Source organism: Zea mays, chromosome 3 (genome assembly GCF_902167145.1).
Source record: "Zea mays cultivar B73 chromosome 3, Zm-B73-REFERENCE-NAM-5.0, whole genome shotgun sequence".
Lineage (NCBI taxonomy): Eukaryota > Viridiplantae > Streptophyta > Magnoliopsida > Poales > Poaceae > Zea > Zea mays.
The window spans coordinates 235,590,056-235,660,467 of record NC_050098.1 but is presented as its reverse complement, the minus strand read 5'-3'; the positions used below and the strand labels follow the sequence as shown (position 1 = coordinate 235,660,467).

Below are 70,412 nucleotides of genomic sequence, written 5' to 3'. Positions count from 1 at the left end.
GTCACCGCCGCTGTAGCTTTCCACGGACAAAACGCCGTAGGAACGTCCGGTGACGGCGAGGTCCGACGCCGTCTTGTACATCTGCGGCGGGAGCGCCGGCAGCCTGGCGTCCGCCGACTGCAGGACGTGCATGGCCTGCGCGATGGACGGCCGCTCGCTCTGCTCAGGGTGGGCGCACCAGAGCCCGACGACGAGTGCCCTCTCGATGCACTCGTCGTCGTCGCCGCCGCCCCTCAGCTGCTCGTCCGCCGCGTCGAGGACCGCGTTCCGTCCGTACAGGCCCCACACCCACTTGAGCAGAACGAAGGGCGGCTCGCCGGGCAGCAGGACCACCGGGGACCGGCCGGAGACGACCTCGAGGAGGACGATGCCGAAGCTGTACACGTCGGCGTGGGTGCTCGGGTGGCGCGTGTTGACGAACTCCGGGTCGATGTACCCCGCGGTGCCGAGCACGGCCTTGGTGGTGTGCCAGCGCCCGCCGTGGTCTCCGAGCCGGGCCAGGCCGAAGTCGCCGAGCTTGGCGCCCAGCGAGTCGTCCAGCATGATGTTGCTGGGCTTGATGTCGCCGTGCACCACGCGCTGCTCCCACTCCTGGTGGAGGTACCGCAGCGCCGACCCCAGGCCGAGGATGATCTGGTGCCTGTCCGGCCACGCCAAGAAGCGCTCGCTGCCGTGGAGATGCCTGTCGAGGCTGCCCTGGGCCACCAGCTCGTAGACGAGCAGGAGGCCGTGCCGGCTGTCGCACCAGCCCAGGAGCTGCACGAGGTTGCGATGCTTGAGCCGGCTGATGATCCTCACCTCCGCCTCGAACTCCTTCCTGCCCTGCGCCGACGACTCCGACGACAACACCTTGATCGCCACGGGCCGCTCTTCGCCGGCGACGGTGAGTTTGCCCCTGTAGACGCTCCCGAAGCCACCGCGACCGAGCTTGCCGTCCTCGGCGAAGTTGTCGGTGGCGGCGGCCAGGTCGCGGTACGCGTACCGCCGGGGGCCGGTGGCAGCCACTCCTCTCTCGAGCTCCGCCCTGCTGCCGTTGTCCTGTTCTTGGTAATCGTTGTCGTCGTCGCTGCTACCGTTTGGCGGTCTTCTTCTTCTTCTTCCCCTGAGTTTTCGCCTTGCCAGCACGCCTGCCGCACACGCCAGGAGAGATAGCAGAGGCACAAGCACGGCGATTATCAGGCCCGTGGTCCCGACTGATCTCTTCTTCTTGGGAGGCTGGTTGTTGTCTGGTGTCGCATGCGGCGGCGGTGCCGGTGCCGGTGCCGGTGGTTCCGGCAGAGTGGACGTGAATGACCATGACAGCACCTGGTGCTGCTCGCCGCCATTTCCAGTCGCCGCGGAGAAGCCGACGGCTACACGCTCCGGTAGGTAGCCCTTGAGATCGACAGTTGCGTTGACGTAGTAGGACGTGTCGTTGACGGTGAGCTCCAAGGCGAGCAACCTGGTGACGTTCTCGTACCTTACGGTGGCCGCCATCAGGTAACCGGACGTGAGGTTCTTGGTCGGCGAGGTGGTGTCCGTGGACGCCGTGGAGTTGAGGGAGTCGACGTCGATGCCCACGTGGTTGCTGCTGATGTCGTCGTTCGTCGGGTTCTGGAAGGTGTCGAACTCGACGGCGACGACGGTGCCGTTTCCGGTGCCGTTGGTGTGGGTCGGGACGAGGCCGAGCATGCCGCCGCCGCTCTGGACGGGGATATCTGACCCGTAGTGGCCGAGGAAGAACGCCATCCCGTCGCCGGGGTACGGGCTCCACGAGTCCGGCCTGATCCGGAAGGTGAAGGTGGTGGTGAAGCTGGCCGTCTCGCCGGTGGCGCCATCCCACAGCGGCACCGGCTGCGCGTACGTCGCCCGGCCGATGCTGTTGGTGCTGCTTTGGTCATGCTGGTTTCGCGTCAGCTCGAGCGTTTCTGGAGTGGGGTACGCGTCGCCGTTGAAGTTTATCTTCTGGGAGGAGAGGTCTGGGCTCTGGGGTTTGGAGAAGCTGAGGTCGAAGGACAGCGAGTGAGCCCGAGGGACATGGATGAACAGCATGCAGATGTAGAGACGGTAGAGGCTGCACAAGACGCTGAGGCCGGAGGGACGGCAGGCCGCCATTATTGTTGCTAGCTAGCTGGAGTAGTTAGCAGCATTTGGTTTGTGGCCTTGAGTGTTGGGAGGATGAAGAAGGGCGACATGTAAAAATAATCTTTGGAGTAGAACCCGTGTGTGGTGACGGTGTGACCGTGTCCGTGACGATCACGACTGATGGAGGCAGCGTGGACCTGGTTGTCGAGCAAGTCGTCGTCCCGTTCCCGGTCAACAAAAAGGACAAGGCTCCACTCCAATTCTTGGATGACAATGATTGTGTTGGGTGGAAGCTAACGATAAGGAACAACGGGCTCTCTATCTCTCTGAACGGTGATGGTCCTTCAGATCTCACTCAACATGGGCTAAATCAACATTGATCATTGACCGGTCAATATAGACTGTTGACCAGAGGTCTTACATGACTGTAGATGGCCATATGGCACTAACACGGTGGGCCGGTCCGGGCACGGCACTAAAAAGCACGTCCCAGACACGACACAACCCGTTCCATATAGTGCCAGTGTCGGGCCCGGCCCGTACATAGTGTCGTGCTGGGCCACCAACTCGGCCCGTAGTGTCAGCCCACGCCCGACACGGTTAAATGGGCTGGCACGGCTATGGCACGGCCCAGCACAGCGTGCGTGGCCCAGCCCAGCCATCCGTCTGCGGCTGCGCGTGTAAACCGAGCGGCTGCGCTTGCGTCAAACTCAAACCCTAAGTCACTCACTCGCTCTCAGGCTCTCTGCTCTCAGCTGCGGGCGATTGGGCGGCAAACTCTCCTCTCCCTCGTTCCCTCCGCCTCCGCTCAGCGCTCCGGTCTGCGGTCTCCCTCTCCGCCTCTCCGGTCTCCGGCTCTCCGCCTCCGCTCGGATCGATCGTCGCTCGTCGGAGATCCTCTCCCCTGCTCCATCCTCAAGCACCGCAACAGATCTGCGCATTTGTGAACCGGGTAACTCAGATCCATAACCCTAGCTCCGTTCTCCCTCATATGTCTCCTCTCTTCTGTCTTCTTCTCCCCCTCCGGTGTCATATACACCAACTGGGTCCGGCATATTAGGGTTGCCTGCGGAGATCCTGGTGCTCCTAACTTATCTGGTAAGAAGAGAAGTATGGATCTGTTAGATTGAACAGGGTTGTCCCTCCTAACTTGTCTGGTAAGAAACGGTCTGCTTGGGATGAAATTTATGATGATGCTGATGATGTGGGTAATTCTGTTGGTATGCATTCTTTTGCTTCTACTCTAAACATTGCTAGAGATACCTCTGCAACTGCTCTGCTGCTGCAAACTCTTCAGCTTCTAATGCTTCTGAACTCATTTCTTACTTAGATTGTGACACCGTCAACCAGTTAACTGATGATTTCAACATCTTGCACCGGTGGCATCAGCACAAACTCACTTATCCAGTACTGTCAATTATGACTAAAGATATTTTAATTGTTCCCGTGTCTACCATCTCTTCAGAATCCACTTTTAGTTTAACTGGCAGGATCATCGATGAACGGAGGAGGAGGTTGAAGTCTGATGTGGTTGAGATGTTGACATGCATTAAAGATTGGGAGGATGTCGAAGCAAGGATGCAACACATGGTGGATGACAAAGAGCTTGAAGAAACATTTGAAAATCTTTATCTTGATTAGTCCCTTTGTGACCATTTGTGTAATGGGACTGTAATATTATGCACCTGGACTTTGTTGTAAGGACAATGAACTTTTTAATGAGCTGGGCTGTACTCTTTTTTCTTGTCTAGGGTTTCTCACAAGGGTGAGTTTTACCTAGACAGGTTTTTAACGAGGCAGCCATTGCACTACAGATAATAAAATTGTTTTCATAAACATAGCAGTTTGAAGTTTTATGTTGTTTGATGCTAGAAAGTCATAATAAAACCATCTTATATCTGTTTGATTGCTAAAGACTGTATTTTATACATAGTGCCCGTGCTGGCACTAGCACTGACGTGTCGCCGTGCCTGGTGGCACGGCACGCCTGGTCACTGATAGTGTTGTGCCTGGGCCGATGTCCCAGCACGGTGGCACTAACAGGCACGGCACAGATCTTTTACCGTGCCTAGCCGTGCCGTGCCCTGTCGTGTCGTGCCTGGTCGTGCTAGTGTCAGTGTCGTGTCGTGCCGTGTGGCCCGGTTAGCCATCTATATATATGACATCCTCTCATCCACTATCCATCTGATTGGTTGACCGCATCGTTTTATTTTGGACCACCGCATACGTTGACTTTTTATCTGAGATTATATTTGGTTATCTACGTACGGAAGACGTGAGCTGCATGAGCGGATACAAGATAAGTAATTTTACTTATATCCATAGATACGCTAAAATCTTGCGTATCTGGCCGACCACCCTTCCGCGAGGCATCAATTAGCTTGTATAGATTTGATCTTGCCACATGCCCACATGTCATGCCGGAAAAATCGAGCCCCTATACAAAACTATTAAACAAAACTCTTTTCATTAATGCCTGAAAGGGAATTAGGCTTACACCTAGTCCCTAATTGATTTTGGTGGTTGAATTGCCCAACACAAATAATTGGACTAACTAGTTTGCCCAAGTGTATAGATTATACAGGTGTAAAAGGTTCACACTCAGCAAATAAAAAGATTAAGTTTTGGATTCAACAAAGGAGCAAAGAGGCATCCGAAGGCACCTCTGGTCTGGGGGCACCGGACTGTCCGGTGTACACCGGACAGTGTCCGGTGCACCACCGGACAGTGTCCGGTGCACCAGAGGACTCCAACTCCAACTCTTCAGCCTCGGGAAAATCCAGAGCCGGCGCGCTATAATTCACCGGACTGTCCGGTGTACACCGGACAGTGTCCGGTGCTCCAACGGGACGCGGCTCTGAACTCGCCAGCCTCGGGATTTTACGAAGGCCGCTCCGCTATAATTCACCGGACATGTCCGGTGTACACCGGACTGTCCGGTGCATCCTCGGAGCAACGGCTATTTCGGCGCCAACGGATACCTGCGGCGCAGTTAATGCGCGCTCTGCGCGCGCAGAAGTCAGGCGCGCCCATACTGGCGCACCGGACAATGAACAGGAGATGTCCGGTGTGCACCGGACACCCAGGCGGGCCCAGAAGTCAGAAGCTCCAACTGTCAGAATCCAACGACATTGATGACGTGGCGGGGGCACCGGACATGTCCGGTGTGCACCGGACATGTCCGGTGTGCACCGGACATGTCCGGTGTGCACCGGACATGTCCGGTGTGCACCGGACTGTCCGGTGCGCCATCGAACAGACAACCTCCACCAACGGTCAAGTTTGGTGGTTGGGGCTATAAATACCCCAACCACCCCACCATTCATTGCATCCAAGTTTTCCACTTCTCAACCACTTATAAGAGCTAGACATTCAATTCTAGACACACCAAAGAGATCAAATCCTCTCCAATTCCACACAAGGCTTTAGTGATTAGCGAGAGAGATTTGTCGTGTTCTTTTGAGCTCTTGCGCTTGGATTGCTTCTTTTCTTTCTCACTTGTTCTTGTGATCAAAACTCCATTGTAATCAAGGCAAGAGGCACCAATTGTGTGGTGGCCCTTGCGGGGAAGTTTTGTTCCCGGCTTTGATTTGAGAAGAGAAGCTCACTCGGTCCGAGGGACCGTTTGAGAGAGGGAAGGGTTGAAAGAGACCCGGCCTTTGTGGCCTCCTCAACGGGGAGTAGGTTTGCGAGAACCGAACCTCGGTAAAACAAATACGCGTGTCACACTCTTCATTTGCTTGCGATTTGTTTTGCACCCTCTCTCGCGGACTCATTTATATTTCTAACGCTAACCCGGCTTGTAGTTGTGTTTATATTTGTAAATTTCAGTTTCGCCCTATTCACCCCCCTCTAGGCAACTATCAATTGGTATCAGAGCCCGGTGCTTCATTAGAGCCTAACCGCTCGAAGTGATGTCGGGAGATCACGCCAAGAAGGAGATGGAGACCGGCGAAAAGCCCACTACAAGCCACGGGAGCACTTCATCGGAAGAGTCCCGCACCAAGAGGAGGGAGAAGAAAAAGAGCTCCTCCAACAAAGGGAAGGAGAAGAAATCTTCTTCTCACCACAAAGAGAAGAAGGAAAAATCTTCTTCCCACAAACCGCATCGGAGTGGGGACAAGCACAAGAGGATGAGGAAAGTGGTCTACTACGAGACCGACACTTCATCAACATCGACCTCCAGCTCCGATGCGCCCTCCGTAACTTCTAAACGCCAAGAGCGTAAGAAGTTTAGTAAGATCCCCTTACACTATCCTCGTACATCTAGACATACTCCATTACTTTCCGTTCCATTAGGCAAACCGCCAACCTTTGACGGTGAAGATTATGCTAGGTGGAGTGATTTAATGAAATTTCATCTAACCTCACTCCACAAAAGTATATGGAATGTTGTTGAGTTTGGAGCACAGGTACCATCCATAGGGGATAAGGATTATGATGAGGATGAAGTGGCCCAAATCGAGCACTTCAACTCTCAAGCGACAACAATACTCCTCGTCTCTCTAAGTAGAGAGGAGTATAACAAAGTGCAAGGGTTGAAGAGCGCCAAGGAGGTTTGGGATGTGCTCAAAACCGCGCACGAGGGAGATGAGCTCACAAAGATCACCAAGCGGGAAACGATCGAGGGGGAGCTCGGTCGGTTCCGGCTTCGCAAAGGGGAGGAGCCACAAAACATGTACAACCGGCTCAAGACCTTGGTGAACCAAGTGCGCAACCTCGGGAGCAAAAAATGGGATGACCACGAGGTGGTTAAGGTTATTCTAAGATCTCTTATTTTCCTTAACCCTACTCAAGTTCAATTAATCCGTGGCAACCCAAGGTATACATTAATGACCCCCGAGGAAGTAATCGGGAATTTTGTAAGTTTTGAGTGCATGATCGAAGGCTCGAGGAAGATCAACGAGCTTGATGATCCCTCCACATCCGAAGCTCAACCTGTCGCATTCAAGGCGATGGAGGAAAAGAAGGAGGAGTCTACACCAAGTCGACAACCGATCGACGCCTCCAAGCTCGACAATGAGGAAATGGCGCTCGTCATCAAGAGCTTCCGCCAAATCCTCAAACAACGGAAGGGGAAGGATTACAAATCCCGTTCCAAGAAGGTTTGTTATAAGTGTGGTAAGCCCGGTCACTTTATAGCTAAATGTCCATTATCAAGTGATAGTGACAGGGGCGACGACAAGAAGGGGAGAAGAAAGGAGAAGAAGAGGTACTACAAAAAGAAGGGCGGCGATGCCCATGTTTGTCGGGAGTGGGACTCCGACGAAAGTTCAAGCGACTCCTCCGACGACGAGGACGCCGCCAACATCGCCATCACCAAAGGACTCCTCTTCCCAAACGTCGGCCACAAGTGCCTCATGGCAAAGGACGACAAAAAGAAGGTTAAATCTAAATCCTCCACTAAATATGAATCCTCTAGTGATGATAATGCTAGTGATGAGGAAGATAATTTGCGTACTCTTTTTGCCAACCTCAACATGCAACAAAAAGAAAAACTTAATGAATTGATTAGTGTCATTCATGAAAAGGATGATCTCTTGGACACCCAAGAGGACTTCCTTATTAAAGAAAATAAGAAGCATGTTAAGGTCAAAAATGCTTACGCTCTAGAAGTAGAAAAATGTGAAAAACTTTCTAGTGAGCTAAGTTCTTGCCATGAAACTATTGACAACCTTAGGAATGAAAATGCAAACTTGTTAGCTAAGGTTGATTCTATTGCTTGTAATGTTTCAATTCCCAATCTTAGAAATGATAATGATGATTTACTTGCTAAGATTGAAGAATTAAACTTATCTCTTGCTAGCCTTAGAAATGAAAATAAAAAATTGCTTGCTAAGGCTAAAGATTTTGATATTTGCAATGCTGCTATTTCCGACCTTAGAAGTAAAAATGAAATATTGCATGCTAAGGTTGTAGAACTAAAATCTTGCAAACCCTCTACATCTACCGTTGAGCACACTTCTATTTGTACTAGATGTAGAGATGTTAACATTGATGCTATACATGATCACATGACTTTAATTAAACAACAAAATGATCATATAGCAAAATTAGATGCTAAAATTGTCGAGCATAACTTAGAAAATGAAAAATTTAAATTTGCTAGAAGTATGCTCTATAATGGGAGACGCCCTGACATCAAGGATGGCATTGGCTTCCAAAGGGGAGACAATGTCAAACTTAGTGCCCCTCCTAAAAGATTGTCAAATTTTGTAAAGGGCAAAGCTCCCATGCCTCAGGATAACGAGGGTTACATTTTGTACCCTGCCGGTTATCCCGAGAGCAAGATTAGGAGAATTCACTCTAGGAAGTCTCACTCTGGCCCAAATCATGCTTTTATGTATAAGGGTGAGACATCTAGCTCTAGGCAACCAACCCGTGCTAAGTTGCCTAAGAAGAAAACTCCTAGTGCATCAAATGAGCATGACATTTCATTTATGACTTTTGATACATCCTATGTTTTAACTAACAAATCCGGCAAAATAGTTGTCAAGTATGTTGGGGGCAAGCACAAGGGATCAAAGACTTGTGTTTGGGTACCCAAAGTTCTTGTTTCTAATGCCAAAGGACCCAAAACCGTTTGGGTACCTAAAGTCAAGAACTAAAATTGTTTTGTAGGTTTATGCATCCGGGGGCTCAAGTTGGATACTCGACAACGGGTGCACAAACCACATGACAGGGGAGAAAAAGATGTTCTCCTCATATGAGAAAAAACAAGATCCTCAAAGAGCAATCACATTCGGGGATGGAAATCAAGGTTTGGTCAAAGGATTGGGTAAAATTGCTATATCTCCTGATCATTCTATTTCCAATGTTTTTCTTGTTGATTCATTAGATTACAATTTGCTTTCTGTATCTCAATTATGCAAAATGGGCTACAACTGTCTTTTCACTGATGTAGGTGTCACTGTCTTTAGAAGAAGTGATGATTCAATAGCATTTAAGGGAGTGTTAGAGGGTCAGCTATACTTGGTAGATTTTGATAGAGCTGAACTCGACACATGCTTAATTGCTAAGACTAACATGGGTTGGCTCTGGCACCGCCGACTAGCCCATGTTGGGATGAAGAATCGTCACAAGCTTCTAAAGGGAGAACACATTTTAGGACTAACAAATGTTCATTTTGAGAAAGACAGGGTTTGTAGCGCATGCCAGGCAGGGAAGCAAGTTGGAGTCCATCATCCACACAAGAACATCATGACGACCGACAGGCCGCTTGAGCTACTCCACATGGATCTATTCGGCCCGATTGCTTACATAAGCATCGGCGGGAGTAAGTATTGTCTTGTAATAGTGAATGATTATTCTCGCTTCACTTGGGTATTCTTTTTGCAGGAAAAATCTCAAACCCAAGAAACCTTAAAGGGATTCTTGAGACGAGCTCAAAACGAGTTCGGCTTAAGGGTCAAGAAGATTAGAAGCGACAACGGGACGGAGTTCAAGAACTCTCAAATCGAAGGCTTCCTTGAGGAGGAGGGCATCAAGCATGAGTTCTCTTCTCCCTACACGCCACAACAAAATGGTGTAGTGGAGAGGAAGAATCGAACTCTATTGGACATGGCAAGGACCATGCTTGATGAGTACAAGACTTCGGATCGGTTTTGGGCCGAGGCGGTCAACACCGCTTGCTACGCCATCAACCGGTTATATCTTCACCGAATCCTCAAGAAGACATCATATGAGCTCCTAACCGGTAAAAAGCCCAACATTTCATATTTTAGAGTCTTTGGTAGCAAATGTTTTATTCTTGTTAAAAGAGGTAGAAAATCTAAATTTGCTCCTAAGACTGTAGAAGGCTTTTTACTAGGATATGATTCAAACACAAGGGCATATAGAGTCTTTAACAAGTCCACTGGACAAGTTGAAGTTTCTTGTGACGTTGTGTTTGATGAGACTAATGGCTCTCAAGTAGAGCAAGTTGATCTTGATGAGATAGGTATTGAAGAGGCTCCGTGCATCGCGCTAAGGAACATGTCCATTGGGGATGTGTGTCCTAAGGAATCCGAATAGCCTCCAAATGCACAAGATCAACCATCCTCCTCCATGCAAGCATCTCCACCAACCCAAAATGAGGATGAAGCTCAAGTTGATGAAGTAGAAGATCAAGCAAATGAGCCACCTCAAGATGATGGCAATGATCAAGGGGGAGACGCAAATGATCAAGATAAGGAGGATGAAGAACCAAGGCCGCCACACCCAAGAGTCCACCAAGCAATCCAACGAGATCACCCCGTCGACACCATCCTCGGCGACATTCATAAGGGGGTAACCACTAGATCTCGAGTTGCACATTTTTGTGAGCATTACTCTTTTGTTTCCTCTATTGAGCCACACAGGGTAGAGGAAGCACTCCAAGATTCGGATTGGGTGGTGGCGATGCAAGAGGAGCTCAACAACTTCACTAGGAATGAGGTATGACATTTAGTTCCACGTCCTAATCAAAATGTTGTAGGAACCAAATGGGTCTTCCGCAACAAGCAAGACGAGCATGGTGTGGTGACAAGGAACAAAGCTCGACTTGTGGCCAAAGGATACTCCCAAGTCGAAGGTTTGGATTTCGGAGAAACCTGCACCCGTAGCTAGGCTTGAGTCAATTCGCATATTATTGGCCTATGCTACTTACCATGGCTTTAAGCTCTATCAAATGGACATGAAAAGTGCCTTCCTCAATGGACCAATCAAGGAAGAAGTCTATGTTGAGCAACCTCCCGGCTTTGAAGACAGTGAGTACCCTAACCATGTCTATAAGCTCTCTAAAGCGCTTTATGGGCTCAAGCAAGCCCCAAGAGCATGGTATGAATGCCTTAGAGATTTCCTTATTGCTAATGGCTTCAAAGTCGGAAAAGCCGATCCTACACTCTTTACTAAAACTCTTGAAAACGACTTGTTTATATGCCAAATTTATGTTGATGATGTTATATTTGGGTCTACTAACGAGTCTACATGTGAAGAGTTTAGTAGGATTATGACACAGAAGTTCGAGATGTCTATGATGGGGGAGTTGAAGTATTTCTTAGGATTCCAAGTGAAGCAACTCCAAGAAGGCACCTTCATTAGCCAAACGAAGTACACTCAAGACATTCTAAACAAGTTTGGGATGAAGGATGCCAAACCCATCAAGACACCCATGGGAACCAATGGGCATCTCGACCTCGACACGGGAGGTAAGTCCGTGGATCAAAAGATATACCGGTCGATGATAGGTTCTTTACTCTATTTATGTGCATCTCGACCGGACATTATGCTTTCCGTATGCATGTGTGCAAGATTCCAAGCCGACCCTAAGGAAGCTCACCTTACGGCCGTAAAACGAATCTTGAGATATTTGGCTTATACTCCTAAGTTTGGGCTTTGGTATCCTAGGGGATCCACATTTGATTTAATTGGTTATTCAGATGCCGATTGGGCGGGGTGCAAAATCAATAGAAAGAGCACATCGGGGACTTGCCAGTTCTTGGGAAGATCCTTGGTGTCTTGGGCTTCAAAGAAGCAAAATTCGGTTGCTCTTTCCACCGCCGAAGCCGAGTACATTGCCGCAGGACATTGTTGCGCGCAATTGCTTTGGATGAGGCAAACCCTGCGGGATTACGGTTACAAATTGACCAAAGTCCTCTTGCTATGTGATAATGAGAGTGCAATCAAGATGGCGGATAATCCTGTCGAGCATAGCCGCACTAAACATATAGCCATTCGGTATCACTTTTTAAGGGATCACCAACAAAAGGGAGATATTGAGATTTCTTACATTAATACTAAAGATCAATTAGCCGATATCTTTACCAAGCCTCTTGATGAACAATCTTTTAACAAACTTAGGCATGAGCTCAATATTCTTGATTCTAGAAACTTCTTTTGTTAAAATTGCACACATAGCTCATTTATATACCCTTTTGATCATGTCTCTTTCATATGCTATGACTAATGTGTTTTTCAAGTCTATTTCAAAAACCAGGTCATAGGTGTATTGAAAGGGAATTGGAGTCTTCGGCAAAGACAAAGGCTTCCACTCCGTAACTCATCCTCCGCCGTCGCTCCGAGCCTCTCTCCATCTTTGGGGGAGAAAACAAAAGGACTTCATCTTTGGTATAATCTTAACTCATGTACTTATGACCAAAGGGGAAGAAAGCACTTCGAGGGCTCAAATGATTCCGTTTTTGGCGATTTATGCCAAAGGGGGAGAGAGTATGAGCCCAAAGCAAAAGGATCGCACCACCACCAATTTCAAAAACTTCGTGTTTCCAAGAGTATTCTCAATTGGTATCCTATTGTGTTCAAAAGGGGGAAAAGTAGTATTTCAAAAATGATATATCAAAACCCTCTTGAACACTAAGAGGAGAATCTCATTTAGGGGGAGTTTTGTTTAGTCAAAGGAAAAGCATTTGAAACAGGGGGAGAAAATTTCAAATCTTAAAAATGCTTCTCAAAATCTTATTCATTTGCCTTCGACTATTTGCAAAAGAACTTTGAAAAGGATTTACAAAAGAATTTGCAAAAACAAAACATGTGGTGCAAGCGTGGTCCAAAATGTTAAATAGAAACGATCCATGCATATCTTGTAAGTAGTTACATTGGCTCAATTCCAAGCAACCTTTGCACTTACATTATGCAAACTAGTTCAATTATGCACTTCTATATTTGCTTTGGTTTGTGTTGGCATCAATCACCAAAAAGGGGGAGATTGAAAGGGAATTAGGCTTACACCTAGTCCCTAATTGATTTTGGTGGTTGAATTGCCCAACACAAATAATTGGACTAACTAGTTTGCCCAAGTGTATAGATTATACATGTGTAAAAGGTTTACACTCAGCAAATAAAAAGATTAAGTTTTGGATTCAACAAAGGAGCAAAGAGGCATCCGAAGGCACCTCTGGTCTGGGGGCACCGGACTGTCCGGTGTACACCGGACAGTGTCCGGTGCACCAGAGGACTCCAACTCCAACTCTTCAGCCTCGGGAAAATCCAGAGCCGGCGCGCTATAATTCACCGGACTGTCTGGTGTACACCGGACAGTGTCCGGTGCTCCAACGGGACGCGGCTCTGAACTCGCCAGCCTCGGGATTTTACGAAGGCCGCTCCGCTATAATTCACCGGACATGTCCGGTGTACACCGGACTGTCCGGTGCATCCTCGGAGCAACGGCTATTTCGGCGCCGACGGCTACCTGCAGCGCATTTAATGCGCGCTCTGCGCGCGCAGAAGTCAGGCGCGCCCATACTGGCGCACCGGACAATGAACAGGAGATGTCCGGTGTGCACCGGACACCCAGGCGGGCCCAGAAGTCAGAAGCTCCAACGGTCAGAATCCAACGACATTGATGACGTGGCGGGGGCACCTGACATGTCCGGTGTGCATCGGACTGTCCGGTGCGCCATCGAACAGACAGCCTCCACCAACGGTCAAGTTTGGTGGTTGGGGCTATAAATACCCCAACCACCCCACCATTCATTGCATCCAAGTTTTCCACTTCTCAATCACTTACAAGAGCTAGGCATTCAATTCTAGACACACCAAAGAGATCAAATCCTCTCCAATTCCACACAAGGCTTTAGTGATTAGCGAGAGAGATTTGCCGTGTTCTTTTGAGCTCTTGCGCTTGGATTGCTTCTTTTCTTTCTCACTTGTTCTTGTGATCAAAACTCCATTGTAATCAAGGCAAGAGGCACCAATTGTGTGGTGGCCCTTGCGGGGAAGTTTTGTTCCCGGCTTTGATTTGAGAAGAGAAGCTCACTCGGTCCGAGGGACCGTTTGAGAGAGGGAAGGGTTGAAAGAGACCGGCCTTTGTGGCCTCCTTAACGGAGAGTAGGTTTGCGAGAACCGAACCTCGGTAAAACAAATACGCGTGTCACACTCTTCATTTGCTTGCGATTTGTTTTGCACCCTCTCTCGCAGACTCGTTTATATTTCTAACGCTAACCCGGCTTGTAGTTGTGTTTATATTTGTAAATTTTAGTTTCGCCCTATTCACCCCCCTCTAGGCGACTATCAATGCCCTTTTAATAGGGCTCTCACTTATCTGAATCGCTTGGAAAATAGAACAGTCAATTGCAGTGCTTTAATTAAGTGAATGATTACTATATAGTACTTGTGATTCTTTTATAATAAATCTATCCATAGTTCTCTTCTGGGATTAGGTTAAATCATCTATTCTTTATTTTTTTTCTTACGCTTTTCGTAACTAGATTCATATTTTTTAGATCGATTAGTTGAAGACATGACATCCATAGTTGAATCTTAAATCAGACGTCTAGTAAACTAATAAACATGCATAAACCAGATGAAAAGAATAATTAAACTATAATTATTATTAAAAGATACTCTAACATGGTAGAGGAACAATTTTTGGTAAATAACATACATGGAGAGCTCTTGTTGGTCGTCTTCGTCTGACGACAAGACCGAGGACGGAAGACAAGACAGTGAGGCTTACGTGGGCGTGTAGTTATGACCATGCGAAAATTGACCTGTTTCACCTCTAGGTGCTTACAAGGCTACATTCCTACATAACTTCATAGAAAACTAGTTAGGTGCCCGTGTGTTGCAACGGCACATAAATATTCAACAAAATGTGAGCGCACACCGATTACATAAAAAAGAACACATATATTATCAATGAAGTTTTCTTTAGAATCTAGTTAGTTGTCTGTGCGTTGCTACAGTTTACATATTGATGGTCTGATGGACCCATTCTAGTTGTTGACAAATGTTTACAATACTTGATCCTTGAATCCTACCATGTATTCAAAGTTCTACATGGCCCACTTAACAATTCTCTAGACCATATTGCACCCTGATTTAACCTTGTCGCACATTCTGTCACAGTAAGGTCTATCTAATTACGGATGCAATGCCAAATCAATATAGCTAAGAACCATTTTGTGGCTAAATGTTGCAAAACGCCCATAACAGTTTTATAAATTGGTTGTACCTTGCTTGCTGGATGAATCCGATGATACACTTTCTACAAGAAAAAGTTAATTGAGCACTTACAAACTCTATTAGCCCATGTAAGATGTTCAGCTAATGCTTGCCTATATAGCCTAGTAATATTTCTTGCATTTTCTTCAGAACTTTCTTTCTAGCGTCGTAATACTATTGTTAATTGACTTGAACTTCAGTGTTATGCCTTAGAAAGAAGGGCATGTGCTCCACGCGAGCACTGTTGATGATGAAGGTATGCACACCGATCAACAATCGAAAAGCAATCAACAAAGTCTATGATACACTTTTCCTAAAAATATTGTGGTTGTATACCTACTTCCATCACCAGCAGAATCTTGGTGGAATTTGCACAGACGGACAAAATGGCTGAAAATTCAGTAAATGACTCCCGAAACAGAATACGAACTTACCAAAGATCTATCGATCAAGACAATACACAAAAACAGACAACACCTCAAAAGGAAAATGAATTTTTGTAAAGTAGGGAAAAGCATTGGGCACATTCAAGTTAATATGCATCGGGAGGAGCTGTGAGTTCCTGCTTTAGATCCTATCTACACAGAACTAAGTTGGGTCAGATAGCTAGTTTCAGCAAAATCATGGAGGATCCAATGCCGTCTTCATTGTGAGTGCTACTTTTTTTATTTATTCACTATTTTTCTGCCCGCATTAGAATCATGCACACAAGCATAAGCCATTTAAGATTGAAGTAATTTGGCATCAAAATGCCATGCACACAAATGCATCAAAATGACATGCACACAACATGCAGAAGCTAAAGCATTTCCTCTTCAATGATAGCACACATAGGTAAAGTTTTGACATGTATTGGACACATAGCCCAACTAATGATCCTCCATATTGATCAGAACAAAGAAAGTGTAAGCGCCAGTTATAGATAATACATGATCATGACAGTGATAGCAAACATCATCGTTAGAACTTATAAGTGATGACTACCAACTGCCAATATGTGCCTTTTTTAATATTAAGCTCATATTATCAAGAACAACCAATGAGAAACTTTTGCTAAGAATAACCAAAAACACTGGTGAATAAGAACATGTTTGAATAGTAGGTCAATATGAACGTTTGAAGGCACATATAAAACCAAAGACTCATGTCGAGGGTCAAGGGCTCGTGTTGAAGGTTATCTCCACATTTGAAGGAAGTATGAAATAAAAAAGAAAAATAAACCAAAAAACAAAGCATAGAATATAAATTCGAGGAAAACTTGTGTACCGTGATTATTACACGTGGTAGGAGAAGAAGTTGTCGATGAGGCTACTCTCGCCACTAATTACCATGACCTTCGGAATCTCCTCGGGCCGGATCACGCTGTGGAAGGAACAAAAGCACGTAAGCAGCCATCAAGGCACTCTTTCTTAGCAGCTTCTCGCTCTTCTGCGCTGAATGCACCTTTATCACTCTCAATGACAGGAATGTATTTTTTCTTTGGTAGAATCACAAACTTCCTTGGGGTATACCGCAGAGGGATTGTCGTCTCATTGAAAGTCTCTCCCAGGCGTTCAACGGTGAAAATACGTAAGGCATCTCCCGCAACAGCAACTACACCTTCTGAACACTGATCAGAAGAAAATGATGATGCAGATTCGAGTGTATCACAGGACAGTGGTGTTAAGAGAAAATGGCCTTGATGTATGTAACCCAGCCAAGGACGGCTGGACAGGCAGAGCTTTGCTTGCCTGTGGCTAACTATACAAGGGAACAACTTTGGAGGTCTCAGACCAAGGAATCGAGAACGTGTGTCAGATAGCTGACCCGTAACCATGTCAACGTTGGTACGGAAAAGAACACCATTCTGCAAACCAGCATTGAGGAAAAGGTTGGCTGGATAATCCGCACCATCCTCACCACCAACTGATGCCTGGACCTCCAAGAATAGGAGTGACTCTGGTGCCGATGATACACTCTGGACGCTTAGAGGCTGCAGGCAATCATCAGGATCCAATGAGAGGATACCAATGGTGTTATCATAGGATCCTACGACAAGAAATCTGGACCTTTGCCTCCCCTCAGGGACCGGTGCAATGGCCAGGCACGCAACATCACCAGACATGTCCTGCTTCTCTACCTCCATGAGCTGACCAGTCATATCCATCTCAAAATAGATGAGCTCTCCACCACTAAGAGCAATTACCACCTGGAGACGGTTTGATCCAACCTTCGTAATAGTTTTCTTTCCAGGCGTCCTCCACTCATTGACACGGCCATCTTCCCTGATGTGCCTGATGCCATTTGGATGGACCTGCATTAGAGAGTCCTCACCAAGGAGCGTGACTGCAAGGGAGTGAGTCGTGTCCAGGAACTGGCTGTCGCTGACTTCTTCAATAGTCTCACCAATAGATAGCACAAGCGTGACATTAGTAAAGGACACTACAATGTAAGCATCAAACATGTCATTGATGTTCTTCTTGACAGTCCACACAGCAATAGGCTCAGCAGGCAGCATTGATCGGGCCATCTCACTGATGGCAAGGCCAGGCCTCAGGATGCGCAACGTGGAGCGTGGACCACGGCCACAGGCAGTGAACAACTGGGGTGTTTCCTCATCGAATAAATTCGCGACACGCATGTCCATGACTGGCATGAGGCTCTCAATCTCATCTATGCGCATGAGGTTCTTCAATGCCCTTGGCTGAAAGAAAACTGGCTGGAATCCCTCCTTTGTCTCCATCAGTGTTGCAGAAGATGACTCAACATCGGCATCTCTACCAATATCACGGAACTGGTAAAGTGCATGGTTGCCAAACTCATAAGTGCATGGTTCTCTAAAGTGCATCAACTGTATTCAAAATTAATCTATAGAGAACAAGACTTAAAAAGACAATTGTGAAACATGGTATCAATAATTCTAAAAAACACGAACTGTAATAAGGATAAAAATTTTACCTGGAGCAATATAACCATATGAGAGCAATTGCAGACATACACTGTGATGCGCCATAGTAATACATTCAGTCACCAGGTAGCTCCATTTTGCCAATTCCAGGTTTGGACAGAATGGCCTTGTGCACTGTACACAAAAACCGATGTACAACTCACATTCAAATAAATTTACAAAGATCCACTCTGACCTCCCTCGTATCTGAAAGATATTTTTCTTTACTCTAATTAAATCTGAGATAGATAGAAGGCAACAAGGGCACAACATTGGCCAACAAATTCACACATTATACATCATTAACTCCCTAAGGGATCTATTTAACCTATGGAACCATAATGATAGGTAAATATAGTGGGATTGGTGGAACCACTTTTCAGTTACATTGAAGAAGTATCTGAATAATTTTCAAAAGGGAATATCGTCACATTGCCAAGATTTGTGGGATATGATGAATACTCCGAACATATATACATAATTTTATACGGTCAGGACTTGTTATGTCAAGACTACAGAACAATGATAAGTATAACGCTTGGAATTTATAGAGATTCACATGAACCAAATTCAACTTGGAGTTGTTCAATTCAATACCATGTGCGTGTAGCAGCATGTGCTGCAAAGCGAGCGATTTTCGTTGCTTGCGAGTTGGACCGAACGACATGTTCGTGCAGGCTGAGTATCCTCTACGTCAGGCAGACCTTGCTAAACTCGTAACTCCTTTGATGAACACGAACTGTGGATCTCATCGTCTAGGGAGTCACATGTATGTTGTATGCATGCATTGACTCAAATGGCAGATTAATAGCAGTAGTAGTAATAATGATAATCCTTGCCCCGCGTGCGAGATTTTAGGGGGCCGGGGCATCGCTGCTGGACGAAAATGATCACATAACCAGCTTTTAAGAAATACTTGTATCACCAGAAATTAAAACAGGGCTGAGTTCTTCAGAGTACTTACCGTTCATCAAACTTGTGCGTGAGGATGTCCTTACTGTTCATCAAACTTCAAAGTACTTCAGATGCCGTCCTTGATCTTCCTGGTGAGCTGGATGACCTGCTTGTGTGTGAGGAGGCCCTTGCTGACAATGCCTCTTCCTGGTGAGCTGGATGACCTACTTGTGTGTGAGGAGGTCCTTGCTGTGGCACGATGCCACAGAGGTAGATGCGGTTCCGTCTCTGCATCAGCTCCGGGCTAATGGTGACGCTCTTCCGCCTAGTGACCCGATGTCGGCCGCTCATCCGCTGCTGTCGCGCCAGACCCTCAACTGCGTCACCACCACCATAGCCTTGCTAAGCCTCTCGTCCACCTTGTCTGCTGCCTCCACACCCAAAAAAAAACCGTTGGCAACAGATCCAAAGCAAATAAAACCTTAAACAAACATAAAAGGGAGAACAGAGAAAGACATAGGAAACCAAACCATGGATCAATCAAACGAGCAAGCAAACCGAAATAGCGTGGGGTCCTGCTTGACCGCGAACGAGACGTTCATCTGTGCGGTGCTCTCGACTTGCCACGTGATGTACCGCGGAGCACGAACGCAGCCGCCGCCGCGGCCACCAAAGAAGCGCAAGAGACCTGTGAGGATGATGCCCTGCGCAGGGTGGTAGCCCCGCGCCGGGTGGTAGATCGTGGCCTGCTCGGGTGGTAGCCCCGCGCCGGGCCCGTCCCCGACGGCCCGGAACCTCGCGTCGGCGCCATGACCGCCGAGGAGGTAGGGCGGTGGTCTCTTGGTGAAGCCTGGGGCGAGGCTCGGATGAGGTGGGAAAGAGACACTCCGCGGCGAGAGGAGGAGCGCGGCGGTGGCCATGTCATTGAAGAGCAGAGTGTGGGGAGTGGATCGCGTGGTTGCGCAGGTGGGCGCAGAGATTTCTAAAGGACGGCGCTGGGCTTCCATGGAGAGCAGAACGCGGGGACGACCTTCCATGGAGATTAGATCGGGCATGGGGGAGTCGATCGCGCGGTCGTGCGGGTGGCCACGGAGATTTCAGATGGCGGCCCCTTGCCACATGTGTACGGCGAGGCTGGCACGGAGGGATTGGGGACAGGGTGCGTGCACGGGGAAAGGGGTGGGAGGCAGGGCGCGGGGGCGAGAATGGAGGGGGCGCGGAGGCGAGAATGACGGCGCAAAGGATGTCGGGGAGGATGGGGGCGCGACCGCGCGAGCATCGCTGGCATCTCGGCGGAGATGACGGGAGCGGGGGCACGGTGGACGCCCTCCTTGGACCCTTATAGGGTAGTAGAGATGAATCCGATGATACACTTTCTACAAGAAAAAGTTAATTGAGCACTTACAAACTCTATTAGCCCATGTAAGATGTTCAGCTAATGCTTGCCTATATAGCCTAGTAATATTTCTTGCATTTTCTTCAGAACTTTCTTTCTAGCGTCGTAATACTATTGTTAATTGACTTGAACTTCAGTGTTATGCCTTAGAAAGAAGGGCATGTGCTCCACGCGAGCACTGTTGATGATGAAGGTATGCACACCGATCAACAATCGAAAAGCAATCAACAAAGTCTATGATACACTTTTCCTAAAAATATTGTGGTTGTATACCTACTTCCATCACCAGCAGAATCTTGGTGGAATTTGCACAGACGGACAAAATGGCTGAAAATTCAGTAAATGACTCCCGAAACAGAATACGAACTTACCAAAGATCTATCGATCAAGACAATACACAAAAACAGACAACACCTCAAAAGGAAAATGAATTTTTGTAAAGTAGGGAAAAGCATTGGGCACATTCAAGTTAATATGCATCGGGAGGAGCTGTGAGTTCCTGCTTTAGATCCTATCTACACAGAACTAAGTTGGGTCAGATAGCTAGTTTCAGCAAAATCATGGAGGATCCAATGCCGTCTTCATTGTGAGTGCTACTTTTTTTATTTATTCACTATTTTTCTGCCCGCATTAGAATCATGCACACAAGCATAAGCCATTTAAGATTGAAGTAATTTGGCATCAAAATGCCATGCACACAAATGCATCAAAATGACATGCACACAACATGCAGAAGCTAAAGCATTTCCTCTTCAATGATAGCACACATAGGTAAAGTTTTGACATGTATTGGACACATAGCCCAACTAATGATCCTCCATATTGATCAGAACAAAGAAAGTGTAAGCGCCAGTTATAGATAATACATGATCATGACAGTGATAGCAAACATCATCGTTAGAACTTATAAGTGATGACTACCAACTGCCAATATGTGCCTTTTTTAATATTAAGCTCATATTATCAAGAACAACCAATGAGAAACTTTTGCTAAGAATAACCAAAAACACTGGTGAATAAGAACATGTTTGAATAGTAGGTCAATATGAACGTTTGAAGGCACATATAAAACCAAAGACTCATGTCGAGGGTCAAGGGCTCGTGTTGAAGGTTATCTCCACATTTGAAGGAAGTATGAAATAAAAAAGAAAAATAAACCAAAAAACAAAGCATAGAATATAAATTCGAGGAAAACTTGTGTACCGTGATTATTACACGTGGTAGGAGAAGAAGTTGTCGATGAGGCTACTCTCGCCACTAATTACCATGACCTTCGGAATCTCCTCGGGCCGGATCACGCTGTGGAAGGAACAAAAGCACGTAAGCAGCCATCAAGGCACTCTTTCTTAGCAGCTTCTCGCTCTTCTGCGCTGAATGCACCTTTATCACTCTCAATGACAGGAATGTATTTTTTCTTTGGTAGAATCACAAACTTCCTTGGGGTATACCGCAGAGGGATTGTCGTCTCATTGAAAGTCTCTCCCAGGCGTTCAACGGTGAAAATACGTAAGGCATCTCCCGCAACAGCAACTACACCTTCTGAACACTGATCAGAAGAAAATGATGATGCAGATTCGAGTGTATCACAGGACAGTGGTGTCAAGAGAAAATGGCCTTGATGTATGTAACCCAGCCAAGGACGGCTGGACAGGCAGAGCTTTGCTTGCCTGTGGCTAACTATACAAGGGAACAACTTTGGAGGTCTCAGACCAAGGAATCGAGAACGTGTGTCAGATAGCTGACCCGTAACCATGTCAACGTTGGTACGGAAAAGAACACCATTCTGCAAACCAGCATTGAGGAAAAGGTTGGCTGGATAATCCGCACCATCCTCACCACCAACTGATGCCTGGACCTCCAAGAATAGGAGTGACTCTGGTGCCGATGATACACTCTGGACGCTTAGAGGCTGCAGGCAATCATCAGGATCCAATGAGAGGATACCAATGGTGTTATCATAGGATCCTACGACAAGAAATCTGGACCTTTGCCTCCCCTCAGGGACCGGTGCAATGGCCAGGCACGCAACATCACCAGACATGTCCTGCTTCTCTACCTCCATGAGCTGACCAGTCATATCCATCTCAAAATAGATGAGCTCTCCACCACTAAGAGCAATTACCACCTGGAGACGGTTTGATCCAACCTTCGTAATAGTTTTCTTTCCAGGCGTCCTCCACTCATTGACACGGCCATCTTCCCTGATGTGCCTGATGCCATTTGGATGGACCTGCATTAGAGAGTCCTCACCAAGGAGCGTGACTGCAAGGGAGTGAGTCGTGTCCAGGAACTGGCTGTCGCTGACTTCTTCAATAGTCTCACCAATAGATAGCACAAGCGTGACATTAGTAAAGGACACTACAATGTAAGCATCAAACATGTCATTGATGTTCTTCTTGACAGTCCACACAGCAATAGGCTCAGCAGGCAGCATTGATCGGGCCATCTCACTGATGGCAAGGCCAGGCCTCAGGATGCGCAACGTGGAGCGTGGACCACGGCCACAGGCAGTGAACAACTGGGGTGTTTCCTCATCGAATAAATTCGCGACACGCATGTCCATGACTGGCATGAGGCTCTCAATCTCATCTATGCGCATGAGGTTCTTCAATGCCCTTGGCTGAAAGAAAACTGGCTGGAATCCCTCCTTTGTCTCCATCAGTGTTGCAGAAGATGACTCAACATCGGCATCTCTACCAATATCACGGAACTGGTAAAGTGCATGGTTGCCAAACTCATAAGTGCATGGTTCTCTAAAGTGCATCAACTGTATTCAAAATTAATCTATAGAGAACAAGACTTAAAAAGACAATTGTGAAACATGGTATCAATAATTCTAAAAAACACGAACTGTAATAAGGATAAAAATTTTACCTGGAGCAATATAACCATATGAGAGCAATTGCAGACATACACTGTGATGCGCCATAGTAATACATTCAGTCACCAGGTAGCTCCATTTTGCCAATTCCAGGTTTGGACAGAATGGCCTTGTGCACTGTACACAAAAACCGATGTACAACTCACATTCAAATAAATTTACAAAGATCCACTCTGACCTCCCTCGTATCTGAAAGATATTTTTCTTTACTCTAATTAAATCTGAGATAGATAGAAGGCAACAAGGGCACAACATTGGCCAACAAATTCACACATTATACATCATTAACTCCCTAAGGGATCTATTTAACCTATGGAACCATAATGATAGGTAAATATAGTGGGATTGGTGGAACCACTTTTCAGTTACATTGAAGAAGTATCTGAATAATTTTCAAAAGGGAATATCGTCACATTGCCAAGATTTGTGGGATATGATGAATACTCCGAACATATATACATAATTTTATACGGTCAGGACTTGTTATGTCAAGACTACAGAACAATGATAAGTATAACGCTTGGAATTTATAGAGATTCACATGAACCAAATTCAACTTGGAGTTGTTCAATTCAATACCATGTGCGTGTAGCAGCATGTGCTGCAAAGCGAGCGATTTTCGTTGCTTGCGAGTTGGACCGAACGACATGTTCGTGCAGGCTGAGTATCCTCTACGTCAGGCAGACCTTGCTAAACTCGTAACTCCTTTGATGAACACGAACTGTGGATCTCATCGTCTAGGGAGTCACATGTATGTTGTATGCATGCATTGACTCAAATGGCAGATTAATAGCAGTAGTAGTAATAATGATAATCCTTGCCCCGCGTGCGAGATTTTAGGGGGCCGGGGCATCGCTGCTGGACGAAAATGATCACATAACCAGCTTTTAAGAAATACTTGTATCACCAGAAATTAAAACAGGGCTGAGTTCTTCAGAGTACTTACCGTTCATCAAACTTGTGCGTGAGGATGTCCTTACTGTTCATCAAACTTCAAAGTACTTCAGATGCCGTCCTTGATCTTCCTGGTGAGCTGGATGACCTGCTTGTGTGTGAGGAGGCCCTTGCTGACAATGCCTCTTCCTGGTGAGCTGGATGACCTACTTGTGTGTGAGGAGGTCCTTGCTGTGGCACGATGCCACAGAGGTAGATGCGGTTCCGTCTCTGCATCAGCTCCGGGCTAATGGTGACGCTCTTCCGCCTAGTGACCCGATGTCGGCCGCTCATCCGCTGCTGTCGCGCCAGACCCTCAACTGCGTCACCACCACCATAGCCTTGCTAAGCCTCTCGTCCACCTTGTCTGCTGCCTCCACACCCAAAAAAAAACCGTTGGCAACAGATCCAAAGCAAATAAAACCTTAAACAAACATAAAAGGGAGAACAGAGAAAGACATAGGAAACCAAACCATGGATCAATCAAACGAGCAAGCAAACCGAAATAGCGTGGGGTCCTGCTTGACCGCGAACGAGACGTTCATCTGTGCGGTGCTCTCGACTTGCCACGTGATGTACCGCGGAGCACGAACGCAGCCGCCGCCGCGGCCACCAAAGAAGCGCAAGAGACCTGTGAGGATGATGCCCTGCGCAGGGTGGTAGCCCCGCGCCGGGTGGTAGATCGTGGCCTGCTCGGGTGGTAGCCCCGCGCCGGGCCCGTCCCCGACGGCCCGGAACCTCGCGTCGGCGCCATGACCGCCGAGGAGGTAGGGCGGTGGTCTCTTGGTGAAGCCTGGGGCGAGGCTCGGATGAGGTGGGAAAGAGACACTCCGCGGCGAGAGGAGGAGCGCGGCGGTGGCCATGTCATTGAAGAGCAGAGTGTGGGGAGTGGATCGCGTGGTTGCGCAGGTGGGCGCAGAGATTTCTAAAGGACGGCGCTGGGCTTCCATGGAGAGCAGAACGCGGGGACGACCTTCCATGGAGATTAGATCGGGCATGGGGGAGTCGATCGCGCGGTCGTGCGGGTGGCCACGGAGATTTCAGATGGCGGCCCCTTGCCACATGTGTACGGCGAGGCTGGCACGGAGGGATTGGGGACAGGGTGCGTGCACGGGGAAAGGGGTGGGAGGCAGGGCGCGGGGGCGAGAATGGAGGGGGCGCGGAGGCGAGAATGACGGCGCAAAGGATGTCGGGGAGGATGGGGGCGCGACCGCGCGAGCATCGCTGGCATCTCGGCGGAGATGACGGGAGCGGGGGCACGGTGGACGCCCTCCTTGGACCCTTATAGGGTAGTAGAGATGAATCCGATGATACACTTTCTACAAGAAAAAGTTAATTGAGCACTTACAAACTCTATTAGCCCATGTAAGATGTTCAGCTAATGCTTGCCTATATAGCCTAGTAATATTTCTTGCATTTTCTTCAGAACTTTCTTTCTAGCGTCGTAATACTATTGTTAATTGACTTGAACTTCAGTGTTATGCCTTAGAAAGAAGGGCATGTGCTCCACGCGAGCACTGTTGATGATGAAGGTATGCACACCGATCAACAATCGAAAAGCAATCAACAAAGTCTATGATACACTTTTCCTAAAAATATTGTGGTTGTATACCTACTTCCATCACCAGCAGAATCTTGGTGGAATTTGCACAGACGGACAAAATGGCTGAAAATTCAGTAAATGACTCCCGAAACAGAATACGAACTTACCAAAGATCTATCGATCAAGACAATACACAAAAACAGACAACACCTCAAAAGGAAAATGAATTTTTGTAAAGTAGGGAAAAGCATTGGGCACATTCAAGTTAATATGCATCGGGAGGAGCTGTGAGTTCCTGCTTTAGATCCTATCTACACAGAACTAAGTTGGGTCAGATAGCTAGTTTCAGCAAAATCATGGAGGATCCAATGCCGTCTTCATTGTGAGTGCTACTTTTTTTATTTATTCACTATTTTTCTGCCCGCATTAGAATCATGCACACAAGCATAAGCCATTTAAGATTGAAGTAATTTGGCATCAAAATGCCATGCACACAAATGCATCAAAATGACATGCACACAACATGCAGAAGCTAAAGCATTTCCTCTTCAATGATAGCACACATAGGTAAAGTTTTGACATGTATTGGACACATAGCCCAACTAATGATCCTCCATATTGATCAGAACAAAGAAAGTGTAAGCGCCAGTTATAGATAATACATGATCATGACAGTGATAGCAAACATCATCGTTAGAACTTATAAGTGATGACTACCAACTGCCAATATGTGCCTTTTTTAATATTAAGCTCATATTATCAAGAACAACCAATGAGAAACTTTTGCTAAGAATAACCAAAAACACTGGTGAATAAGAACATGTTTGAATAGTAGGTCAATATGAACGTTTGAAGGCACATATAAAACCAAAGACTCATGTCGAGGGTCAAGGGCTCGTGTTGAAGGTTATCTCCACATTTGAAGGAAGTATGAAATAAAAAAGAAAAATAAACCAAAAAACAAAGCATAGAATATAAATTCGAGGAAAACTTGTGTACCGTGATTATTACACGTGGTAGGAGAAGAAGTTGTCGATGAGGCTACTCTCGCCACTAATTACCATGACCTTCGGAATCTCCTCGGGCCGGATCACGCTGTGGAAGGAACAAAAGCACGTAAGCAGCCATCAAGGCACTCTTTCTTAGCAGCTTCTCGCTCTTCTGCGCTGAATGCACCTTTATCACTCTCAATGACAGGAATGTATTTTTTCTTTGGTAGAATCACAAACTTCCTTGGGGTATACCGCAGAGGGATTGTCGTCTCATTGAAAGTCTCTCCCAGGCGTTCAACGGTGAAAATACGTAAGGCATCTCCCGCAACAGCAACTACACCTTCTGAACACTGATCAGAAGAAAATGATGATGCAGATTCGAGTGTATCACAGGACAGTGGTGTCAAGAGAAAATGGCCTTGATGTATGTAACCCAGCCAAGGACGGCTGGACAGGCAGAGCTTTGCTTGCCTGTGGCTAACTATACAAGGGAACAACTTTGGAGGTCTCAGACCAAGGAATCGAGAACGTGTGTCAGATAGCTGACCCGTAACCATGTCAACGTTGGTACGGAAAAGAACACCATTCTGCAAACCAGCATTGAGGAAAAGGTTGGCTGGATAATCCGCACCATCCTCACCACCAACTGATGCCTGGACCTCCAAGAATAGGAGTGACTCTGGTGCCGATGATACACTCTGGACGCTTAGAGGCTGCAGGCAATCATCAGGATCCAATGAGAGGATACCAATGGTGTTATCATAGGATCCTACGACAAGAAATCTGGACCTTTGCCTCCCCTCAGGGACCGGTGCAATGGCCAGGCACGCAACATCACCAGACATGTCCTGCTTCTCTACCTCCATGAGCTGACCAGTCATATCCATCTCAAAATAGATGAGCTCTCCACCACTAAGAGCAATTACCACCTGGAGACGGTTTGATCCAACCTTCGTAATAGTTTTCTTTCCAGGCGTCCTCCACTCATTGACACGGCCATCTTCCCTGATGTGCCTGATGCCATTTGGATGGACCTGCATTAGAGAGTCCTCACCAAGGAGCGTGACTGCAAGGGAGTGAGTCGTGTCCAGGAACTGGCTGTCGCTGACTTCTTCAATAGTCTCACCAATAGATAGCACAAGCGTGACATTAGTAAAGGACACTACAATGTAAGCATCAAACATGTCATTGATGTTCTTCTTGACAGTCCACACAGCAATAGGCTCAGCAGGCAGCATTGATCGGGCCATCTCACTGATGGCAAGGCCAGGCCTCAGGATGCGCAACGTGGAGCGTGGACCACGGCCACAGGCAGTGAACAACTGGGGTGTTTCCTCATCGAATAAATTCGCGACACGCATGTCCATGACTGGCATGAGGCTCTCAATCTCATCTATGCGCATGAGGTTCTTCAATGCCCTTGGCTGAAAGAAAACTGGCTGGAATCCCTCCTTTGTCTCCATCAGTGTTGCAGAAGATGACTCAACATCGGCATCTCTACCAATATCACGGAACTGGTAAAGTGCATGGTTGCCAAACTCATAAGTGCATGGTTCTCTAAAGTGCATCAACTGTATTCAAAATTAATCTATAGAGAACAAGACTTAAAAAGACAATTGTGAAACATGGTATCAATAATTCTAAAAAACACGAACTGTAATAAGGATAAAAATTTTACCTGGAGCAATATAACCATATGAGAGCAATTGCAGACATACACTGTGATGCGCCATAGTAATACATTCAGTCACCAGGTAGCTCCATTTTGCCAATTCCAGGTTTGGACAGAATGGCCTTGTGCACTGTACACAAAAACCGATGTACAACTCACATTCAAATAAATTTACAAAGATCCACTCTGACCTCCCTCGTATCTGAAAGATATTTTTCTTTACTCTAATTAAATCTGAGATAGATAGAAGGCAACAAGGGCACAACATTGGCCAACAAATTCACACATTATACATCATTAACTCCCTAAGGGATCTATTTAACCTATGGAACCATAATGATAGGTAAATATAGTGGGATTGGTGGAACCACTTTTCAGTTACATTGAAGAAGTATCTGAATAATTTTCAAAAGGGAATATCGTCACATTGCCAAGATTTGTGGGATATGATGAATACTCCGAACATATATACATAATTTTATACGGTCAGGACTTGTTATGTCAAGACTACAGAACAATGATAAGTATAACGCTTGGAATTTATAGAGATTCACATGAACCAAATTCAACTTGGAGTTGTTCAATTCAATACCATGTGCGTGTAGCAGCATGTGCTGCAAAGCGAGCGATTTTCGTTGCTTGCGAGTTGGACCGAACGACATGTTCGTGCAGGCTGAGTATCCTCTACGTCAGGCAGACCTTGCTAAACTCGTAACTCCTTTGATGAACACGAACTGTGGATCTCATCGTCTAGGGAGTCACATGTATGTTGTATGCATGCATTGACTCAAATGGCAGATTAATAGCAGTAGTAGTAATAATGATAATCCTTGCCCCGCGTGCGAGATTTTAGGGGGCCGGGGCATCGCTGCTGGACGAAAATGATCACATAACCAGCTTTTAAGAAATACTTGTATCACCAGAAATTAAAACAGGGCTGAGTTCTTCAGAGTACTTACCGTTCATCAAACTTGTGCGTGAGGATGTCCTTACTGTTCATCAAACTTCAAAGTACTTCAGATGCCGTCCTTGATCTTCCTGGTGAGCTGGATGACCTGCTTGTGTGTGAGGAGGCCCTTGCTGACAATGCCTCTTCCTGGTGAGCTGGATGACCTACTTGTGTGTGAGGAGGTCCTTGCTGTGGCACGATGCCACAGAGGTAGATGCGGTTCCGTCTCTGCATCAGCTCCGGGCTAATGGTGACGCTCTTCCGCCTAGTGACCCGATGTCGGCCGCTCATCCGCTGCTGTCGCGCCAGACCCTCAACTGCGTCACCACCACCATAGCCTTGCTAAGCCTCTCGTCCACCTTGTCTGCTGCCTCCACACCCAAAAAAAAACCGTTGGCAACAGATCCAAAGCAAATAAAACCTTAAACAAACATAAAAGGGAGAACAGAGAAAGACATAGGAAACCAAACCATGGATCAATCAAACGAGCAAGCAAACCGAAATAGCGTGGGGTCCTGCTTGACCGCGAACGAGACGTTCATCTGTGCGGTGCTCTCGACTTGCCACGTGATGTACCGCGGAGCACGAACGCAGCCGCCGCCGCGGCCACCAAAGAAGCGCAAGAGACCTGTGAGGATGATGCCCTGCGCAGGGTGGTAGCCCCGCGCCGGGTGGTAGATCGTGGCCTGCTCGGGTGGTAGCCCCGCGCCGGGCCCGTCCCCGACGGCCCGGAACCTCGCGTCGGCGCCATGACCGCCGAGGAGGTAGGGCGGTGGTCTCTTGGTGAAGCCTGGGGCGAGGCTCGGATGAGGTGGGAAAGAGACACTCCGCGGCGAGAGGAGGAGCGCGGCGGTGGCCATGTCATTGAAGAGCAGAGTGTGGGGAGTGGATCGCGTGGTTGCGCAGGTGGGCGCAGAGATTTCTAAAGGACGGCGCTGGGCTTCCATGGAGAGCAGAACGCGGGGACGACCTTCCATGGAGATTAGATCGGGCATGGGGGAGTCGATCGCGCGGTCGTGCGGGTGGCCACGGAGATTTCAGATGGCGGCCCCTTGCCACATGTGTACGGCGAGGCTGGCACGGAGGGATTGGGGACAGGGTGCGTGCACGGGGAAAGGGGTGGGAGGCAGGGCGCGGGGGCGAGAATGGAGGGGGCGCGGAGGCGAGAATGACGGCGCAAAGGATGTCGGGGAGGATGGGGGCGCGACCGCGCGAGCATCGCTGGCATCTCGGCGGAGATGACGGGAGCGGGGGCACGGTGGACGCCCTCCTTGGACCCTTATAGGGTAGTAGAGATATTTTAGAGACTATAAAAGTAGGGGCCCTATTTGGGGCCTTCTTCCTGCGAAGGTCCTCAAAACAATAAGCTAGTAGTTGTTTTCTGGCATATATGTGTTGATGTCTTTTTGGGGGCGCCAATCATTGTGTGAGAACCGGCGGCGGTGCTCGCTGCACAGGCGTGGACGGTCCGCGGCCAGGAGCCGGACGGTCCACGACATGGAGCGGGGCTTAGGGTTTCCTGCCTGACGGTCGGACGGTATGTGCCTATAGGCCGGACGGTCCGCGCGTGCGCAGGGGCGACGGAAGTCGCCGGCGGCACCTGGATCTTGCTCCCGGGAGGGACCCCGTCGGGAGGAGAGATCCTAGGTGTTGTCTAGGCTCGGCAGGCCGACCTAGACTCCTCTAATCGACATAGAGCCGAAGAGAAGCGGAGAATTTGGGGATTGGAAGGCTAAACTAGAACTAGACTAGAACTACTCCTAAATGTACAAGAAATAAATGCGAGATAAATTGATTATTGATTCGATTGATGATTACAAATCGGACGTATTTCTCTGTTTTTATAGAGGAGGGGGGATGGACCCATTACAAACAAACTCCCCGAGCTAATTCCGTGAATCTCATCAACAAACACAGCAAGAAACTCGAAACCCTAATCTGTTCTACGCGCGCGCGGACTGTCCGGCCCACACGCGCGGACCGTCAGGTAGCTCATTTTGGTGCTCAACAATATCTAAATATTACAAGTACCCTCGCACGAAGTACATTTGGAAGGAATAGTTAGAGATACAGGAGCATGCCTTGAAACATAACTGGTAAGAAGCGAATGGACAGGATACACAACACGTTAAAGTCGATGTTTGTAAAAGACGATGCCACCCTCATAGTGTTTGCAAACCATGTTTGTAAATCTCAAAGGGCATGTATGTAATTCCACGTGAAGTTGTATCCCTTGAAGTACATAAGGGGCCGTTTGGGACCGTTCCAGAGGGCTACGGCTCCTGGCCGACCGGTGGCCGACAAGCCACGTGCACAAGCAACAGATGATGCAGCGGCTCCAGCTTCGGTTGTCCCGTAAATTGCGCTCTCACAGCAACCGGCTCCCTTCCGAGAGCCACATGAAGGTCACTCCGCGACTATAATAGGAGTGCTTTGGAGCCCTCCCAAAGAGGTTTTAAGTACCATCCTCGTGCTACATCAAAGGTACATTTGTAATCATATTTCTTGTAAGAAAGGACGAAATTAAGAGTGTTAAGGCAATAAAGGAGAGTAACATGTTTTACTCTTTGATGTCTATTTTTTTTGGATCTGTTTACATACATCTACGTTTGGTACCTTCTTCCTATGATTACCTTCTCCATGGGGGAATGGAAGGGAGGAGTCCACGCTCTAACTTGTGTTGCCTTACTTTCGTCTCATCAAATGAGTCAAAAGTAAGTGACCAACAGATCGTATACCGACACCCAGGTTGCACGCCCATGCAACCGGGTCTGCCTTTGTCAAGTCAGGTCTTTAATTGTTTTTAAAAGAAATGAAAAAATATTGTTCTTTATCTTTAAAAATCATGATGGAAATTCATACGAGCTCCAAAAATATGATTCTTGTACCAAAATTACATAGTGTAGACTTGTTTGTACGTGGGGTACGGGCTTGGTGTCGACGAAATATGACTATACCCCTACATCTTGGGTGCATTATGTGACCGTTTTTTGCTAGACATGATAATGCAACTACTTTTCAAAGATAGTCAAAGGTGTGATTTGAGCGTCTTCCGAGGGTACCTATGTGATATGATGATTACATAAGTTCGTAGGATGGTGCTCTATGTTGGCAAAGTTCTAGGTTTAAGGATCATGTGGTTAGAGGGGATGAATAGCTTATAAAAAAAATCTTCAAAGATAAAATATTAGACAAGATGATTAGTAAAAATACATAATTCTAATGACACAACTTTGCATAGCCTATTTCACAACGGAGCGAGTATTCTCTACACAAGTCTAGTGGCAAGAGATACACTACTACTAGAGTGTACAATCTTTTTGAGGTAAGCTAGTACTGAAAGGGAAATGGACCTAATCATTTCCTATAATCGATTTTGGTGGTAGACGTCCAAACACAAACCACGTGGACTTACTAGTTTGTCTAGATGTCATTTATCTCAGGTGCATAAGGTGCAACTCAAACCAAGAAAAAAATTCAGTTGGGGACACAAACAATATTGGAGCAAAATACTTGAGAGAGTGCGACCTTTGGCGCACCAGACACTGTCCGGTGCGCCAGGCCCTCAACCAAACGAACAGGCCACTCTCGGGAATTCTCTAGGCGCTCCGCTATAATTCACCGGACTGTCCGGTGTGCACCGGACATGTCCGATGAGCCAACGGAGCAACGGCTAACTGGCGTCAACGGTCGACTACAAAAGTGAACAGTGATGAACAGTGCGCGCCAGAAGTCAGAGGGCATCAGACATGTCTGGTGTGGCACCGGACTGTCCGGTGCAGCTACATGACAAGGGTTCCAACGGTCGACTAGCTCCAAACCCCAACAGGCGTGCTAACGTGGCGCGCACCGAACAGTGAACAGTGATTGTCCAGTGCGCCACCGGACTGTCTGGTGCGCCCATCAACAACAAAGTCAGTCAATGGCTAGAAAGTGGTTAGAGGCTATAAATACCCTCCAACCACCTCCATTCAAAGAATCCAGGTATTCTGAACTTCCCATTAAATACAAGAGCAAAGCCAACCATTCAAAGACACATTCAAAGTATTCAATCCACTCCAAGTTTCCAAAATCAACTATAGTGCCTAGAAACTTGAGAGAGGATCATTTGTGTTCAATTGCGCTCTTGTTGTTTGGATTTCCTTCTCTCCTTCCCATTCTCATTCTTAAGTGCTTTGTAAAGTTAGCAAGAGACACATAAGCGTGTGGTGGTCCTTGCGGGGTCTTAGTGACTCGATTGATTAAGGAGAAGGCTCATCCGGTCTAAGTGACCGTTTGAGAGAGGGAAATGGTTGAAATAGACCTGACCTTTGTGGCCTCCTCAACGGGGACTAGGTTCTTTGGAACCGAACCTCGGTAAAACAAATCACTGTGTCCACTTGTGTTGATTTCCATTTGATTTTTTTGCTCTCTTTCCTCTCTCTAAAGTTTCCTTGCCAATATTGATTTGAGTTTGCTCCCAAACGTCATTCGCATCATTTGAGCAACTCGTGGCAAGAGAAACAATCTTCCGCCTCGAATTTAATTCTAACGCTAACCCTGTCCTTAGTGTGAGTTTAAGTTTATAAATTTCAGGTTTCGCCTATTCACCCCCCTCTAGGCGACTTTCAAGTACTAGTCAGCTAACCAAGTTATACTGCTTGAAGCACTGTACTCAACTTGGGAGGTACTACTACAACTACAATTATGCAAACACAAACAAACATATGTAAACACAAGTCTAGGGAGGCAAACCACCAATGGCAAGAGACACAATATTTTCCCGAAAGGTTCGATTGCTTGTCGAGAACCAATGTCTCCACTGAGGTGAGTCTTTGGACTGCTACTCCTCCACAAGCCTAGTAAGCGCTCGATCTTGGGTCTCACTTAGGTGCTTTGTGTATGGGTCGGTTAAGTCGAAAAAGCACTCCAACAAGCCTCGATAATTTACTAGAGTTGTTCTTTGCAATCTTTGTGAGGATGAGCACCCAACCTATATGAGCCCACGCACATTCACCATGTGGTTCTTAATGATCTTCTGTTGCTCTAAGCAATCTAGGTTGCAACAGTCACTCAGAGTAATAACCATAACTCTAATAATAAACTAGTGTCACTAGGTGTGGTCTCTCTAAGAAAATGCACTAGCTCTCACTCAAACCCACTCTAGAACAATCTCTATGCAAGCGAGTGAGAAGTGTTTGTGAGTCCATCTAGGGTGTGTTCAACCAAGTCTAAGGAATCATTAGATTTGGAACTGGAGCATGGCTTCGTATCATCAAAATAACCTCTTTTCTCGAACAGAATAGAAACAACTTCAGCATCAACTGTTGAACATTGCAAGTAACAGAGATTATTCAAACGGTTGCCCTTCAAGATAATACGATTGCCACGAGAAACCTTAAGGACACCATCAATAGCAGCAAAATTGAATCCCATTGCTTCTAAAGTGCTCAAAGAAATAAGATTTCTCTTCAATTTTGGAATAAAATAGACATCGATAAGTTCCTTAATACTGCCATCATGAATTTGGATATTGTCGGGGACCATAATTAGGGGTACCCCCAAGACTCAAATCTCAGCTGGTAACCCCCATCAGCACAAAGCTGCAAAGGCCTGATTGGTGCGATTAAGGTCAAGGCTCAGTCCACCCAAGGGACACGATCTCGCCTCGCCCGAGCCCAGCCTCGGACAAAGGCAGCCGACCCCGAAGGATTCACGTCTCGCCCGAGGCCCTCTCAAGCAACAGACGCACCTTCGGCTCGCCCGAGGCCCAGTCTTCGCCGAGAAGCAACCTTGGCCAGATCGCCACACCGCCTGACCATATCGCAGAAGCATTTAATGCAAGGATGGCCTGACACCTTATCCTGACGCGCGCCCCAGCAGTCGACAGAGCCGAAGTGACCGCAGTCACTTCGCCGCTCCACTAACTGGCCTGACAAGAGGACAGCGTCGCCTGCGTCGCTCCGACTGCTGTGCCACTTGACAAAGTGAGGCTGGCAGCAGCCAAGTCCGGCTTCGGGCGCCATAGGAAGCTCCACCCCGCCCGACCCCAGGGCTCGGCCCCCGTCTCGGCCTCGGACGACGAACTCCGCCTTGCCCGACCCAGGGCTCGAACTCGGCCTCGGCTTCAGAAGACGACAAACTCCACCTCGCCCGACCCCAGGGCTCGGCCCCCATCTCGGTCTCGGACGACGAACTCCGCCTCGCCCGACCCAGGGCTCGGACTCGGCCTCGGCTCCGGAAGACGACGAACTCCGCTTCGCCCGACCCCAGGGCTCGGACTCAGCCTCGGCTTCGGAAGACGACGAACTCCGCCTCGCCCGACCCCAGGGCTCGGACTCAGCCTCGGCTCCGGAAGACGACGAACTCCGCCTCGCCCGAGCCCAGGGCTCGGACTTAGCCTTGGCCTCGAACGACGGTCTTCACCTCGCCCGACCCGGGGCTCAGACTCGACCTCGACGTCGGAAGATAGACTCAACCTCGACCTCGGAGGAGCCTCCGCCTCGCCCGACCCAGGGCTCGGACCGACCACGTCACAGGGGGGACCATCATTACCCTACCCCTAGCTAGCTCAGGCTACGGGAGACAAGACCGACGTCCCATCTGGCTCGCTCCGGTAAAAAAATAATGATGGTGCCCCGCGTGCTCCATGACGACGGCGGCTCTCAGCCCCTTACGGAAGCAAGGAGACGTCAGCAAGGACTCGACAGCCCCAACAGTTGTCCTTCCGCAAGGCTCCAGCGCTCCTCCGACGGCCACGACATCACATGAACAGGGTGCCAAAACCTCTCCGGCTGCCACGATGGCATGTACTTAGGGCGCTAGCTCCTCTCTGCTAGACACGTTAGCACACTGCTACACCCCCCATTGTACACCTGGACCCCCTCCTTACACCTATAAAAGGAAGGTCTAGGGCTCTCTTACAGGAAGGTTGGCCGCGCGGGAGAACGGGACGGCGCGCGTAAGCCTCTCGCCCCCTCCCACGCGGACGCTTGTAACCCCCTACTGCAAGCGCACCCGACCTGGGCGCAGGGCAACACGAAGGCCGCGGGTTTCCCCTTTACGCCTGTCTCCCTTTTTTGCCCCCTTCGTGCTCCGTCTCGCGCCGACCCATCTGGGCTGGGGCACGCGACGATAATTTACTCGTCGGTCCAGGGACCCCCCGGGGTCGAAACACCGACAGTTGGCGCGCCAGGTAGGGGCCTGCTGCGTGTTGACGAACAGCTTCCCGGCAAGCTCCAGATGGGTAGTCTCCAGCAACCTTTCTGTCCCGGGACAGTGCTCCATTTTGAGAATCTTGAGTTCATGTCCCTCGACGGCAGCTACGACATGATACTCCTTCCTCCGTCGCGCGACAGCGACAATGGCGGCCGACAACCCGCCCGCCGGCGGCGGAATCAACGACGTCTTCCCCACGTGGCGGAAGAACAACATTCGGGTTTGTCCCGTCGCCTCCCCCGCCGACGGAGGAGGAGGAGGGGCAACCAAGGCCAAGCAGGAGGCGGCACCTCGTCGGCTGTCGAGCGAGTCGACGGCGCCGGCGCCCCAACGGGGGACACGTCGGGCATCGACCTCGCGTCTGAGACAAAGACGAGCACTGTTTCCCCGCAACACGCCAACTCCAAGCGGACGGACGACGCCAGCACGCTTGCAAGAGACTTGTTGGGCGTCACCCTCGTACCTGAGACGACGGTGCAGTCTGCCCCTGACGCGACTTCGTCACCGCCCGTCGACCAAGAGGTACCGACCGATTCCCATCTCGTGCCTTTTGGATTCAGCCTCGACCCACCAAGCGACTTCGCTTCGGTGGAAGCCTTCATAGAGGCATGTCCAAACCCTCTGGGGTACGATATGCGGTCACCCTGGGACCGGCTGACGGCCGTCTCGACCTACGGACCCTCGGGTTCCGAGGAAGAAGACGAGCCCGACTTTTGTTGGGATTTCTCCGGACTCGGTAACCCCAGTGCCATGCGGGACTTCATGACCGCATGCGACTACTGTCTTTCCGATTGTTCCGACGGTAGCCGCAGCTTCGGCGACGAGGACTGTGGCCCAAGTCATGAATGTTTTCACGTCGATCTAGGGGGTCCCGGTGAAGGCAACCATCTTGGTATACCGGAAAACGGTGATCCCCCTAGGCTAACAATCTTCGCCTCGCGTTGACATCCTTTGGGAGCTAGCTGTGGTCCCAGTCCCTGCGGGGGGTCAGGACGCACAGCTCGAGCAAATCCGCGAGATGCAGGCCAGGCTCGACGAGGGAACAGGAACACTTAAGCCGTTCCGGCGGAACATCGGGCAGGAATGGGCAGACCAAGCTCCGGCCGGAGAAGTGTGTCATCTACCCCAGGGCATCCAGCACCGCATTGCCGACGACGTCAGGGCAAGGCCGCCACCGGCTTCCAGTGGGGTCGGCCAGAACCTAGCTGCAGCAGTGATACTACTCCGCGCGATGCCGGAACCATCGACCACCGAAGGGCGGCGTATCCAGGGAGAGCTCAAGAATCTCCTGGAGGATGCCGCGGTCCGACGGGCCGAAAGCTCTGCCTCCCGAAGGCAGGGATACCCCTCGGAGCATCGCGCCGCGACTTCCCGATTCATGCGGAAAGCCTCGGTCCACACTGGGCGCACGCGCAACACAGCGCCTGCGGCCCCGGGTCGCCTCGGCAACGAGCACCACCACCGCAACCGTCGAACCCACCTCGACGAGAGGGTGCGCCGAGGCTACCACCCCAGGCGTGGGGGACGCTATGACAGCGGGGAGGATCGGAGTCCCTCGCCCGAACCACCCGGTCCGCAGGCTTTCAGCCGGGTCATACGACGGGCGTCGTTCCCGACCCGGTTCCGAACCCCGACTACTATCACAAAGTACTCGGGGGAAACGAGGCCAGAACTGTGGCTCGCGGACTACCGGCTCGCTTGCCAGCTGGGTGGAACGGACGATGACAACCTCATCATCCGCAACCTCCCCCTGTTCCTCTCCGACACCGCTCGAGCCTGGCTGGAGCATCTGCCTCTGGGGCAGATCTCCAACTGGGAAGACCTGGTCCAAGCTTTCGTCGGCAACTTCCAGGGCACATACGTGCGCCCTGGAAACTCCTGGGATCTCCGAAGCTGCCGCCAGCAGCTGGGAGAGTCTCTCCGGGACTACATCCGGCGATTCTCGAAGCAGCGCACCGAGCTGCCCAACGTCACCGACTTGGATGTCATCGGCGCGTTCCTCGCCGGCACCACCTTCCGCGACCTGGTGAGCAAGCTAGGTCGCAAGACCCCCACCAGGGCGAGCGAGCTGATGGACATCGCCACCAAGTTCGCCTCTGGCCAAGAGGCGGTTGAGGCCATCTTCCGGAAGGACAAGCAGCCCCAGGGCCGCCAGCCGGAAGATGTCCCCGAGGCGTCAACTCAGCGCGGCACCAAGAAGAAAGGCAAGAAGAAGTCGCGAGCGAAACGCGACGCCGCCGACGCGGACCTTGTCACCGCCGCTGAGTACAAGAACCCTCGGAAACCTCCCGGAGGTGCCAATCTCTTCGACAAGATGCTCAAGGAGCCGTGCCCCTATCATCAGGGGCCCGTCAAGCACACCCTCGAGGAGTGCGTCATGCTTTGGCGCCACTTTCACAAGGCCGGGCCACCTGCGGAAGGTGGCAGGGCCCACAACGACGACAAGAGGGAGGATCACAAGGCAGAGGAGTTCCCCGAGGTCCATGACTGCTTCATGATCTACGATAGGCCAGTGGCGAATGCCTCGGCTCGGCACCGCAAGCAAGAGCGTCGGGAGGTCTGCTCGGTAAAGGTGGCGGTGCCAGTCTACCTGGACCGGTCCGACAAGCCCATCACCTTCGACCAGGGCGACCACCCCGATCGTGTGCCGAGCCCGGGGAAATATCCGCTCGTTGTCGACCCCGTCATCGGCAACGTCAGGATCACCAAGGTCCTCATGGACGGAGGCAGCAGCCTCAACATCATCTACGTCGAGACCCTCGGGCTCCTGCGGATCGATCTATCCTTGGTCCGGGCGGGCGCGACGCCTTTTCACAGGATCATCCCCGGGAAACGCGTCCAGCCCCTTGGACAACTCGATCTGCCCGTCTGCTTCGGGACTCCCTCCAACTTCCGAAGGGAAACCCTCACGTTCGAGGTGGTCGGGTTCCGAGGAACCTACCACGTAGTGCTAGGGAGGCCATGCTACGCCAAGTTCATGGCTGTCCCCAACTACACCTACCTTAAGCTCAAGATGTCGGGCCCCAACGGGGTCATCACCGTTGGCCCCACGTACCGACACGCGTACGAATGCGACGTGGAGTGCGTGCAGTACGCCGAGGCCCTCGCCGAATCCGAGGCCCTCATCGCCGACCTGGAGAGTCTCTCCAAGGAGGCGCCAGACGTGAAGCGCCATGCCGGCATTTTCGAGCCAGCAGAGACGGTCAAATCCGTCCCTCTCGACCCCAGCAACGACGCCTCCAAGCAGATCCGGATCGGCTCCGAGCTCGACCCCAAATAGGAAGCAGTGCTCGTCGACTTTCTCCGCGCAAACGCCGAAGTCTTCGTGTGGAGTCCCTCGGACATGCTCGGCATACCGAGGGAAGTCGCCGAGCACTCGCTGGACATCCGAGCTGGAGCCCGACCCGTGAAGCAGGCTCTGCGCTGATTCGACGAAGAAAAGCACAGAGCCATAGGCGAGGAGATCCACAAGCTGATGGCTGCAGGGTTCATCAAAGAGGTATTCCATCCCGAATGGCTTGCCAACCCTGTGCTTGTGAGAAAGAAAGGAGGGAAATGGCGGATGTGTGTAGACTACACTGGTCTAAACAAAGCATGTCCGAAGGTTCCCTATCCTCTGCCTCACATCGATCAAATCGTGGATTCCACTACTGGGTGTGAAACCCTGTCTTTCCTCGATGCCTACTCAGGGTATCACCAAATCAGGATGAAAGAGTCCGACCAGCTCGTGACTTCTTTCATCACACCTTTTGGCATGTACTGCTACGTTACTATGCCATTTGGTTTGAGGAATGCGGGTGCGACGTACCAAAGGTGCATGAACCACGTGTTCGGCGAACACATTGGTTGAACGGTCGAGGCTTACGTCGATGACATCGTAGTCAAGACGAAGAAAGCCTCCGACCTCCTTTCCGACCTTGAAACGACATTCTGGTGTCTCAAGGCGAAAGGTGTAAAACTCAACCCCGAGAAGTGTGTCTTCGGAGTCCCCTGAGGCATGCTCTTGGGGTTCATCGTCTCCGAACGGGGCATCGAGGCCAACCCAAAGAAAATTGCGGCCATCACCAACGTGGGCCCCATCAAGGACTTGAAAGGCGTGCAGAGGGTCATGGGATGCCTTGCGGCTCTGAGCCACTTCATCTCGCGCCTCGGCGAAAGAGGCCTACCCCTGTACCGCCTCTTAAGAAAGGCCGAGTGCTTCACTTGGACCCCCGAGGCCGAGGAAGCCTTCGGGAACCTGAAAGCGCTCCTCACGAATGCGCCCATCTTGGTGCCCCCCGCTGCCGGAGAAGCCCTCTTGATTTACGTTGCCGCTACCAGTCAGGTGGTCAGCACCGCGATCGTGGTTGAGAGACGAGAAGAGGGGCATGCATTGCCCGTCCAGAGGCCGGTCTACTTCATCAGTGAGGTACTGTCCGAGACCAAGATCCCCTACCCACAAATTCAGAAGCTGCTATACGCGGTGATCCTGACGCGGCGGAAGTTGCGACACTACTTCGAGTCTCATCCGGTGACTGTGGTGTCGTCCTTCCCCCTGGGGGAGATCATCCAGTGCCGAGAGGCCTTGGGTAGGATTGCAAAGTGGGCGGTGGAAATCATGGGCGAGACAATCTCGTTCGCCCCTCGGAAGGTCATCAAGTCCCAAGTCTTGGCAAACTTTGTGGCTGAATGGGTCGACACCCAGCTTCCAGCAGCTCCGATCCAACCGGAACTCTGGACCATGTTTTTCGACGGGTCGCTGATGAAAACAGGGGCAGGCGCGGGCCTGCTCTTCATCTCGCCCCTCGGGAAGCACCTCCGCTACGAGCTGCGCCTCCATTTCTCGGCGTCCAACAACGTGGCTGAGTACGAGGCTCTAGTCAACGAGTTGCGCCTCGCCATCGAGCTAGGGTCCGACGCCTCGACGCTCGCGGCGACTCGCAGCTTGTCATTGACCAAGTCATGAAGAACTCCCACTGCCGCGACCCAAAGATGGAAGCCTACTGCGACGAGGTTCGGCGCCTGGAGGACAAGTTCTACGGGCTCAAGCTCAACCACATCGCCCGATGATACAACGAGACTGCGGACGAGCTGGCTAAGATAGCCTCGGGGCGGACAACGGTTCCCCCGGACGTCTTCTCCCGAGACCTACATCAACCCTCAGTCAAGACCGACGACACGCCCGAGCCCGAGAAGGCCTCGGCCCAGCCCGAGGCACCCTCGGCCCCCCGAGGGTGAGGCACTGCGCGTCGAGGAAGAGCGGAGCGGGGTCACGCCTAATCGAAACTGGCAGACCCCGTACCTGCAATATCTCCACCGAGGAGAGCTGCCCCTCGACCGAGCCGAAGCTCGGCGACTGGCGCGGCACGCCAAGTCGTTCGTCTTGCTGGGGGACGGGAAGGAGCTCTACCACCGCAGCTCCTCAGGCATCCTCCAGCGATGCATATCCATCGCCGAAGGCCAGGAGCTCTTACAAGAAATACACTCGGGGGCTTGCGGTCATCACGCAGCGCCTCGAGCCCTTATTGGAAACGCCTTCCGACAAGGTTTCTACTGGCCGACCGCGGTGGCCGACGCCACTAGAATTGTCCGCACCTGCCAAGGGTGTCAATTCTACGCAAGGCAGACCCACCTGCCCGCTCAAGCTCTGCAGACAATACCCATCACCTGGTCGTTTGTTGTGTGGGGTCTGGACCTCGTCGGTCCCTTGCAGAAGGCACCCGGGGGGCTACACGCACCTGCTGGTCGCCATCGACAAATTCTCCAAGTGGATCGAGGTCCGACCCCTAAACAACATCAGGTCTGAACAGGCGGTGGCGTTCTTCACCAACATTATCCATCGCTTTGGGGTCCCGAACTCCATCATCACCGACAACGGCACCCAGTTCACCGGCAGAAAGTTCCTGGACTTCTGCGAGGATCACCACATCCGAGTGGACTGGGCCGCCGTGGCTCATCCCATGACGAATGGGCAAGTAGGGCGTGCCAACGGCATGATTCTGCAAGGACTCAAGCCACGGATCTACAACGACTTCAACAAGTTCGGCAAGCGATGGATGAAGGAGCTCCCCTCGGTGGTCTGGAGTCTGAGGAAGACGCCGAGCCGAGCCATGGGCTTCACACCATTCTTTCTAGTCTATGGGGCCGAGGCCATCTTGCCCACAGACTTAGAATACGGTTCCCCGAGGGCGAGGGCCTACGATGACCAAAGCAATCGAACAAACCGAGAATACTCATTGGATCAGCTGGAAGAGGCTCGGGACATGGCCTTACTGCACTCGGTGCGGTATCAGCAGTCCCGGCGACGCTACCACGCCCGAGGGGTTCGGTCCTGAGACCTCCAGGTGGGCGACTTGGTGCTTCAGCTGCGATAAGACGCCCGAGGGCGGCACAAGCTCACGACTCCCTGGGAAGGGTCGTTCGTCATCGCCAAGGTTCTGAAGCCCGGGACATACAAGCTGGCCAACAGTCAAGGCGAGGTCTACGGCAACGCTTGGAACATCCGACAGCTACGTCGCTTCTACCCTTAAGATGCTTTCAAGTCGTTCGTACACCTCGTTCACATACAAAGTCTAACCATCAAGGAAGGGTCAGCCTTGCCTCGGCAAAGCCCGACCCTCCCTCGAGGGCTAGAAGGGGGGAACCCCCTCCGCGTCAAAATTTTCCTCGGAAAAGATCTTTTCTGCCAGAACGTCTTTCGTGCTTTTCGACTACTTCGAAAGTGGGATCCTGAAAACGACGGAGTACACGTAAGCAGCCAAGGCTGACCGAGCCGAGGGACTCCTACGCCTCCGGGATACGGATACCTCACTCATCACCTTCTGCGATAAGTAACTCACGCTCGGATAAGCGATTCTGCGGACCGAACAAGTCTTAACGCTCGAAAACTCTTCTGCCGAAACGATTCTTCGTGCCTTCTCGACTATATCGATAGCAGAATCCTACGGACGAGTAAGAGTGCACGTAAGCGGCAAGGCCGACCGAGCCGAGGGACTCCTACGCCTCCGGGATACGGATACCTCACTCATCACCTTCCATGAAAAGTAACTCTCGCTCAGACAAACAATTCTGTTACCGACAAATAAGTCCAGATACTCGAAACAAGAGGAAAAGAAACGCAACTTTACAACGCGACGACAGTATGTTTGGGCTTTGGCGGCCGCAGAAAACATACACACACTACAAGATGGACCGATCCTGCAGGCTCAGACGTCGATGGAGGGGGAGCAGCAACACCCTCGGCGTCAACTCCACCTTCGGCGAAGTTCGACCGAGCCTCGGACGGCAACACGGTCGGAGGATCTCCGCTCCGAAGGACGACATCGGCACCGCGCCTGGGCCATCGCCGCCATGGTCTTCTTCAGGAATCCGGCCCGAGCAGACGCCTTGGCCGGTCGCCCCGAAGCCTCAGCCAGCTGTCCTCCGAGGACATCGGCCCGGCTCATGGCCTCGGCAACTCAACTCCGGTGCTGGTCCCACTAGTGGACGGCCCGGCCAGGCTCCGGCCAACGAAGTCTTCTTTTCGAGCCAACTCTGCCTCTGTCCATACTGACACCGCTGCCTCCGGCTCCGGCTCATCAAAGAGCGACCGAGGGTTCCTTTAGCTAAGCAAGAGAAGCCTCGGGTGGCAAGGTCGACCGAGCCGAGGGACTCCTACGCCTCTGGGATACAGATACCTCACTCGTCACCTTCGCACGAGGCAACTCACACTTGGTTAAGCGGTTCAGTTAGCCGACAGGCGAGTCCTAGTGCTCGAAATGAGGAAAAAACACGGCTCCATGCCAAAAACACATACATGTTCAGGCCCCGACAGCCATAATGAACAAGACACCGGCACTCAAGGTGCCATTACAAACGGAACTCCGGTTCCGTCCCCGCGGGTATGAACAACCTCCACACCGGGGAGCCTACGGGGCGACAAGCTCCAGGTGACTCGCCAGCGACCTCTGCAGCAGCAGCCATGGTCCCAGGACGGATGCAGCCACCGGAAGGCTCTCGTTCGCGTCCCCACTCAAGGGACGCGAACCAGACATTAAAGCCAAAGAGCCGGAGGTCGGTCCGTAGGCGGCGCTGACGGCCTCGACGGAGGAGAAGCTTTCTCCAGCTGCCACCACGTCAGCACCGACGGCGGCATCCGCCTGTCCACCAACGCCGCACCAGTGAGCGCGGGCCGCTCCAAAGCGCACCGGCAGGTCCTCGCTCCCGTCCTCGCCACGAAAGCGAGGACAGAGGACTGAATGTTGCATCCTAGCTGGGCAGCAACAGTTCGCCTTCCCCGGCATGGCTGGAGGACGCCTCCTCCGCAGAGCTGGAGGATGGTTTCCACCACCAGAAGCTGGAAGAAGAGGTGGCCAGCCGACCCGTGCGGGAGGTAGAGCCCCGGCTCACCTCGCTCTCCGCCCCAGCAAGGATGATGAAGATCCTTGAAGCTGAGGGCGGGACCAAGATCGCAGCCTGGCTCGCTTCTCCCCACCATCGAACTGGTGGTCACCGTCTTGGGTGACCACCGGCGAGGGGATGCAGTCGGGCTGTCTGATGAAAATCCTTGAAGCCGAACGATGGCTGAAAGGTACCAACTTCCGCGAAGTTGTGTTCCTCCAACGACGACAAGGCGGAAGAACTGCGAGCGCCCCCCATCCGGGGGCTCGGAAGGTGGAAGGACGCAATGCATGAAGGGAGCGCGGAGACATGGTTGCCTTCCAAGGGGGTCACCCTCCTTTTAAAGGCAACTCTCCCCACTTGCGTCCTCAGCCGTCACGGACTGAGTCTTCTCCAACACGCTCCAAGGTCTTCCCCCTATGACACGGGGGCTGGGTCCCACGTGTCATGCAAGCTGGCCCAGGACAGAAGGAGCCAAAACCGCCGCGCGCGGTGCACGCAACTGCCCAGCGGTTACGAGCATTCCTCCACTTTCGCCCAGACCAGCGGGTGAAAGGGGGGACCGCCATGCAGGCGGCATGCAATCACACCAAGGGGGCGCACCCTTTCAATTTCGACGCGTCCAGCATGGAGGCCCAGGCCCACACGTCATGTAACCGGCGCGCCGGTTACTACGTGCAAGAAAACTGCACCGCCACTTGCGCCAGTACCACGCCTCCTCGACTGCGGAACCAGTGCCGCGACTCGAGGCGACCCTGCGCATGGCCCAACAGTGCCAACCGAGCACATCGGTCACGGGTCAGTCAGCCGCGGGAGAAGGCACGACGGTCGATACGGCCAGAAATGGGCCGGCAGTAATGGCGGTGGCAGGCGGGCGGAAGTAGCGGTCAAGTCGTCAGCAAGCTCACGTCCCCTCCTGGGACAGCGAGAGAACCCTCTCCCACGGCGTGAAGACGACGCGCCCGTGTCCCGTTCCTCGAACGGCTCGCGCGCGCGCAACGGCCGCCCCGAACCACTCATCATGTTGCATTAACTCTGTGGTAGGACAAGCGGCACCTTTGGCAGGCGAAGCAGGCGACGCTTCGCTTCCGCCATAATGACCGCGTCAAAAAGGTGCGCCACGTCGTTCGATTTCGTATCCTTTTCCTCTTCCTCTTTCTCTCTCTTACAACAGGGACCGGGAAAGGGGATACCCCAAAAGGGATCCTTCTCCGCGAAGGAAGCGGGCCCCGAGCCCCCCTACTGATCAGAGGTTTGAAGGCTGGCCCCTCGGAAGGGTTCAACAGCCGCCTCAGAGCACTCGGGCTCCGCGCCCATTACTGGTCAGAGGTTCGAAGGCTGGCCCCTCGGAAGGGTTCAAACGGCCGCCTCAGGCCACTCGGGCTCCGCGCCCACTACTGATCAGGGGTTCGTAGGCTGGCCCCCGAAGGGTTCGACAGCCGCCTCAGACGCAGAGCGAGGGATGACCTTGGGTACGTTCGATACATAACCAAGGCTCGAGCTACGCTCCCGAGGTACCCTAGGAGGAACGATCTTGTAACGGAATCCCATCAGAGGGAGGCATCGAGCCCTCGGACCCCGTCAAAAGGGGACCGGGTCTGGCAAATCACTCGCAGGTACTTTTGGAGCGCGCCTCCGGGCCACTAGCCGACCCCTAACGAATGGGGCACGGGCGTCCACTCGGATTACCCGTTAGCAACTCACTAGAGACACCATGTTCGGCGCCCTCCGAGGGCAACATGGCGCTTTCCCCCCCTCCTTGCGGAAAGGTGACGCAGGGGCGTATGTAAAAATCCGAATCTGTCCTTGACCGTCCTCTCGCTCTGTGCGGAGGCTCGGGGGCTGCTCTCGCAAACCCGGCTCCGGCCAAACCGTTGACAGCGTCAACATACCAGCCCGAGAACTTGGGACTCGACTGTGCACCCGGGCTACGGCCAGTTCGCATGAGGGAACAACCAGACCGGCCGAAGCATTACGAAAACGCGCTAAGACCTCGAAGGAGTCAAACCACTCCTCCGAGGCCTTGGGGGCTACACCCGGCGGGTGCGCTCGCGCGCACCCGCTGGAACGAAATGCAACCGAGAAAGGTCGGTCCCCTTGCAAAAACGTGCGACAAAAGCCTCCAAGCGAGTATTAACACTCCCTTCGAGGCTCGGGGGCTACTATCGGGGACCATAATTAGGGGTACCCCCAAGACTCCTAAATCTCAGCTGGTAACCCCCATCAGCACAAAGCTGCAAAGGCCTGATGGGTGCGATTAAGGTCAAGGCTCAGTCCACCCAAGGGACACGATCTCGCCTCGCCCGAGCCCAGCCTCGGACAAAGGCAGCCGACCCCAGAGGATTCACGTCTCGCCCGAGGCCCCCTCAAGCAACGGACGCACCTTCGGCTCGCCCGAGGCCTAGTCTTCGCCGAGAAGCAACCTTGGCCAGATCGCCACACCACTCGACCGTATCGCGCAAGCATTTAATGCAAGGATGGCCTGACACCTTATCCTGACGCGCGCCCCAGCAGTCGACAGAGCCGAAGTGACTGCAGTCACTTCGCCGCTCCACTGACCGGCCTGACAAGAGGACAACGCCGCCTGCGTCGCTCCGACTGCTGCGCCACTTGACAAAGTGAGGCTGACAGCAGCCAAGTCCGGCTTCGGGCGCCATAGGAAGCTCCGCCTCGCCCGACCCCAGGGCTCGGACTCGGCCTCGGCTCCGGAAGACGACGAACTCTGCTTCGCTCGACCCCAGGGCTCGGACTCAGCCTCGGCTCCGGAAGACGACGAACTCCACCTCGCCCGACCCCAGGGCTCGTACTCAGCCTCGGCTCCGGAAGACGACGAACTCTGCCTCGCCCAAACCCAGGGCTCGGACTCAGCCTTGGCCTCGGACGACGGTCTTCACCTCGCCCGACCCGGGGCTCGGACTCGACCTCGACCTCGAAAGACAGACTCAACCTCGACCTTGGAGGAGCCTCCGCCTCGCCCGACCCAGGGCTCGGACCGACCACGTCACAGGGGGACCATCATTACTCTTCCCCTAGCTAGCTCAGGCTACGGGGGACAAGACCGGCGTCCCATCTGGCTCGCCCCGGTAAACAAATAATGATGGCGCCCCGCGTGCTCCATGACGACGGCGGCTCTCAGCCCCTTACGGAAGCAAGGAGACGTCAGCAAGGACTCGACATCCCCGACAGCTGTCCTTCCGCAAGGCTCTAGCGCTCCTCCGACGGTCACGACATCACATGAACAGGGTGCCAAAACCTCTTCGGCTGCCACGACGGCATGTACTTAGGGCGCTAGCTCCTCTCTGCTAGACACGTTAGCACAATGCTACACCCCCCATTGTACACCTGGACCCCCTCCTTACGCCTATAAAAGGAAGGTCCATGGCTCTCTTACGGGAAGGTTGGCCGCACGGGAGAACGGGACGACGCGCGTAAGCCTCTCGCCCCCTCCCACGCGGACGCTTTAACCCCCTACTGCAAGCACACCCGACCTGGGCGCAGGGCAACACGAAGGCCGCGGGTTTCCCCTTTACGCCTATCTCCCTTTTTTGCCCCCCTTCATGCTCCGTCTCGCGCCGACTCATCTGGGCTGGGGCACGCGGCGACAATTTACTCGTCGGTCCAGGGACCCCCCGGGGTCGAAACGCCGACAAATATAAATAGAGTCGATTCCAATAATCTCACATGTGGATCCATCTCCAATTACAACCTCACCAGCATGAGACTGAACATAATCAAAAAACCAATCTCTATGCGAACAAATATGAAAAGTGCAAGCAAAATCGAGAACCCAAGAAGAGCACTTTTCAACAGAGGCAACAAACATGGCTTCTCCACTATCCAAAATTTCAACAAAACTAGCTTCAGCAGAAGCCTTATCCAATTTTTTCTCTCTCTCCTCTTTATTTCTCACTTTGGGGCACTGAGAAATATGATGAGTATTTTTCTGCAATAACGACAATAAAGGTTGGATTTATGATCTCTAGATCCCCGAACAATTAAACCTTCACCTTTGGGTTCAGAACGAGAATCAATATCAAATTTTTCCTTGGACAACAAATTTGACGTAACATTCTCAAAGGGCAGTGAAGTATGATTACTATAATGCATAATTTTCCTTAAAAATGCTTAAAAGAAGAGGGCAATGAGACTACCAACAAAATTGTCTTATATTCATCATCTATCTTCACATCAAGACTCTCAAGGTCCACAATAATTGAATTAAATTTATTAAGATGTGACTGCATAGATGTATCTTCTAACATGCGAATAATGTAAATACGCTCTTGAGACGTAGCTTATTTGCAAGACTCTTGGTCATATACAGCTCCTCCAATTTCTTCCACAATGTCGTTGCGAATTTTTCATGCATTATTTCACGCAGAACATTAAAATATAAACCGAGCTGTATGGCGGACAAAACTCTCTCATCAATATCTTGCCACTTATCATCAGTCATGTCAGCAGGTCGCGTCTACAACGCCTTTTGGACAACTTTCATCTGAATCTGCCAAATAGCAAAACTAATTTTGCCATCGAACTTCGGAATATCAAATTTAGTCGACATAATGCGACAATGTGGATAAAAACAATGTGTCTAAACCTAGCTCTGATACCACTTGTTAGGGAAATAAAATAGAAACAAAGATTTAACGTGAAAAAATCTCCTCCAATATAGAGGAGCAAACAACCACGAGAAAACAGATCCACTATCAACCGTAGAGTGTAAGTTAAAGAAACAGACTATATTTATAAACGTGTAGAAAAGCATATTTCAAGACATATTCTAGGAATTAGAAGAATATTACAACACAAGTGCGTGTAATCTAATAGATATAAACATCCTAGCATCAAGAATTGTCGGGTACCATAATTAGGGGTACCCCCAACACTCCTAATCACGGCTGGTAAACACCCTCAAACCGACTGATGGGTGTCGTTCAAGTCAAGGCTTCGACTACCCAAGGGACGCAACCTCGCCCGAGCCCAGCCTCGGGCAGGAGCAGTAGTCACAGACGAGTTCACGCCTCGCCCGAGGGCCTCCTCAGGCAGCGGGCGCCCCCTCGGCTCTCCCGAAGCCCGGCTCGGGCAGGCTTCGTTGTGAAGCAGCCTTGGCCAAACCGCCTCACCAACAGACCACGTCGCAGGCGCATTCAATGCGAGGGTCGCCTAACACCGTATCCTGACACACGCGCCTCAGTCGGCAGGGCTGAAGTGACCGCAGTCACTTCACCCCCTTTACTGACCGACCTGACAGGAAAGCAGCACCGCTCGCTCCGCTCCGACTGCTGTGCCAACCACTCAAGCGAAGCTGACAAAAAGTCACTATCAACCACCGAGTCCAGCCTCGAGCGCAATAGGAAACTCTGCCTCGCCCGATCTCAGGCCCTGGCCTCGAGCAGAGATCTCCGCCTCGCCCGACCCCTGGACTCGGCCTCGGGAGGAATCGCGCCCTCGCCCGACCCTGGCCTCGGCCTCAAGAGAAGTCTCCGCCTCGCTCGACCTTGGGCTCGGACCGACCGCGCCACATGGGATACATCATTATCCTATTCCTAGCTAGCTCAGGCTACAAGGAACAAGACCGGCGTCCCATCTAGCTTACCCCGGCAACGGGTAATGATGGTGCCCCGCGTGCGACCATGACGCCGGTGGTTCTTAGCCCCTTACGGCAGCAAGGAAACATCAGCAGGGTCCTTGCCGCACTGCCAGCTGTGCTCCTACAGGGCTCAGGCGCTTCTCCGACGGCCACGCTATCACGCATACAGGGCTCAAGCTCTCCCCCGACAGCCACGTTGGCATGTACACAGGGCTTAGGCACTTCTCTGCCAGACATGTTAGCGCATTGCTACATCCCCATTGTACATCTGGACCCTCTCCTTGCATCTATAAAAGGGAGGTCCAGGACCTTCCTGCGGGAGGTCGGAAGGGTCGGAGGGTTCGGGCAGAGGGGACGACGGGCTGACGAACCGGCTCCCATTCTCCCTCTCGCGACGCTTGTAACCCCTACTACGAGCGGCACCCCCGGTGCGAGATAATACAAGTCCCCCCTTTTTTGTGTTCCTTCTCGTGCCAACCCATCTGGGCTGGGACACGCAGCGACGACAAATTTACTAGTCGTTCGGAGGACCCAACCCGGGCCTGAAATGCCGACAGTTGGCGCGCCAGGTAGGGGCCTGCTGCGTGCTAATGAACTCCTTCCCGTTGAGTTCCAGATGGGGAGTCTTCAGCAACCTCTTCAGCCCGGGACGGTGCTCCGCTTTGGGAATCTCGAGTTCATGTCCCTCAATGGCAGCTATGACATGGTACTCCTTCCCGCACAGCACGACAACAATGACGGTCGCCAACTCGCCTGGCGGCGGCGAACTCGACGGCGTCTTCCCCCCCCCCCCCCCGTGGCGGAAGAGGAGCATCTGCGCTTGCCCCACCACCCTCCTCGCTGTAGAAGGAGGAGACGGGGCAACCATGGCCAGGCAGGAGGCAGCACCTCGTCGGCTGTCGCGCCAGAGCGAGTCGACGACACCGGCGCCCCAGCGCGGGACATATCGGGCGTTGTCCTCGCGCCCGGGACAACGACGGGTGTCGCTTCCCCGCCATACGCCAACGACAAGCGGGCTGACGACGCCAGCACCCTCGCGAAGGACTTGTTGGGCGTCACCCTCGTACCTGAGATGACGGTGCGCTCCGACGCGACTTCGCCACCGCCCATCGACCAAGAGGTACCATCTGTTTTCCACCCTGTGCCCTTTCGATTCAGTTTCGATCCGCCAAACGACCCCGCTTCGGTGAGCGCTTTCAGTAGGGCATATCCTGATCTCGGGACCGACTGGCGGCCGTCTCAACCTATGGGCCCCCGGGTTCCGGGGAAGAGGACGGTCCTGACTCCGGTTGGGACTTCTCCGGGCTCCATGATCCCGGTGCCATGCGAGACTTCGTGACCGCATGTGACTACTACCTCTCTGGTTGCTCTGATGATGGCCATAGCCTTGTCGACGAGGGTTATTGCCCGAGTCGTGAATGTTTTCACGTCAATCTGGGGGATCTCGACGAAGGCAACCACCTTGGTATGCCGGAGAATGACCCTGGGCCTGTGTCTCGCGTTGACATCCCGCGGGAGCTAGATGTGGTCCCAGTCCCTGTAGGGGGTCAGGACACACAGCTTGAGCAAATCCGCGAGATGCAGGCCAAGCTCGACGAGGAAGCACGGCGACTTGTGCAGCTCTGGCAAAACGTCATGCAGGAGCGGGCAGGTCAGGTACCCGCCGAAGAGGTGCGTCATCGGACCCAGGAAGTTTAGCGTCGTATCGTTGACAACGCCAGGGCAGCGCTGCCCCCGGCCGACACTGAGACCGGCCGGAACCAGGCTGCAGCAGCGATACTGCTCCAAACGATGCTGGAGCCATCCACCACCGAGGGGCGGCGTATCCAGGGCAACTCAAGAATCTCCTGGAGCACGCTGCGGTCCGACAATCCAAGAGCTCTGCCTCCCGAAGGCAAGGGCGTCCCTCGGAGCATCACGCGACACCCTCCCGACACGTGTCCCGACACATGCGGGAGGCCTCGGTCCACAACGAACGTACGCGGGACGGGACGCCTGCCGCCCCGGACCGCCTCGGCGACGCGCAGCACCGCCATGACCGTCGAGCCCGCCTCGACGAGAAGGTGCGCCGAGGCTACCATCCCAGGCGCGGAGGGCGCTACGACAGTGGGGAGGATCGGAGTCCTTCGCCCAAACCGCCAGGTCCGCAAGACCCGGTTCTGAGCCCCGACTACTATCACCAAGTACTCGGGGGAGACGAGACCGGAGTTGTGGCTTGCGGACTACTGGCTGGCCTGTCAGCTGGGAGGCACAGACGACGACAACCTCATCATTCGCAACCTTCCCCTATTCCTCTCCGACGCCGCCCGGGCCTGGCTGGAGCATCTGCCTCCTGCGCAGATCTCCAGTTGGGACGATTTGGTCAAGGCTTTCGCTGGAAACTTCCAGGGCACATATGTGCGCCCTGGGAACTCCTGGGATCTCTGAAGCTGTCGCCAGCAGCCAGGAGAGTCTCTGCGGGAGTACATCCGGCGATTCTCGAAGCAGCGTACCGAGCTGCCGAACATCACCGACTCGGACGTCATCGACGTGTTCCTCGCCGGCACCACTTGCCGCGACCTAGTGAGCAAGCTAGGGCGCAAGACTCCCACCAAGGCGAGCGAGTTGATGGACGTAGCCACCAAGTTCGCCTCTAGCCAGGAGGCGGTCGAAGCCATCTTCCGGAAGGACAAGCAGCCTCAGGCAAGGCAGCAGGAAGACATCCCCGAGGCATCTGCCCAGCGGGGCATGAAGAAGAAGGCCAAGAAGAAGTCGCAAGCAAAGCGCGACGCCGCTGACGCAGACCTTATCGCTGTTGTCAAACACAGGAACCATCGGAAGCCTCCCAGAGGTGCCAACCTGTTCGACAAGATGCTCAAGGAGTCGTGCCCCTATCATCAGGGTCCCGTCAAGCACACCCTTGAGGAATGCATCATGCTTCGGCGCTACTTCCATAAGGCCGGGCCCCCGACGAAAGATGGCAAAGGCCAAGGAAACAACAAGAAAGAGGGCGACAGGGAAGAGGAGTTCCCCGAGGTTCACAGTTGTTTCATGATCTACGATGGGCAAGTAGCGAACGCCTCGGCTCGGCACCGCAAGCAGGAGCGCCGAGAGGTCTGCTCAGTCAAGGTGGCGGCGCCAGTCTACCTAGACTGGTCCGACAAGCCCATCACCTTCGACCAAGGCGACCACCCCGACTGCGTGCCGAGCCCAGGAAGGTACCCGCTTGTTGTCGATCCTGTCATCGGCAACGCCAGGCTCACCAAGGCCCTCATGGACGGAGGCAGCAGCCTCAACATCATCTATGCCAAAACCCTCGAGCTCTCGGGGATCGACCTGTCCATGATCCGGGCCGGTGCGGCGCCCTTTCACGGGATCATCCCTGGAAAGCGCGTCCTGCCCCTCGGGCAAATCGATTTGCCCGTCTGCTTCGGGACTCCCTCCAACTTCCGAAAGGAAACCCTCGTGTTCGAGGTGGTCGGGTTCCGAGGGACCTACCACGCGGTGTTGGGGAGGCCCTGCTACGCCAAGTTCATGGCCGTCCCCAACTACACCTACCTCAAGCTCAAGATGTCGGGCCCCAACGGGGTCATCACCGTCGGATTCACATACCGCCACACATATGAATGCGATGTGGAGTGCGTGGAGTACGCTGAGGCCCTCGCCGAGTCCGAGGCCCTCATCGCCGACCTAGAGCGCCTCTCCAAGGAGACGCCGAATGCGAAGCGACACGCCGGCAACTTCGAGCCAGCTGAGGCGGTCAAATATGTCCCTCTCGACCCCAGCAACGATGATGGCAAGCAAGTCCGGATCGGCTCTGAGCTCGACCCCAAATAGGAAGCAATGTTCATCAACTTTCTCCGCGTGAACGCCGAAGTTTTCACGTGGAGTCCCTCAGACATGCCCGACATACCAAGGGATGTCGCCGAGCACTCACTGGACATCCGAGCCGGTGCCTGACCCGTGAAGCAGGCTCTGCGCCGTTTCGACGAAGAAAAGCACAGAGCCATAGGCGAGGAGATTCACAAGCTGATGGTCGTAGGGTTCATCAAAGAGGTATTCCATCCCAAATGGTTAGCTAACCCTGTGCTTGTGAGAAAGAAAGGTGCGAAATGGAGGATGTGCGTCGACTACACTGGGTTGAATGAAGCATGTCCAAAGGTTCCGTACCCTCAGCCTCGCATCGACCAGATTGTGGACTCCACTGCTGGGTGCGAAACCCTGTCATTCCTCGACGCCTATTTAGGTTATCACCAAGTCAAGATGAAAGAGTCCGACCAGCTTGCGACTTCTTTCATCACACCTTTTGGCATGTATTGCTATGCTACTATGCCATTTGGCTTGAGGAATGCAGGGGCCACATACCAAAGGTGCATGAACCACGTGTTCGGTGAGCACATCGCCGAACGGTCGAAGCTTACGTCGATGACATTGTTGTCAAGACAAGGAAAGCCTCTGACCTCCTCTCTGACCTCGAAACGACATTCAAGTGTCTGAGAGCAAAGGGCGTGAAGCTCAATCCCGAGAAGTGTGTCTTCGGAGTCCCCCAAGGCATGCTCCTAGGGTTCATCGTCTCCGAGCGAGGCATTGAAGCCAACCCGGAGAAGATCGCGGCTATCACCAACATGGGGTCGATCAAAGATTTGAAAGGAGTACAGAGGGTCATGGGATGCCTTGCGGCCCTGAGCCGCTTCATCTCGCGCCTCGGCGAAAAAGGCTTGCCTCTGTACCGCCTCTTAAGGAAGGCCGAGCGCTTCACTTGGACCCCCGAGGCCGAGGAAGCCCTCGGCAACTTAAAGGCGCTCCTTACAAATGCGCCCATCTTGGTGCCCCCCGCTGCGGGAGAAGCCCTCTTGATATACGTAGCCGCAACCACTCAGGTGGTCAGCGCCCCGATCGTGGTCGAGAGACGAGAAGACGGGCATGCATTGCTCGTCCAGAGGCCGGTCTACTTCATCAGCAAAGTGCTATCCGAGACCAAGATCCGCTACCCACAAATTTAGAAATTACTGTACGCAGTAATTCTGACACGGCGGAAATTGCGACACTACTTTGAGTCTCATCCAGTCACTATGGTGTCATCCTTCCCCCTAGGGGAGATCATCATGTGCCGTGAGGCCTCGAGTAGGATAGCAAAGTGGGCAGTGGAGCTCATGGGCGAAACGTTTTCATTCGCCCCTCGGAAGGCCATAAAATCTCAAGTCTTGGCAGACTTCCTGGCTGAATGGGCCGACACCCAACTGCCAACTGCTCCGATCTAGGCCGAGCTTTGGACCATGTACTTTGATGGGTCGCTCATGAAAACTGGGGCAGGCGCGGGCCTGCTCTTCGTTTCACCCCTCGGGAAGCATCTTCGCTACGTGATACGCCTCCATTTTCCAGCGTCAAACAACGTGGCCGAGTACGAGGCTCTGGTTAATGGGTTGCGCATCGCCGTCGAGCTAGGGGTTCGGCGCCTCGACGCTCGTGGCGACTCGCAGCTTGTCATTGACCAAGTCATGAAGAACTCCCACTACCGCGACCGGAAGATGGAGGCCTACTGCAACGAAGTTCGGCGCCTGGAAGACAAATTCTACGGGCTAGAGCTCAACCACATCGCCCGACGGTACAACGAGACTGCGGATGAGCTGGCTAAGATAGCCTCGGGGCGGACAACGGTTCCCCCGGACATCTTCTCCAGAGACATACATCAACCCTCCGTCAAGATCGACGACACGCCCGAGCCCGAGGAGGCCTCGGCCCAGCCCGAGGTACCCTCTGCCGAGCCCGAGGTACCCTCGGCCACCGAGGGTGAGGCCCTGCGCGTCGAGGGAGAGCAGGATGGGGTCACGCCAATCCCAAACTGGAAGACCCCGTAACTAGAATATCTCCTCCGAGGAGAGCTACCCCTCGACAAGGCCGAAGCTCAGCGATTGGCTCGGCGCACCAAGTCGTTCGTTGGGTGATGAAAAGGAGCTCTACCACCACAGCCCCTCGGGCATTCTCTAACGATGCATATCCATCGCCCAGGGACAAGAGCTGTTACAAGAAATACACTCGAGGGCTTGCGGCCACCACGCAGCACCTCGAGCCCTCGTGGGGAATGCCTTCCGACAAGGCTTTTACTGGCCAACCGCGGTGGCCGACGCCACTAGGATTGTACGCTCCTGCCAAGGGTGTCAATTCTACGCAAGATAGACTCACTTGCCCGCTCAGGCCCTGCAGACAATACCCATTACCTGGACGTTTGCGGTCTGGGGTCTAGACCTCGTCGGTCCCTTGCAGAAGGCACCCGGGGGCTTCTCGCACCTGCTGGTCGCCATCGACAAATTCTCCAAGTGGATCGAGGTTCGACCCCTGACCAGCATCAGGTCCGAGCAAGCGGTGGCGTTCTTCACCAACATCATCTATCGCTTCGGGGTCCAAAACTCATCATTACCGACAATGGCACGCAGTTCACCGGGCAAAAGTTCCTAGACTTTTGCGAGGACCACCACATCCGTGTGGACTGGGCCGCCGTAGCTCACCCCATGACGAATGGGCAGGTGGAGCGTGCCAACGGTATGATTTTACAGGGACTTAAACCAAGGATCTACAACAACCTCAACAAGTTCGGCAAGCGGTGGATGAAGGAGCTACCCTCGATGGTCTGGAGTCTGAGGACGACGCCGAGCCAAGCCACAGGTTTCTCGCCGTTTTTTCTAGTCTATGGGGCCGAGGCCGTCCTCCCCACGGACTTAGAATACGGTTCCCCGAGGACAAGGGCGTACGACGACCGAAGCAACTAGACTAGCCGGGAGGACTCGCTGGACCAGCTCGAAGAGGCTCGGGACGTTGCCTTGCTACATTCGGCACGGTACCAACAGTCGCTGCGACGCTACCACGCCCGAAGCGTTCGGCCCTGAGGCTTCCAGGTGGGAGACTTGGTGCTTCGGCTGCGACAAGACGCCCGAGGGCGCCACAAGCTCACTCCTCCCTGGGAAGGGCCTTTCATCATCGCCAAGATTTTGAAGCCCGGAACATACAAGCTGGCCAACGAACAAGGCGAGGTCTACAGCAACGCTTGGAACATCCAACAGCTACGTCGCTTCTACCCTTAAGATGTTTTAAGTTGTTCATGTACCTCACTTTCTCTGCATACATAAAGTCTAATCGTCAAGGAAGGGTCAGCCTTGCCTCGACAAAGCCCGACCCTACCTCGGGGGCTAGAAGGGGGGAACCCCCTCTGCGACAAAAATTATCCTCGGAAAAGTTTTCTACCGAAACGACCTTTCGTGCTTTCGACTTCCGTATCGATATCGGGATCCTAAAAACAACGAGAGTACACGTAAGTGGCAAGGCCGACCGAGCCGAGGGACTCCTACGCCTCCGGGATACGGATACCTCACTCATCACCTTCCGCGAGAAGTAACTCATGCTCGGATAAGCGATCCTGCTACCGAACAAGTCCTGAAGCTCGGTAGAAAACGACTTTCGTGCCTTCTCGACTATATCGATAACAGAATCCCGTGAACGAATGAGAGTGCACGTAAGCGGTAAGGCCGACCGAGTCGAGAGATTCCTACGCCTCCGGGATACGGATACCTCACTCATCACCTTCCGCGAAAAGTAACTCTCCCTCGGACAAGCGATTCTGCTACCGACGAACAAGTCGTAAAACTCGAAACAAGAGGAAAGAAAACGCAACCTTATAACACGACGATAAAGTGTTTAGGCCGCAGCGGCCGCAAAAAACATACGCATACTACAGACAAACTGTTCCTGCAGGTTCAGACTTTGGCAGGGGGAGCAGCAGCACCCTCGGTGACGTTTCCACCCTCGGCAGGAGATCCCTCTCCCGTGGAGTAAAGACGACGCGCCCGTTCCTCGAACGGCTCGCGCACGCGCAACGGGCGCCACGTGAATCACCCGTCCCGTCGCATTAACTCCTCGGCAGAGCAAGCGACACCTCTGGCAGACGAGGCGGGCGTCGTTTCACCTCCAACATGACAACCGCGTCAAAAAAGGTGCGCCACCTTATTTAAATTCATACCCTTTCCCTCTTCCTCTTTCTCTCTCTTGCTGCGGGGACCAGGAAAGGGGATGCTTCGGAAAGGATCCTTCTCAGCGAAGGAAGCGGGCCCGGAGCCCATTACTGATCAGGGGTTCGAAGGCTGGCCCCTCGGAAGGGTTCGACAGCCGCCTCAGAGCACTCGGGCTCCACGCCCATTACTGATCAGGGGTTCGAAGGCTGGCCCCTCGGAAGGGTTCGACAGCCACCTCAGAGCACTCGGGCTCCGCGCCCATTATTGATCAGGGGTTCGAAGGCTGGCCCCTCGAAAGGGTTCGACAGCCGCCACAGAGCACGCAGAGTGAGGGATGACTCTGGGTACGTCCGATACATGGCCGAGGCTCGGGCTACGCTCCCGAGGTACCCTAGGACATTTCCGAGACCGGCGGGAACGATTTGTAACGAAATCCCACCAGAGGGAGGCATCGAGCCCTCGGACCCTGTCGAAGGGGTCCGGGTCCAGCAAATCACCCACAGGTACTTTTGGAGCGCGCCTCTAGGCCACCAGCCGACCCCTAACGAACGGGGCACAGGCGTCCACTCGGATCACCCATTAGCAGCTCACTGGAAACACCATGTTCGGCGCCCTCCGAGGGCAACATGGCGCTTTCCCCCCTCCTCCTTGCGGAAAGGCGACGAAGGGGCGTATGATAAAAGTCGGGAAAGTCCTTGATCGTCCTCTCGCTCCGTGCAGAGGCTCGGGGGCTGCTCTCGCACCCGGCTACGGCCAAACTGTTGACAGCGTCAACAAACCAGCTTGAAAGCTCGAAACCTGACCATGCACCCGGGCTACGGCCAGACCGCATGAGGGAACGACCAGACCGGCCAAGACACCACGAAAAGCATTAAGACCTCAGAGGAGTCCAACCACTCCTCCGAGGCCTCGGGGGCTACACCCGGCGGGTGCGCTCGCGCGCACCCGCCAGAACAGAGTAAAATCGAGAAAGGTCGGTCCCCTCACCAAAAATGCGGCAAAAGCCTCCAAGCGAGTACCAACACTCCCTTCGAGGCTCAGGGGCTACTATCGGGTACCATAATTAGGGGTACCCCCAACACTCCTAATCACGGCTGGTAAACACCCTCAGACCGACTGACGGGTGTCGTTCAAGTCAAGGCTTCGACTACCCAAGGGACGCAACCTCGCCCGAGCCCAGCCTCGAGCAGGAGCAGTAGTCCCAGACGAGTTCACGCCTCACCCGAGGGCCTCCTCAGGCAGCGGGCGCCCCCTCGGCTCTCCTGAAGCCTGGCTCGGGCAGGCTTCGTTGTGAAGCAGCCTTGGCCAAACCGCCTCACCAACCGACCACATCGCAGGCGCATTCAATGCGAGGGTCGCCTGACACCGTATCCTGACACACGCGCCTCAGTCGGCAGGGCTGAAGTGACCGCAGTCACTTCACCCCCTTTACTGACCGACCTGACAGGAAAGCAGCATCGCTCGCCCCGCTCCGACTGCTGTGCCAACCACTCAAGCGAAGCTGACAACAAGTCACTATCAACCATCGAGTCCAGCCTCGGGCGCAATAGGAAACTCCGCATCGCCCGATCTCAGGCCCTGGCCTCGAGCGGAGATCTCCGCCTCGCCCGACCCCTGGACTTGGCCTCGGCCTCGGCCTCGGGAGGAATCGCGCCCTCGCCCGGCCCTGGCCTTGGCCTCAAGAGAAGTCTCCGCCTCGCCCGACCTTGGGCTCGGACCGACCGCGCCACAGGGGATACACCATTACCCTATTCCTAGCTAGCTCAGGCTACAAGGAACAAGACCGGCGTCCCATCTAGCTTACCCCGGCAACGGGTAATGATGGTGCCCCGCGTGCGACCATGACGCCGGTGGTTCTCAGCCCCTTACGGCAGCAAGGAAACATCAGCAGGGTCCTTGCCGCACTGCCAGCTGTGCTCCTACAGGGCTGAGGCGCTTCTCCGACGGCCACGCTATCACGTATACAGGGCTCAAGCTCTCCCCCGACAGCCACGTTGGCATGTACGCAGGGCTTAGGCACTTCTCTGCCAGACACGTTAGCGCATTGCTACATCCCCATTGTACATCTGGACCCTCTCCTTACATCTATAAAAGGGAGGTCCAGGGCCTTCCCGTGGGAGGTCGGAAGGGTCGGAGGGTTCGCGCAGAGGGGACGACGGGCTGACGAACCGGCTCCCATTTTCCCTCTCGCGACGCTTGTAACCCCTACTACGAGCGGCACCCCCGGTGCGAGATAATACAAGTCCCCCCTTTTTTGTGTTCCTTCTCGCGCCAACCCATCTGGACTGGGACACGCAGCGACGACAAATTTACTAGTCGGTTCGGAGGACCCCGAGTCCGAAACGCCGACAAGAATCATGTGAAAAAACAACGGATCCATTTCTTTCTATAAGACTAATCTACTGGAAACCATCTAGTATACTCGTCAGGGGCGAAGCTAGGTTGTATCTAGCGGATGCAAGAGCACCCCCTCAAAAATGCAAATTCTATAGATACAATTAAAATTTCACCATATATGTACCCCTAGAAAAAATTAGTATGCATCCACTAGACCAATTGCACCCTCCTCAATTTTGCTCTAGCTTCGCCACTGTACTCGTCTAAAATTATTGTGATCAATCTATACCGTAATCGATTATTTTTATGGTCGAGAAAAAAAATCAAAGTTCATAGTGTAGAACAATTCGACAATATCTAGAACATGTTGATGTGATGGAGAGAATGTCGTCGTGCTCATACCATGTGTAAGAAGCTGTTATACACCACATTTATAATCTGCGTTATTTTCTTCCTAAAAGAAGTTGAAGCGTGATAAGTTATGGAGATCTATTTTTCTTGACATAAGAGTATTTTCAAGAGACTAGCAAAATGACTCGTCAAGCTAAATTTTAGCTACTCAACAATAAAATAACTCTCCAATAGACTAGCTATCTGACTCGGCAATCTATCCGACTCTCAAAATTTGCTCTCTCACTAGTTAAGTTTGGCTAGCCACCTAACTAGTCATACTAGATAGATAATCTGTTGGAATAGAGATACTACAAATAGAGTATAATCTTTATGAAAAGGTAAATAGAGAATCAAATAGAGAGAAAAAATGAAAAATCTATTAGAGATGCTCTAAGGCTAGCCGCAGTCGCTTACTGGAAAAGGAGTTGTAAAGGATAGCGTAGGATATACAGTGAGAAAAATGATGCAACGGCGGACTGGAAAACGAACTCCACGGTGCAGCACGGCAGCAGAAACGCTACCAATAGCGTTGTACTGGATTACTACGCTATCCTTCGCATGCAGCCGACGTGGGCACATGGGCAGGGTGTAGTACAAGGTGGGCCCCACCGGTGGCACATGCCACACCGCGGGAGACAGCTGACGTGGACAAGAGAGAGGTAAAATAAATAATAGAATATGTGGTAGTTGGTATAGGGTAGAGATTTAGGGTAAATATGAGTGCGGAGGATTGTGGTATAGAGTAAAGAATTTTGTTGACCAGGACAGAATATTCTTTTTAGGGTAGAAATTTAGAGTAGTATGAGTGCGGATAGCCTAAGAAACAAATACTTCTCCGTTCTTTTTTATTTCTTATGAGATAAAGATATAAATGAACGTGTAAATTTCCCAACAGCTTTCTCCCTCTTTCCCCCCGGGCCTCGTCTGCTCTGTTCGACTGTTGTTGCAGTGCCTTCGCCTCTCCAGCAAGCAAAGCCGACCCCCACACCAGCCAGTCAGGAATCGCCGCCGGCGGAAGCCAAGCATCATCCCCAGACACCCCGTCCGTCATGGATCCGGCGGCGTGGCCGCCGTGGACGTCGCTCCTGCTGCGGGCGCTGAGCCGGCGGCGGACCTGGGTGGCGCTCTTCCTCGCAGTGTACGCCGCGCTGCTCTCCTCCTCCTGGTCCCTGCTGGCCTCCGTCCGCGCCTGGTACTACGCCGCCTCCTCCGCCTCCGCCTCGGCGGCCGCCTCGGCAGCGCCCGCCTGGCCCGCGGCGCTCTACGCCTCCGTCACGTACGGCGCCGTGTTCGGCCTACTCTCCATGGCCGCCGCGCTCGCCGTCGCCGCCCCCGCCATGCTGGTCACCTGGACCACCGTCCTTGTGCTCCTCGCCTTCGCGGGGCGCCGGCCCAGGTCGCTCGTCGCCGAGGGCCGACGCGCCACCAGGGACATCGCGGGCCTCGCGCTCCGCGTCCTCCTCCGCGAGGGCAACGCCGTCGCCGCGCTCTGCGCTGCCGCCAGCTTCGCCGCGCTCCTCCTCGGCCGGCGCGACGACGATGCCGCACGCCGCGCTTCCTAGTTCGAGCTGGTTGTAGCCTGTTGTAGCATCGCCCCCCTCCCCTTTTACACCTCTTCCTCCTCTTCTCTCAAGCTAGATCTCCAGCCCTGTTGTTCCTCTCCGGGCGTAACCGCCTGCGCAAGAGATTATGATTTGTTTGTTGCAGCTAGTAGGTGTAAATTATCACACCAGTTTGTTTCAGTTACTCCACAAATTGGACACTGATGGCATCTGTAATGAATGTAGCTTGTCTTACAGCTCTTGACGATGAAAATGATTCCGGGGGCTAACTAACCTTACATACAGCGTACATTTGTTACTGTTAGCACAGCTTTCTTTCAGATGACGTGATCTTTTTGTTAGGAACAATATTGGTCGCTGTGGTGGAACACTGGAAGCCATCCTTAATGGGCATGCATCTGCGAAAGTCCAGTTGGAGCCAACTATTACAGATGAAATCGTGAGTGTTCTTTTCTTCTTTTCCTCCCCGTACTCTCTGTGCTTCTTAACTTGTACTGTTGTATCAACTATGTCAACTGTCAGAGTTGTGTTTTGTAAATGTGAAATGGCGGTTCCCTTAGAGTTGTCATTCACTGTACCAGTTATGATGCATGCCCATTACTACTTTATTTAGCTTGGGCACAAGATTAGGAGGAGCCAACACAATGACAATGGCGACCAATCTGAAGATTAATCAATACAATGACATAAACATTACTACTTCACTATGAAGTTGCACAAATAGGGTAATTTATTCTCAGTCTTTTTATGGGCTCAGCAGTAAATTGAAAATGCGTGAGCTCTCCCCTTTGTCATGGGTGCCATCATCTTCACATGCTGATCTGGTGGGGAAAATCATCTTAAGTTGGCTTGATGCAACCATCTCTTGTCCGTCATCCTGCCTCCAGCCTGAGGAAAGTACTAGGTAGGCTTCATTGTAATTCTATGTAGTCTTTGCAATGTGCTCGAGATTTTTTTTTTGGCATGGCAGTCATGTAATATGATCTATTACTTTGTCAGGTATCGAGGACTTGATGCAAGTAGCACTGGCTTGTTCCCCATTGAGTATGGCTGTAACAATTTTAAACAGACGAGCAATAGACCAGTGATGCCCAAAGATCATTAGTGTTGGCTCCCTTTCAGAAATGCCGCAGCTTTGTCATTGTCCAGTACGGAAACACAAACACCGATATTTTTAAGTACTTTTAGTCACCTGTTTCACCAGTGGAAGAAATGACAGATGGCACAGATGATTCATCTGTATGAACCAGATATCAAGCTCAACAGATTATTTGGATGATAAAACTGATCTCAAGGCTAACTAACCTTACATACAGCGTAAATTTGTTACTGTTAGCACAGCTTTCTTTCAGATGACGTGATCTTTTTGTTAGGAACAAGAACAATATTGGTCGCCTACGCAAGGGTACTGGACAATGACAAAGCTGCGGCATTAGCAAATCTGGTATGAACCAGATATCAAGTACCGAAACACTGATGATTCTTCTGTATGAACCAGATATCAAGTACGGCCTTGGAGAAGCTTAAGGGCTCGTTCGTTTCTGCAGGATTGCACCAAGAATTATTTCTGTTGATCATAACTTATACAAATCAGAGAAGCAATCCGGGCCGGAACAGTTTCGGTCTTCTATTCCCTGTCAACCGAACGGGCCCTAAGCTAGGTGGTTATTGGATCAGGCGTCTATGCTGTGAGAGAACTGGCAAAGAGGATCCTCCGTTTGTCCTTGGCTTCTGGTGTTACAGAAGAAACTGCAGAACCCATGAGCGAAAAGGGTGGATTAGTTTTAGCAAACAAGTGGTTACACTAGTTGTAGCTGTACTATGTGTCCTCTGAATTTCCCTGTGAAAGCAATATGATCAAAGACTGTCAAATATATCCTTTTTTAAAAAAAAAAATTGCAATATGTAAGTTTATCCAGTTGGTGTAGTGTCGATGGTTTTCTTCGTGTTATTATTGTTACTTCGGTTTTAACTACAACAACTAGCTCCTGAAGCAAAATATAACTCGTCCCAGATGTTAAAATATACCGCTCTCTCAAATGGCTGTTGGGTTTTCGTCACCCAAGTTATCTTTATTGAACAGATCAAGCGTTGATGGCGGAGGCGGCAGCGATGACGTAGGATAGGATAGGACACTCTATACTTCAGGTGCGAGCTGTGGCGGAGGCGGAAGAACTTATAAGATCTACGGTTTGTTGGTGGCTAACTATGTCTCAATTTATCTAAGATTAGTGGTTCGAATTGAAAACTAACTTTAAGTAAAAAAGTTAAACAAAATATAGCAAATTAAGTAGGAAACCAAACATGCCCCTATTCTTCTGTCTCTATCTCTCTTATAAACAACCGCAAAGTAGCTAAAAACCAGTTTCTGAACTACTCCTCGAGTCCATATGATTTAATCATTTTAGATTTACCCTAAATCAAACCATTTTAACTTTGACCAACAATATATATAAGATTAAATTATTTTAAATTAAAGAATTGTATATTATATTAGTTCAAATCACGATGAATCTAGTAATTTTACTTTTATGTTGTAGAATTTTATGAAACATGCGATATGACCGGTCAAAATTGACAGTAGTTGATTTAGAACAAACTCAAAATGACTAAATCATATGGACGGAGGGAGTAGCTTTTCGCCTTTTCTCTTCTCCTTCAAAACATCAATTTCGTGTGTCATACATCATGTACGAAACGTGAATAGGCTCAATAAGCCGTTACACCACAGATAGGCTCCTGAGCCCAATACGACAACAAGCTACACACAGCGTAACGCTCCTACATAGTACCACCTCGCTAGCTGAACGAGGACAAGCGACCGAGTGAGGTCTCTTTCAACTCATATCTTTCTCGACCTTTTGGCTAAGATGAAGTTTTATATTTGTTCTTATCAGCTTAATATATAGCTTAATATTGATATGTGGACCGTATATTCACTTTGATATTAAATTTATTTTAATGGGTATCAAATATGATTTATTGTTGTCACAATGCACAAACATTATACTAGTAAAAAGAAAATTACCAGCCAAAACCCCCGATCAAATACATTTTTAGGGATTGTTCGGTTAGGAGTGGATTGAAAGAGATTGAATGAGATTAAAATCCCTTGCTAGTAAAAGATGAATAGAGAGGAATTTAATCCCCTCGTTCCTATCCAATCCGTATAGAACATGAAGTTCGAGCTTATTTAGAAGTAGATTGAAGGAGATTAGAGGAAAATGAATTTTTTTAGTCAAAATTGAATAAAAAATCTAATCCCCTTCCAACCTCTCTGATCCTGTGCAAGCCTTAGTGGACATTTTGGTTTTTGTTTATCTTTTATATTGAAACACGTTGGACATTGAGGCCTCCTTGGCGCTTCAGGCGTACTGCTGGGAATTGCGTCGGGCCGGACCAGCCCGGCCCAAGCCCATCGTTGAAAGGGAAATATGCCCTTGGCCATTTCAATAAATATTTTGGTGATTAGATGCTCAACACAAAATACGTTGGTTCTAAGTGCTAAGATGCAAATCAAAGAACAAGGTATGTCTCCGGCCTTAGTAAATTATTTTTGAGTACTAACATATTTATCTAAGTGCCAGGAATATTGCCAAGAAAAGTGAAAATGAATTTAAGAAGATTTGGCCGAGTTTAGCCAAAACAGCACCAGCCTGTGGTGCACCGGACAGTGTCCGGTGCCCAGGCTGGCCCAACGGTGAACTCGTCGCTCTCGGGAAAAAGCAAAGGCGCTGCGAATAAAATCACTGGACTGTCTGATGCGCCAACAGCGCCCGCGGCCAACGATCGGTTGAGCGATCATCAGGCGACACATGGCCGAGGCAACAGTCGACTGGTCTCACCGGACTGTCCGGTGCGCCAACGGGACCCGAGGTCCAACGGTCGACTGCGCCCGATAAGGAAGGAGATCGGGCACCGGACAACTACTGTTCATGTCCGGTGGTGCACCGGACTGTCCGGTGCGCCACCCGACAGAAGGCAAGAATTGACTTCCAATTGGATCTCCAATGGCTCCTAGCTGCCTTGAGGCTATAAAAGGGACCCCTAGGCGCATGGAGCAGAAAACCAAGCATTCACTAAACATCCTAAGACTTCTAGACTCTGCAATCACACACTCGATTTGAAAGTCGCCTAGAGGGGGGTGAATAGGCGGAATCTGAAATTTATAAACTTAAGCACACACTACAAGTCGGGGTTAGCGTTAGAAATAAAATCGAGTCCGTGAGAGAGGGAGAAAAACAAATCAAAGGCAAATGAAGCGAATGACACGGTGATTTGTTTTACCGAGGTTCGGTCCTTGAGAACCTACTCCCCGTTGAGGTGGTCACAAAGACCGGGTCTCTTTCAACCCTTTCCCTCTCTCAAACGATCACTTAGACCGAGTGAGCTTTCTCCTTAATCAAACGGGTCACTTAACCCCACAAGGACCACCACACAATTGGTGTCTCTTGCTTTGATTACAAGTTGCTTGAAGAACAAGAATGAGGAAGAAGAAAGCGATCCAAGAACAAGAGCTCAAAGAACACGAGCAAAAACTCTCTCTCTCTAGTCACTAGAAGTTTGGAGTGAATTTAGGACTTGGAGAAGCTTTGATTCTTTTGAATTGTGTCTTGTATTGATTGCACTAGCTCTTGTATTGAATGGGATGTCTGAAAAACTTGGATGCTTGGAGTGGTGGTGGTTGGGGGGTATTTATAGCCCTCAACCACCACATAGCCGTTGGGGAGGCTGTCTGTCGATGGGCGCACCGGACAGTCCGGTGCGCCAGCCACGTCACCCAACCGTTAGGGTTCTGCAGATTCTGACCGTTAGAGCGCTGACTTCATGTCGCACCGGACAGTCCGGCGCTGCACCGGACAGGTACTGTTCATTGTCCGGTGCGCCTCTGATGCCTGCTCTGACTTCTGCCCGCACTGTTCACGCACTGTTCACGCTTTTGCAGACGACCGTTGCGCTGGATAGCCGTTGCTCCGCTGGTACACCGGACAGTCCGGTGGCACACCAGACAGTCCGGTGAATTATAGCAGAGCACGGCCTCAGAACCCCGAAGGTGAAGAGTTTGGAGTTGATCGGCCCTGGTGCACCGGACACTATCCGGTGGCACACCGGATAGTCCGGTGCGCCAGACCAGGGTTCTCTTTGGTTTATTTGCTTCTTTCTTTTTGAACCCTAACTTTGATCTTTTATTGGCTTGTGTTGAACTTCTATGCACCTGTAGAATATATAATCTAGAGCAAACTAGTTAGTCCAATATTTGTGTTGGGCATTCAACCACCAAAATCATTTAGGAAAAGGTTTGACCCTATTTCCCTTTCACGATTCATCATGTTAGAGATTTGAGCACCATTTGAGTTGTGAACTCCTTGCGCCGTGTTTTTGTGCTCATGTCATGGCCTGTGTGCGTGTGTTTGCTGCGATTTGAGTCTTGTGTGTGTTGCTTTCCCTCCCTTACTCTTGTGCCTCTCTTGTGATCAACATTGTAAGGGTGAGAGGCTCCAACTTGTAGAGATTCCTCGCAATCGGGAAAAGACTAGTAAGGAAGAACACCGTGGTACTCAAAGTTGATCATTGGATCACTTGAGAGGGATTGAGTGCAATCCTTGACCGAAGGTGGTCACCACAACGTGGAGTAGGCATTGGCCGAACCACGGGATAAAACACTGTGTCTCTTGTGTTGCTTTTCACTGTGATTGATTTCTTCTCAAGAGCTCGCTCTATAGCAACTTGGTTTAAGCTAACTAACATTTTATAAACCAAGTTTGTGCTATTAATGTTGAATTTTGCAAGATCACCTATTCACCCCCCTCTAGGTGCTCTCAATTGATATCAGAGTCGTACTCTTCATCTAAGGGACTAACCGCCCAAAGAGATGGATCCTAAGGGCAAGGGGATGGTGATCAATGACAAGGAGAAGGAGTCCCTCTTCAATGAGCCAAGAGACGACAAGCCCACTGACTCAGGCTCAAGTCACAAGAAGAGGGACGGGAAGAAGAAGAGGCGCATCAAGAAGATTATCTACTACGACAGCGATGCCTCCTCTTCTTCACCAAGGGATGACGACGACGACTCCTCGTCTAAAAGGAAAATGGTTAATCAAAACTACTCCTTTGATTATTCCCACATTCCATACAATTCAAATGCTCATTTACTTTCTATTCCACTTGTAAAACCCCCACACTTCGATGGAGAGGATTACTCATTTTGGAGCCATAAAATCTGTAGTCACCTATTTTCCCTCCATCCTAGCATTTGAGAAATTGTAGAAAATGGAATGCACTTTGATAGTACTGATAACCCTGTGATTATCAATGAACAAATTCATAAAAATGCCCAAGCTACTACTGTGTTGCTAGCATCTCTATACAGGGATGAATATAACAAGGTCAGCGGCTGAAGCATCCCGATCCTTTGGGACTCAAATGTGATACAATTACTAGTCCCAGGAGGCTAGTAACCACATTCATTACTTCAAATGGTTACAGAGTCTGATTAATGTTATTACAATACCGGGGGATACAAGCTCGAAAGTGAGCCGAAAAACATAAAGTGCAGTGGAAGATAAAATAGCCCAGGCCACAGGCAGAACTGGGTGAAGACACAGCCCCATCAATCAAGCATAGCAGAAAAGAAGTCTTCAGCTGCTGAAAAACATAAATAAATCTGGGTGAATACACTAGGTATTCCGCAAGCCCACCTGGCTCCCGTAAAGAGAAAGTGACCTATAAGGTACATGCTTTATATGGTGGAGTTGAGGTCACTCATGCTTTTTCAGAGAAAGGCAGTATTCGTTGATTATGGTTTTCCCAAGACAATGGAAGTAACACTTACTTGACCACCACTGAGCTTCCTGCTCCCGTGGTACCACTTTCCTTTCGGAACATACACACACATTTCCCTGTTCTTGGTTGTAGTAGAAACTCGTCCATACCAGTGGACACGGACTATTCGAATAGGTTTAGACTCTGCGCAGAGGGGTACACTTTACCCACTAGTCCGGCTCTGCGATCTCATGGCCAATGAGACCCGAATCCGAAACTCTTTCCTTCCTTGTACGTCCGAACCTTAACGGTTATACCGGAAGGAGTCAGGCCACCGCCATGTCCAAACCGGACAAAACATTCCCCCTCCTTATCCTCCCGGTGCTCCCCAGCCTTCATATAACCCTGGGGTTGGACCGTACGAGTTCAGATCGAGTGGCTGCCCACACAGCCTCGAGTGGTTGTACTTTTTTGTGAGTACATGTAATGAAAGATGACAAACCGGTCCTTATACGAGAGGACAATCCTTCTGCTCACGTCTGAACCAGCTGAGCCAACACCTTAGGCCCTCCCCTAAACCAGGGAGTCCCTGATCATCCTACTCACCAGGTGACGAGGGTGAGTACCCTTCATCGCACACTTTTGGAAAACATGTCACTTATACCCTTTTACTTGCCCCATATCTTTTAGTCAAAGTAATAGTTAATGCAGGCTCTCTCATGCTCACCATGCAATTCGATTCCCATCCCATAATCCAGGCTTAGGCAGTGGTAGAGAGAAATAGGTAAATAATGCATCAAGGGAAGGATGAACTTGCTTTCGTCGAAGCTTTCCTGGCACAAGAGGTTAATCTCGAAGGGGTCGGGCTCTTGCCCCTCTTCCGGAGCTATAAGTTCAGAAGGATCCGATCCCTCTTCCGCTAATCAAACACAGATAATAACAGTACATCAAACATAGTGACCTTTGTGGGGTGTGCAAATTTTTATACTTTATTATTTTTGTGCCCTAATAATTTATTTGAACAATTTTTGGTGCATAAAATATTAGCATCTAAATATATA

At 51.3% G+C, this 70,412-nt stretch overlaps 5 protein-coding genes and 1 pseudogene across 11 annotated transcripts in view; 2 read left to right on the top strand and 4 right to left on the bottom strand.

Annotated features, from left to right (window-relative positions):
- Window positions 1-2,180, bottom strand: part of LOC100281786 (protein kinase) — a 2,438-nt gene extending 258 nt beyond the window's left edge. Inside the window, exon 1 of the mRNA NM_001154706.1 lies at window positions 1-2,180. This exon is cut by the window's left edge and continues 258 nt beyond it. Within this exon, the coding sequence (NP_001148178.1) occupies window positions 1-2,094 (2,094 nt within the window). The 5' untranslated portion in view covers window positions 2,095-2,180.
- A 14,159-nt stretch (window positions 2,181-16,339) lies between these two features.
- On the bottom strand, window positions 16,340-19,153 carry LOC103652646 (spliceosome-associated protein 130 A). Its single transcript, XM_023302115.1, has 3 exons — window positions 19,031-19,153; window positions 17,960-18,043; window positions 16,340-17,812 (listed from the first exon to the last, which is right to left on the bottom strand). Exons 1-3 carry the CDS (start codon window positions 19,151-19,153, stop codon window positions 16,340-16,342), a joined length of 1,680 nt encoding a protein of 559 aa, XP_023157883.1.
- Window positions 19,154-21,492: 2,339 nt separating this feature from the next.
- On the bottom strand, window positions 21,493-24,306 carry LOC109945235 (spliceosome-associated protein 130 A-like). The gene is made up of 3 exons (XM_023302114.1): window positions 24,184-24,306; window positions 23,113-23,196; window positions 21,493-22,965 (listed from the first exon to the last, which is right to left on the bottom strand). The coding sequence occupies exons 1-3, from the start codon at window positions 24,304-24,306 to the stop codon at window positions 21,493-21,495; spliced, it is 1,680 nt and encodes a 559-aa protein (XP_023157882.1).
- Window positions 24,307-26,645: 2,339 nt separating this feature from the next.
- Window positions 26,646-29,459, bottom strand: LOC109945234 (spliceosome-associated protein 130 A-like). The gene is made up of 3 exons (XM_023302113.1): window positions 29,337-29,459; window positions 28,266-28,349; window positions 26,646-28,118 (listed from the first exon to the last, which is right to left on the bottom strand). Exons 1-3 carry the CDS (start codon window positions 29,457-29,459, stop codon window positions 26,646-26,648), a joined length of 1,680 nt encoding a protein of 559 aa, XP_023157881.1.
- A 32,468-nt stretch (window positions 29,460-61,927) lies between these two features.
- Window positions 61,928-64,508, top strand: LOC100278518 (uncharacterized). 7 transcript variants are annotated; one of them, XM_008674434.3, is made up of 4 exons: window positions 61,928-63,029; window positions 63,351-63,494; window positions 63,590-64,034; window positions 64,138-64,508. In XM_008674434.3, the coding sequence occupies exon 1, from the start codon at window positions 62,078-62,080 to the stop codon at window positions 62,588-62,590; it is 513 nt and encodes a 170-aa protein (XP_008672656.1). In that variant the 5' UTR covers window positions 61,928-62,077; the 3' UTR covers window positions 62,591-63,029; window positions 63,351-63,494; window positions 63,590-64,034; window positions 64,138-64,508. The 7 variants fall into 7 exon arrangements, with proteins under 7 accessions (XP_008672656.1, XP_020406222.1, XP_008672653.1 ...); XM_020550633.2 differs by lacking the exon at window positions 63,351-63,494 and having other exon boundaries at window positions 63,964-64,034; XM_008674431.3 differs by having other exon boundaries at window positions 63,590-64,508.
- Window positions 64,509-65,434: 926 nt separating this feature from the next.
- LOC111591270 (uncharacterized) lies at window positions 65,435-65,564 on the top strand (annotated as a pseudogene).
- Window positions 65,565-70,412: the final 4,848 nt, after the last annotated feature.

Coding starts and splice junctions, on each gene's coding strand:
- LOC103652646 (XM_023302115.1), bottom strand. CDS start 19,153: ATGAGCGGCCGACATCGGGTCACTAGGCGGAAGAGCGTCACCATTAGC. Junction 18,044..19,030: donor AAGGACCTCCTCACACACAA/GTAGGTCATCCA, acceptor TTTTGTGTACAG/TGCACAAGGCCATTCTGTCC. Junction 17,813..17,959: donor TTACTATGGCGCATCACAGT/GTATGTCTGCAA, acceptor TTTTGAATACAG/TTGATGCACTTTAGAGAACC.
- LOC109945235 (XM_023302114.1), bottom strand. CDS start 24,306: ATGAGCGGCCGACATCGGGTCACTAGGCGGAAGAGCGTCACCATTAGC. Junction 23,197..24,183: donor AAGGACCTCCTCACACACAA/GTAGGTCATCCA, acceptor TTTTGTGTACAG/TGCACAAGGCCATTCTGTCC. Junction 22,966..23,112: donor TTACTATGGCGCATCACAGT/GTATGTCTGCAA, acceptor TTTTGAATACAG/TTGATGCACTTTAGAGAACC.
- LOC109945234 (XM_023302113.1), bottom strand. CDS start 29,459: ATGAGCGGCCGACATCGGGTCACTAGGCGGAAGAGCGTCACCATTAGC. Junction 28,350..29,336: donor AAGGACCTCCTCACACACAA/GTAGGTCATCCA, acceptor TTTTGTGTACAG/TGCACAAGGCCATTCTGTCC. Junction 28,119..28,265: donor TTACTATGGCGCATCACAGT/GTATGTCTGCAA, acceptor TTTTGAATACAG/TTGATGCACTTTAGAGAACC.
- LOC100278518 (XM_008674436.3), top strand. CDS start 62,078: ATGGATCCGGCGGCGTGGCCGCCGTGGACGTCGCTCCTGCTGCGGGCG.